Genomic DNA, 72089 nt, shown 5'->3' on the forward strand with positions numbered 1-72089 from the left:
TATGATGCTCATTTGATGTGGTGAATATTGATATAACTGCTCCACCAAATGTCATTGTGGAGTTCCACCAGTTGTGAGGGTGGGGTTGAAGAAAGTTTGATTCTATATATAACTGTAATGCTCCGTAATGAACGTACGGTATATATTTCTACTACGGGGATCGCCTCTTCATATATAAGCCTCGTACAGTGTGGAATCAACACAAAAGGTTCAATTCAATATAGTACAGTTCTTTATTTACACATCAAATTGACTCCTACCATAACTACGCACTAACATATAACTATCTACCAACACTATCTTACTACAACTAACACTTGACTTCTCCCTTCACACTCCCATGACCAATGGCGTAGCCAGGATCGTCGTCTCAAGGGGGGGGGGGGTTCCAATTTTTACCCGGGGACAAACTTTCGATTTGCACCACCCCCCCTCAAACTTTCGATTTGCAACACCCCCTCAAAGTTTCGATTTGCACCCCCCCCGTCAAACTATCGATTTGCACCCCTCCGTCATACTTTTTATATATATACCGAGGAGTCCGTGGGGGGGTTATGACCCCCCTAAACCCCCCCTGCCTACGCCACTGCCCATGACCATCCCTAGTACTATCTACATTCTAACCCCTACATCTTTCCCGTAGCGCTACCTATCTCTAACTGCCGACCCACGTTTCACTCTTCATCTGACCGTCTCCTGTAATTCTATTGGTCTACCTGACTACACTATGCTCTGTTTCTTCTGTTTGATCTCTATAACTTAAACTTGCGTCATCACAAATATATATTGTTAATAAACTTTTAGTACCATGTGGGGTGAGGAATGTGAGCTCGTAAATGTGAAGTGGTCTATGTATGTGAAAGTACACAATCATGTTACAGAAGCAAAGAACATCACAAACAACGTCAAATAAAATACCCGCTCGTGTGAGTTACTTTCGTCAGCACTGGCTAAAAGTAAAATGGGGCTCACAGTTCGAAGAGTTGCAGTATGGTAGAGAGTTTGGCTGCTAGTCCGAAGATCTCGATTTCGGACTTGTGACTGTAGGACGTCCCTGAGTCCACCCAGCTTTGATTAGTACCGAACTTACATTGGGGGAAAGTTAAATTGGCTGGGCATATGAACTCTACTTCGCCTGCGCAGTGGATCGCTAGGTCTAAAGAGGAATCTTTACTTTAGTCAGGGAATGCCGAAAGATCTCAAGCTGTGATGTAACCGCTGGTTATATTGTATACGCTAAAACAGTTGTCTTGCATTGAAACAGCTTACACACAACATATTTCACTGGCGCTAAAATTAGTTCGACATTCTCGGCAGAGGTAGAACTTTAAATCTTAACAATAATTTAATTCAATTAAAAAAAAAGAAAATAAAAAAAAAGAAAAAAGAAAAACCCCCAAAAAATCCACACTCTTATCCTGGCATGTGTATGCTACTTTATTTAAGCTTTAATAGTGCACCCATTGATTACACACACTTATACACAGTACGATCGTCCCGAAATGGAAAAGACAATTGTTGTTGTTTTGTAATGCCTTTCTATTTTAAAAACAAAAACATACCAGTCTGGAACTCTCTAGCCAGATTTTTTCCCCGTCTTGTCCTTGACCTTCCGCCATGCACGGCCCCATGTTTCACCTATTACACCCCCACCCACCCCCACTCCACTCCACCCCTCCCCCACCCTGTGCACTCTACAGTAATTACCGTCATAGCCGGGTCTGTGTACCGGCTATAGAACAGCTAAAGTGTGTCCAAACTCAAAATGCAACGCACGTGATATTTTTTTTTGGAGCGTCATGCGCAGGGGGGTTTCTTAGACACGCCATAAGTAGGGCCGTCGACAAAATGCTGGGTACAAAACGGCTGCAATTGTTTTATTTGGTTCTGCCTTTTCTGCGGGATGGGATGGGAACGAGGGGGTGAAAAAATGTTATCTTAAAGTCATCGGTTCTTAACCAGGGTTCAGTCAAACCCCAGGGGTTCGGTGAGCTAGTCTCAGGGGTCCGGCGGAGGTCAAGAAACACCCGACTTATATGATTCAAGATTGGATTTTGTCAGTGCGCACGATAGAACTATTAAGAAGAGTTCGATAAATGTACTTATGAAACTGGTGGAGTTTGCTATCTCCAAAAAAAAAGTTAAGAACCACTGGCCCAAGTGTAGTCTTACGTAACTTAAAAAAGTTTTAAAATATTCACATCCTAGAAGATTCAGCCAACATCTAATAACACCCCCACCACATCCCCAACCATTATGAAATACCCTATTTTACAGCCATAACACAAAGATTAAGCTACTCCCAATATAAATTACGTACTTATACATCTACTTGCCTTCAAAGAGAGGATAAAGCCACTACCACGCTACCACTATATCTGTCGGTCAAAGTAATTTACATTGACAGAATTTTAGCAGGAAGTACGTATAATAAAACTATCATTCATCGCGATCTTCATATATATATATATATATATATATATATATTTGTATATGTATATGTGTCCGTATCTGTATTGCATGGAGTACTCACTGTCTTCTAGCCAGTACTCCAGATTTGCGGCAGTGAGTACCAGTGCATGATTTCGTCTGCCGCAGATCACTCAAGTCGCGACTTCGCCCCAGAATTTCACCTCGTGAACCGTTAGCAAAGAATTACCTTGTCTTAAAACAACAATGTCGTCTGCTTAGAGTCTTGCTTACGAGCTAGCTAGAATGTTCCAGGGTTTAAAAAAATACTAAAATAAAGCAAAAAAACAAAAACAAACAAAAACAAGCGGAGATATATTAGTTGTGTTAGAATTTGGTCTTGGCGAACTAGCGAAATAATATTTTCTCAGCCGTGTGCTTGTCAACATTGGAGCGGTGAATATAAAGTACATTGTGCCATTTAGACCAAATTAAGACCAAATACGTCTTCAGTCTATCGAACCAACCCCCCCCCCAACCCCCACCCAAAAAAAAACAACAACAAAAAAAAACAAAAAACAATTCGGAATCAACTTAAGGTATCTAAACAGGAACCATCAACTTGAAGCAGTCACGATTTTAGTACTGCTGCCTTGAATACCCGCGTGATGAAGACGAAGATCACTTTGATGGTGGTACTCTTTATAAGGTCAATTAGAGTAATTGCTCATACAGTGGGGAGGGGGAAGAGGTTAATGGATAGTTTGCAGAAGTAAAAGGGAGGGGAATGGAAAAGGAATGAAAGACGGAAGTAAATGCAGATGTAGTAAAATAGATAAAATAACAATCACACATTTACATATCTGTTTAGTCTTAAAACATTTTTTACATTGATTTGTATCAAATGAGTTCGTCTGACATTTCATATATATATATATATATATATATATATATATATATATATATATATATATATATATATATATATATATATATATATATATATATATATATATATATATATATATGTTGATCAGACGTGCATACATAATTAAAAGCATACAATTTAAGTAAATTGGTATGTAAACTTAATGGGATGTTGTGGTCGAATGGTAGAGTGTACGACCTCTAACTCAAAAGTCTCGAGTTGAATCCTGGTGTAGAGCATCCGTGGGACCACCCAGCTCTGATGGGTACCTAACTCACGTTAGAGAAAGTAAAGTTGTCTAGTCACAGGGCTGACCATATTATTCCTTCATACATAGCGTCTACAAGAACAAATACATTCTATTTTATTTGACCCATGGATTTAGGTCCGAAAGGGAATTTTACTATCTCCACATTTTGACCAAAAGATTACTCAAACGAATGAGGTTTTACTTAGTGTTTCAATATTAAGAATTCAATATGATCTCGTTGAATGGGCCAAACTGAACTTTACAGTCAAGTAAGACACCTTTTATCATTAACCCTTTAGGTATCAGCTAAGAAATCGTGTGGGTTTTGAGAAGTAAATAAAAAACTGCCTAAAAACCCTAAGAAAAAAAAATTGTATAAATATTTTGGAAAAACCCTTCGTCACCCGTGAAATTACTGGTATTATGCCAATGATAGATATCAACATATACATCATCGATGGTGTATGGGGGGAGGGGGGGGGTTGGGTGGTAGGAGCTGCCAAAAAAACTCGACCCCCTCCCGTCTTTCAGCATAGATTTCACTAAATTACACAATACAAACATACAAAAAAAAATCACCCCCCCCTCACAAGTAACTCGCAGACAGGTGGATTTAATGCACGCCGTTGAGTTCCGCCTTATTGAAAGGTACCCGTTTATACGCTGGTTGAGTATTTATGGCAGAATTTAACGCAGAAAAAAAATGTCTGGTATGTGGACTCTAGGGTGTGAGGCAGCTTCACATAAATCGATGGCTCAGCGAAAATAGACTCTTTGCTGGTAAGTTACGAGACGCTTTGAGCAGGCGTCTTCTAGGGTGCCTGGCTTTACGTAACTTTATCATGCAGTTACATAAAAAAAAAAAAAAGAAAAAAAAAAGAACAAACACCATGTCTATGCTCTCGAAATTTCCGTTTCATGTTTTTGTTCTTGACATTTTTAGAATAACTCTGCCGTGTTAAAATTTATTTCCGGCGACCTTATGTAACTTTTAATCACGTTAAAATTGTTTGACATTTATAAATGAAAGTAGAACGTTTCTACATGCATTAAAATAAAGAAAATAATAAACGACTTTTTAAAAATATAATAATAAGCCGCACTTTTATTTTCTATAAAAGAAACACAGCGTCATTCGCCAAATAATATATACCAACGTTTTTCTTAAAATTAAGTTACTTAAATCTAAATATTTAAGAAATTATCTAATTACGTTAAAGTTTATGATATATTGCATTGTCATCGGGTCTTGACCTATGTGTCACGTTTGAAAAAAATCAGTTCGCTAGAAATAGGTGACACTTAATTTGCAACAAGGTATTTAAAGGACGTCCGCTGTTTTTTTTTTGGAAAGCAATTATTACTGGAACAAAACAAAAAATACAATTTGTTAGAGGCCACGACTTAAGATCAGGATTTACATATATAGCTATATAATGGAACGAAACTAACAAATAGAAATGTACTAATATATATATATATATATATATATATATATATATATATATATATATATATATATATATATATATATATATATATATTTAAATACTGCAATAAGCAACAAGTAAACCTTGAAATTGCCCGGAATTAAGGTGAATGCGAGGTGATGGAGCCAGGAATATAACTAAACGTATATATAGCAGCACCGATGCATTCCTGCTTTGACACAAAAATAGCGCCACGCCGTTACATCCCCCCCCCCCACCCCACCCCCAGGTTAGCAGACCCGAGCCTGAAACCCAGCCAAGATGCTCCAAGTCTTCAGTTACCGCCAGCGATCCTGATGTTTCCGAGGATAGAAGTAAAATAAAAAGCAAAAAGTTCAATAGCTCGGAAGGTCTTCTAAAAAAAAAACGAAAAAAAAAAAAAAAAAAAAAAAAACACCCGGCACCCATCAATTTAACCCGTAGTTGAATGTTTATAAATATCATGTCTGTTTGTCGGATGTGTGGGCATGGGAAATGACATTCCGGAATCTGAATGATCTATGCATGAAAGACAACGGAAAAGACGCAGGGAGAGTTACCTAACTTTATGGCTGGGTATTCTTTTCTTTAGTTACTGACGTACGTTGACGAGGTTCAAAGAAAGGCGAAGACACGTATTTGTTATGGGGCAGAGTTTGGTGTAGGTCGAGTATAGGAATTCACGGTGGGAATGATATGTTTATGGTTGTTATTCTAGAAAAAAAACGTATTGTTTACATGAAAGAAGAAAAACATTTCAGGTGTGTCATAGTTATCCAAATTGTTTTAAAGCTGCAAAAAAACAAAAAAATGTAAGCCATAAATAAACGTAATAAACAAAAGACAAGAAATGTATAAACAACGATTTAAAATAAATTTCCGAGAAGCGAAGACATGTGTAATGTAATTTATAGTCTACTGGTATCGTTAATTAAATTTTTTACGGTTCTCAAACTATAATTTACAGCACTGAGTTTCTAATGGATTTCTATCAGGCGATGACAGTTTAGTTAAAATTCCCACGGATGAATAACTGGTTAAAAATTAACCCCTTAAATAAAAAAAAAATTACGTTATGAAACCGCAACGGATCAAGGTTTGTCAAAATATATGCAGTAAAAGAATGTATGAAATATGTCGCAAGGGGGAGGGGTTGGGTGAGTTTGGTCGATTTGGCGTTTTATATTTAGAACCAGACTATGCAACTTGTGATGACGCAAGTTTAGATAATATTAGAAACAGGTCAAAGAAAGGAGATGTGTGTAGAATTTAAATAGGTGAATAGGCATTGGTGAAGTAATTCAAGTAGATATGAACCGTTAGAATATCCCGACCAATGAGAAGCGAGATGATCAGTCATGAGACATGGGCAGTTGAGCAGAGTTAGCATTAGGAGCTAGTCGAGGTAGGGGATCATCTAGTTATAGGAAGTTACATTTCAGGACTAAAATGTTAAGCAAAGTTTCTTCCAGGCGCTCTGTCCGACCCCTCGAACCAATTGGAACTTATATAGAAAATATATACTTTGTAACAGTGTCCGCCTCCCCCCTGAAAAGTTTAGTCCGCCCCCCTCCCCGAAAATGTTTAGGGACCCTCCCCCCCCCCCCCCCCGGAGAAAAACGTCAGAAAGAAACTCTGCTGTTAAGTAGTAGCAAGTTATAGTCGTACAGTTAGATAATCATTAGATAGCCGAGATAGATTTGAATCGATGAAAGTAGAGTTAGGATTGAATAGACTCTGATATTAATTAATTCTGGAACTTTTATGTCAGTTGTTGGATATTGGAGAAAGCACTAGGCTTATAAGAGGAAGTCAACCAATCTCCTTACAAGTTATACAAGTATGACAAAAGTAAAACCTCTCCCATCACATTTGATGGAGCTCTCTCTCTCTCTCTCTCTCACGACCCAACACAATATGCGATGTGTTCTTATCACAGATACTTCTTCCAAAAAAATTTGCCTTCCACAAATGGCTCTCCCCGTTTTTATGCTTTAAGTCCTTTTCCTGTCTTCCTGTTTTAAATTTTACAAAAAAAAAAAAAAAAAAAAAAAACATCTTTCCGGTTTCCTGTTTTCGTTCCGTTCGATTGCTCCACATTACAAGAAATGACACATTTAAATCTCGTTCCGGATGCATATCTTAAACAGTTTTTACAATTTCTGGGAATTAGCAAAGCAGCTCCCAAATATTGAATTACGTTTTCCCAATCTTTCGCGTGTCTCCCCCTACATTGTATAAATTAAAAAAAAAATCTTCAAAATCATACTGGTTAACACGTAGACAAACGATCGAAACCAAAGTAAACTGGAAGTGAAACCCCTCCCCCTACCCCAGAAAACAGGTAGGCAATATGTCTTGTAGCCTTAAAATTCAAAACATATTAACTTCACCGCATTAACAAGAATATTCTTTACAATAAATAAAAACATTTTCTTTCCGTTTCTTTTCGAAATGTGATTGGTATTTTTAATCATTACGAAATTTGCCGTGTACCTGCAATTTCGTTTACTTAAAGTAAAACAAAACTGTTCATGTATATATTTATGTATAAAAGCAAAGTCTTAAATCTGCAGCCTTGGCCCAATTTTTTCACATTTCGATTTCCGTATCTTTAAAAGTGAAAATTAAAGAAAGCGAGCAGGAAATTAAAAAGTATAAAAATCATTTATTTTAATTTCATGTTATTTTGTGTTTACCTAGCGCAGTTTTTATTTCTGGAGCTGTCTTGGGTTTTGTATAATTAATTAATTAATTACTTAGGAAGTGTGTTGCACAACTTTAACTGTAAAAAATCAATGAAATAATGTTTACGATTTCGATACCATTTTTCAAGTTGTTATTAAATTCGAAAATAATAATTATTTTCGGATGTAAGGTTTCTGTCGTTTTAATTTAAAACCATTAGAAAATAAAACTTTGAAATATAATAAGTGTACATCAAAGTTATCTATATAAACCAAGATATACTGTGGCGCTAAGTGGTAACAAAACCCTTCTTCAAAGGAACTTTGACGAAAACTTTTAAAAACAGATCTATTTAGCTAAAATCTTGTGCTAAATTGTATAAGTTTTTTTACAAAACAAAAGCAAAATAAAACCTAATTGAATAATTTAAAAAGGTAATTAAAAACCAAAAACCTAATTACTTTATAGTTTAAAACATCAAGAAAGCAGCTGATTTACTACGTCTGATATAATTTTCGCTTTATTTATTATCTGATATAATTTTCGCTTTAATTATTTTCGAACGACGATTATTTCAAGAAAAAAACACACGAGCTGAACCAACAACAGTACATCACGTGTTACTTGCAAATTTGCGTTACATATGATAACCCGCGATAACAGAAAATACAAACAAGTCTATATCCTCATAGAGTAGTAAGTAAAGTTCCATTTCAAACCTTTAGGTCTAGTGGGGCTAGTGAAGTAGAGTTCATCTGTTTCTGTGACCTCGGGATAGGAATAAATTGTGCAACCAGCACTTTTCCAGGGGTGTAGCGAGGGGGGGCGGGGGGGGGGGACGACATATGTCCACGGGCGCCGACCTTAGGGAGCGCCAAAATGGGTTGGAAAAATAAATTGAAAGGTTGAGGGGGTGGGGGTGCAAATCGAAAGTTTGAGGGGGGGGGGGGTGCAAATCGAAATCTTGAGGGGGTGGGGGTGCAAATCGAAAGTTTGTCCCCGGGCGCCGGGAAGAGTCGCTACGCCTCTGCACTTTTCCCAGCCGCCATTTCCCCCCATAATGTGATTTCGGTACCCATCAGAGCTGAGTGGACTCAGGGACGTTGTACTCGAGACTTCCGAGTTAGCAGCCTAGCTCTCTACCTCTGGGCCCCACCTTCCCACCCATCTCACAGAGAATACAAAAGGTAATCATCGGAATACACATAGTCGAGAACCTTTGTACGAACTCATACTTGCATCTCTTGATTAAACTGCTTGATAGCTATACTTATATACCGCCCTGTAAAAAAGTGAGGAACATCTCTCGCCAGTTTGTATCTATACCAGACCGATATATATATATATATATATATATATATATATATATATATATATATATATATATATATATATATATATATATATATATATATATATATATATATATATATATGTATATATATACTGCTTGTTGTGCGACGATGCCTGTTCGATATTGGCATAAAAATGATTAAGTTACCAACAACTATGCAGTATTGTTATCTCTTAAATAACTATGTGTTTAGTACCCACCTTCTTATAAATTCTTTGACCAAATCTTATAGACAAACGAGGGCAAGTTCTTACTTTACTTTGTATGGGACGGTGTGGTCGAATAGCCTAGCTTTCGCCTGATGGCCCAAATGACTCATGTTCAAATCTCTGGTCAACTTTCGGGACTACCGGACTTCGTTGAGTCCAGTCAGCTCTAATGAGTACCTGGATTACGTCGTGGAATGTGAAAACTGCTCGGCTTACTGTTTAACACAATCCGTTTATCAACCAAAGTCAATAAAGATAGATCCTACAGACTTAAGCCAGGAATCCAAACTCGAGACTTTCGAGTTAGTTGTCGTACTCTCTATCACCCGACTATGTCGTTCCACTATTTATATTTAATAATAACATAACTGACTCTTCAATTATCTAGGGATCGGCTTTCATCTTTAATTGTCCTTTTTAATATTAATACAATGTATTTAATTATCCACACTCTTATTGTTTTGATTACGTAACATATGCAAACAATGATTAAACAAAATCGCCCACATTTTAATCTTTCTTTAGACACCATGTATTACTCGAATTACCTCCCTTACCACCATTAGATAACCTCGGTTACTTCCCCTAGTTTCCATGCCTAGGTTAAGTAAGACTATGACGCACACTAGTTCAGAAATGCAGCAATCTACATTAGAGTATTAGGGTTTCTTATCTTTCCCGCAATAGACCAAAAAAACGCAAGCCTCAAATACCGCTCACCATGGGGGCTATTTCCTGCTTTAGCTTGCGCGCGTTTCTAAATTATAACCAGTTAATTAATTAACTAAGTTACATGATTACAGTGTCAAAGTATGCTTTATTTAAATATTCATGAAACACTTTTAGCATACATTTTTGGCAAATTTTATTTCCGTTTAAAAAAAAAAAAAAAAAAAAAACTTTTACTCTTGTAGACAATAATGACGCTCATAGAATCCGAAAACATTTTCTCAATATAGTTCGTTGTTTTTCCGAATCCAAGTTTTTAATCGTAAATATAGATCATAATAGAGCGGCGATTTTTTTTAATCTTTCCTACTTGTACTAGTCTCGTTGGGTTGATTTAGTATTTTATAGAATAATTTTTTTTTTAAAACCACTAGCAAAATGGCATTTTTTTTAACACAGCCGGACGCCTTTCAGTATCTGTTTCCATACGTTTACATCACCGCGTAATAAATGTAACAAAAATTAATTAATTAAGCTAATGCTAATTCGATTCTTGACTTTAGTAGAAGTTGACGTACATCGTTTTCTATGGATAAGAACTCTTGAAAAATAATTCTTATCTTTCATTTTTCCGACAGAAGCATATTTTTTTTTTACCTGAAAATCAACCTTTTATTATTTTCTTCTTTAAAACTAAGTAGTTATTATTTTTTCAGTAAATAAATAATTTCTTAAAATGTATATTAGTGTGTAAGACATTCATTTAAGTTAATTTATGTCGGGGATTTAAATTAACGGGTAAAAAGATATGAGTGGTTTTGCCGTAAGGTTTGCTACAAAAAAATTTGAGTAAAAAAAAAATTCCGACTAACGTGAAAATAGCTACGGGCTTAAAAAAAATTATATACACATGACTTATACTTTTAAAAAATTGAAGTAATTTACCCAAATTTACACAAATGTAAATTTTGATAATCAGTCGAGCAGATTGGAATGCACTATTCAACACTAAAGTGCTTTTAAAAAAATGTTAGACTCGTTATGCTATATTAAAGAAAAAAACTGCAATGTAGCATGTATTCTGCTAGGCCATTAGGCGAAGAAGAATGTCAATATATGTTGTAGATGTTGAAAGATATGCATAATGTAATAATCAAAGAAATTATTTCAGGTGAAAACTATACAATTAAGCAACGTGTCAATTTTTTAAAATAGTTTTAATTGGTACAACATTACCAGCAGTGGATCGTTATGTTTGACATTTGGTACTAGTTGCGTTCAAATATTTCAAATTAGTAGACAATACTGCATGCAATATGTTCACATAATATATCGATCACCGAGGCGTTCGTAAACCGAGGTACGACTGTTCACACCGGGATGTTCGTAAACCGAGGCACGACTGTTTAGACACCTGGACGTTCGTAAACCGAGACACGACTGTTTAGACACCTGGATGTTCGTAAACCGAGGCACGGCTGTTTATACATGTGGACGTCCGTAAACCGAGGCACCACTGTTTATACATGTGGACGTTCGTAAACCGAGGCACGACTGTTTATACATGTGGACGTTCGTAAACCGAGGCACGACTGTTTATACACCTCGACGTTCGTAAACCGAGGCACGACTGTTTATACATGTGGAAGTTCGTAAACCGAGGCACGACTGTTTATACACCTCGACGTTCGTAAACCGAGGCACGACTGTTTAAACACCTGGATGTTTGTAAACCGAAGCACGACTGTTTATACATGTGGACGTTCGTAAACCGAGGCACGACTGTTTATACATGTGGAAGTTCGTAAACCGAGGCACGACTGTTTATACACCTCGACGTTCGTAAACCGAGGCACGACTGTTTATACACCTGGACGTTCGTAAACCGAGGTACGACTGTTTATACATGTGGACGTTCGTAAACCGAGGCACGACTGTTTAAACACCTGGATGTTTGTAAACCGAGGTACGACTATTTATACATGTGGACGTTCATAAACAGAGGCACGACTGTTTATACACCTGAACGCTAGTAAACTATTGTTTATACACCGTAGTGAAGTACTAAAGTTTACCCTAAGTATGATACGGAAAAAAACACCTTTTGATGATAGTATCTCTCTATTTTAATAAATACGGCCGGTAGGACTTATTGCTGTAAGACGTCACTGAGTCTACCCAGCTCTGATGAGTACCTGACTTACCTTAGGGAAACAAAGACGTCTGGGCATAGTGCTGACCACATTATCCCCTTGCTTGCCGTGGTCATTGAAACAGATGAACTTTCCTTCATCTGCCCTATGTGTTTTGGGCACAAACGGGAAAATATGATGATAATTATAAATGAAGTTATGTCTGTTTGTCTTTAACGCACAATCCATCCGATAGTATTTTCGAGTTTATCTTAATTAAAATTCAAAATTGTAAGCATTTTTAGTGACCCGCGGGTTCTGTTGCTAATTGCTGGAAATTAACGTGAGAAAGCTTGCATTTTGTCGGTTAGTAGTGGGGGTTAAGGCAGGTAAGGGATGTTATACAACTCTTGACGTCCTATTTTGCTTACGCCACTTGATACGTGTACGTATAATTCCAGATCAAACGACGTCACGCCTTCTTGAGTATCAATAATTAAAACGGTTGATACATTGTGTATAAATATGTAGGCTGATAAAAAGGATTATTTCCCTTTTAATAGAAATTAAAGAAATACTTAATAAAAGGGAGGCTATGAAAATCTTTTTTGTTCTAAACAAATACAACTGAAATTGCTATCTATAATTGAAAACAAAAACTATACCAATTGAAAAACATATAATTTAATTAAATACTATTTATAAAAAAAAGCAATTATAATATTTCTTATAAAATGTATATATTTTTAATTATAAATTAAAGTAAAAGACTTTTCTCTTTTTATTTATATTTTGTTATATAAATTTCAATCAATACAATCATTTGATACAGAAAGAGAAATTATGTCTTAAATAATATTAGTGTCTACTTATTTTCATTTTTGCTCTAATTATTTGACAAATTCTTTGTAAAAACACGAGAAACGGTAAAATTATATTTACATTTGTAAAAATTAAAGCCGTTTGGGAACCATCGATTACACTCATTTGAATATTTTTTTATCGAATATGAGGATTAATATGAGCCGTTAAAAAGCTGTTTAGAATTATTTTATCAATTCAAATATTTTCAAAATCTGCCCTCGACATCGGGAACAGGATTTTCCAGTCTATTACACAGTAACATTTTCTGGTCAATAAACGAAATAGAAGTAAAACGTTTTGCACTATGTAAAAGTAAACTATCATTAATGAATGAAAGTACTCTGAAAGAAGTATTTTTATTGTAAATATGTACCAGTCCCCACAAGGCCTATGATAAAGCGAACATGACTAGTGAAACGGACGTTGTAAATTACCTGTAAGAGGAAATTTTTATGTATATATATATATATATATATATATATACATATATATATATATATATATATATATATATATATATATATATATATATATATACATGAATTACAGAGGTCAATTTGAAATAATATTGTCACTGCCGCAGTACTCAAGACAATTGTCAATTCTCCCAAGCGTATATTGATATTATGCTTTTAAGCTTTCTTCCATGGTCATAAATTGAATGCATTATTTTATGCAGTTGTAGAATTATTTCTACTTGCCGTAATATTGTCTAGAAAATAACACATTACAGAAATCTCTTTTTAATTTCGAATTTTTTTTTTTTCATTGACCACTTACAGCTCTGTTATTTAAAGAAAAACAAAAAAAAAAAAACTGATAAAATGAGCGTCTGTTATGATCCAAACAGGCAGAGAACGAGGTCACGCTGCTAGAAATACATCACAATTATATAATAATTAACAGGTGCCCTGACTTTTATTTCTTCTGAGACAGTAGCAACACTGATGACGGGTACGCGGATTCATGCCCGCTTCATTTTATCGGAGAGAAAAAAAACCGCGCACATAAAAATATTTTTATCTATTATGAAATCTGTTGCAGCACCGCACGAAGAGTATGCTGGTTCAACCCCCAAATTATTACATCAGAGAAAAAAATAACGTGGGCACAAATATTTCAATTTATTAAAAAAAATTTTTTTTGGTTCTACCTCAGCTTTGAACACACAACCTGGGCACAAATATTTCAATTTATTAAAACATTTTTTTTTGTTCTACCTCAGCTTTGAACACACGAGTTACACGAACATGCATTCACCAGTACTCACCTTCTTGCCGGCCGTGCTGCTGTTGTCGCATCTGGCGAGCTGCACCCGTCGACTGGACGTCCAAACGGAGATTAAAAATGAAAGGGACAGACAGGCTCAGATCAACAAGGTAGGTAAAGCTCCCTCGTGACGGTCTATGGGATAGGTGAAGTAGAGTTCACCTGTTTCTGTGATTTCAGTATATGAAGGGATAGTGTAGTCAGTACTATGCCCAGCCGCCTTTACTTTCCCTAACGTGAGTTAGGTACCCATCAGAGCTGGGTGGACTCAGGGACGGTCCAGTGACTTGAACCTGGATTCGAACTCGAGAATTTCGGGTTAGCAGTCCCATATAAAGGTAGGTGGGGGATCGTATTTTGATTTTGTTTGATTATGGGGGACTATTTACCGAATCTTCTGGCATCCAAAAAATATCCGTTTCCCTATATGTACTATTTAGACCGCCAATATAACAAACAAACCAGCCCTGTGCTATGTAGACCACAACACCTTGTTAACCTATGTACAAAAACATAACACCAAGTCAGATAGTCCATGTACGTGTCATCTAGACCATCACTATAACAAACAAGCCAACCTTTTAGTGTTATGTAGATCACAACACTTTGTTAACCTATGTACACCAATATAACACCACCAATCAGCCAGTTCCCTGTATGTGTCATGTAGCCAGTTCCCTGTACGTGTTATGTAGCCAGTTCCCTGTATGTGTTATGTAGCCAGTTCCCTGTATGTGTTATGTAGCCAGGTTCCTGTATGTGTTATGTAGCCAGTTCCCTGTACGTGTTATGTAGCCAGTTCCCTGTACGTGTTATGTAGCCAGTTCCCTGTACGTGTTATGTAGCCAGTTCCCTGTACGTGTTATGTAGCCAGTTCCCTGTACGTGTTATGTAGCCAGTTCCCTGTATGTGTTATGTAGCCAGTTCCCTGTATGCGCTATGTAGCCAGTTCCATGTACGTGTTATGTCTCTCCCCCAGTGGAACTACAACCTGGACAAGCACCTCAACATGCCCACACGCAGAGAGCTGGAGACACACCAAGAGAAGACGGTACAGGCCCCACGGGAAATCCCCATCTCCATCATGATGCTGGCACAGCCGACAGGTAAAGTTGTGTAGTTGGGGTAAACAGCTGTGGGTGTGGTAGACAGTTGTGGCTGTAGTAAACAGGTGTGGCTGTCGCAGATTTTTGTGGCTGTGGTAGACAGGTGTGGTTGTGGTAAACAGGTGTGGCTGTGTGAAAGTGTGGCTGCGTTAAAGTGTGGCTGTGGTAAACAGGTGTGGTTGTGGTAAACAGGTGTGGTTGTGGTAAACAGGTGTGGTTGTGGTAAACAGGTGTGGTTGTGGTAAACAGGTGTGGTTGTGGTAAACAGGTGTGGTTGTGGTAAACAGGTGTGGTTGTGGTAAACAGGTGTGGTTGTGGTAAACAGGTGTGGTTGTGGTAAACAGGTGTGGTTGTGGTAAACAGGTGTGGTTGTGGTAAACAGGTGTGGTTGTGGTAAACAGGTGTGGTTGTGGTAAACAGGTGTGGTTGTGGTAAACAGGTGTGGTTGTGGTAAACAGGTGTGGTTGTGGTAAACAGGTGTGGCTTTGTAAAAGTGTGGCTGTGAGAAAGAGGTGTGGCTTTTTAAACAGATGTGGCCTTTGTCGTAGTGTGTTCGCGTTAAAGAGATGTTGCCATTTTAAAGAAGTGTGGATTTATCAAACGGTGTGTCAGTTTAGGAAAGTGGCAGAAAGTATATCTTTCTCACGCTCATTATCCAATAGAATGCCTACACAGCTTCTATTTAAATTTAATATATTATACTTTAAATGTTATTAGAGTAAAATAAAAATTCGACTTTCTCAAATTTCTCCAGAGGACAGGAGCCGAGACACTATTGTCTTTGAGTTCGACGCGAGGCAACAAGCTCACGTTCTACAGTCCGGCCTGGCCTACCTGATGATCCGGCTCCGCGACGTCCGGAAAAAGAAGCGCAACAACAAGAACTCGAAGCAGTCGTCGGAAAACGACCTGAAGGAGAAGATGAAGAACGTGACGGATGGTACCGTCTTATCAGAGCAGATGCGGAAGAAATTGGACCAGCTGAAGAACGAACAGAACGAAGAAGGCGTGGACAGTTCCGATAGGCGATCGCAGAAGGAGAGAGCGGAGAAGATGCAAATATTGAAGAATTTCACCGAAGCTTTCAATAACGGGAACGCGATCGGGAAAGGTAAAGAGGAGAAAAACAAAGCGAGGAAAAACAAACAGGAGAAGAATAAAGAAGAGGAAGATGAGGACGAGGAGAGACGAGGGAAAGGTAAAACGAAGCGGCATTTGACGGTCAAGGTCGTGGTGAGGGTGGTGGATCAGGATACCGGAAAAGAGAAACGCATCGCGGCGGTGAACGTTGAGGTCAAGGCGAAGAAAACGCTGCTTTCTGTTCCGATACGGAAAAGTGTTCTGATCGACGCGGCGACCTCACCCCGACATACTCTGGTGTTGAAGATCGCGTGCAAGAGGTGCAAGAAGCGCGTGCATATGGACATGCTGTACCGCTCGCCCAAACACAAAAACGAAGCCTATCCCACGACCGACCTGGAACTGAACCCGAACCGACCTTATTTGGTCATACCGACTTTAGCGACGTCCGACTCCAGCGATAACTCAGGGCGCGACGGTCGGTCTAAAAGACACGCTGGGTCTCCCTGTTCTACTCCAGGCTCCACCCAATGCTGTTCTGAGAGAATTTTTATCACATTTCAAGAACTTGGAATGGACAAGGTTATAGTTTATCCTAAAGGTTTTCACACCGTTACCTGTGTAGGAAGGTGTTTAACAAATACAGACAAAACCCTAGGTGATTCAGATCAACTAGTTATTCAAACAAATTCCACTTCGACAAAGTTATCGGAAATTCCAGAGACTGATTCAAACTCGAGTATACAAGGTGTAAAAAATTGTCAACCGGTTAGGAAATCGTCCTTAGATATTTATTACTTAGATGAGATGAAAAATATCATTCCGCGCAGGCTAGTGGATTTTGTGGATGAAGAGTGTGGATGCGTGTCATGACAGAGTTATTGGACTTCTGGTATGGGGGAGAGACAAGGGTGACAACTCGGTTCGAGATGTTCAATTTGACGCGTCAATTCCAGTAGAGACACATGAACCGGAATTTTCCGGCTAACTTCAATGTTACCTGGCTATAGACAAACAATAAGTTCATGTGTTTGACTGATAGAATAATACAATTGAAAAAAATAGACGCAATTTGTTTTGGGTTGGAAAAAAAAAACAGTCTAATATATACAAAATTATTTAATTAAGAATCTAAGAATAGGTTTCAATTTTTAAAAATTGCAAATGATTTTAAGTATGTAAAACAAATAAATAAATATATATATATTTATGCTTAAGTTATGTGCTAAATTATTAAAATAATTATTTTAATTTTTTATATTTAACTATATCAATAAGAAGTATAACATGTCATATCACCACAAAGTATAAAATTATTTCAAATATAAAATTGCTCACATTTACGCTGCTTTTATAATTTTATCCGCTCAAAAAATATTTTAAAAAAATATGTTTGATGTCGCGGATTAGACTAAGAGGATTATCCATCTCGTTATGTTACCATGACAACGTGCGACCACCCACACATCCATAACGTAATCAGCACCAGCTAAACATCGCGACGTAAACGTTAAATGAACGGTTTAAATAAAATTACAAACTTAGAGAAAATTGATTTTTATTGCGACAGGTATGTCGAAAGATTTTCGATTACATTTTTGATTTGACCATTACATTTTTTTTGTTAAAGTTGTCGAATTTTGTGGAATGCATTGAATACATGGTTGTAAAGCTATGCGTAATTAGGTAATTATCGCGAACCATATGTCATTGTACATATCAATGCAGTCTACTGTTACTCGATCTTATTTATGAAGACGTTCATATATATATATATATATATATATATATATATATATATATATATATATATATATATATATATATATATATATATATATATATATATATATATATGTATATATATATGTATATATATATATATATATATATATATATATATATATATATATATATATATATATATATATATATATATATATATATATATATATATGTATATATATATGTATATATATATGTATATATATATGTATATATATATGTATATATATATGTCCATATATATATGTCCATATATATATGTCCATATATATATGTCCATATATATATGTCCATATATATAGGTCCATATATATATGTCCATATATATAGGTCCATATATATATGTCCATATATATAGGTCCATATATATATATATATATATATATATATATATATATATATATATATATATATATATATATATATATATATATATATATATATATATATATATATATATATATATATATATATGACTTACATTTTATAAATATTTATGCCAGTATCTTACGGAGGTATAAGTAAAGATCAAGAACCGAAATTTAAAATATTTTTATTTGGATAGCAGTTATTTCCCTTATAAGAAAAGAATGTTACTTGTGTCTAAGCAAAGCATGAGTAACTAGCTTTAGTTAAAGACTCACGTTATTTTTTTTAGTCTTATATTTTTCTCCGTGTAGATACCAACTGATATATTGGCAACTTTTTTTTTATCAGCGTTTAACATTGTTTTACATTGTTTTACAGTTGAAAGGTGTAGTTGTTGTATTGAGATTAATTATTTATTTAAAAAAAAATTTGCATACTGCTGCCAGAAGTTCTAGTGTTAAAATTCTGCTTTAATGAACTTTGTGCTTTCATATGTAAGCTTTCAACCTCATTATGACATTGAATCTCTTATTAAAGGAAATTTATTTTGTTTATATTCTACTGTTAAGATATTGATGTTATTAGTGATTTATAAAATATATGTGGCGTTTTTGCAGTTCATTGTATTCTGTGTAGTTTTGTTGGTATATTGTAAAATAAAATGAATTGAATGTTTGTTGTGATGTGTGTGGGGCTGTGGACACAGCGAGATACGGGTATACGAGTTGTGTTTGATAACACAAAATATGATTCATTTGTTTATGGGGAGGTAAATCAGATTCTTAAAGAAAAATAAAATTTATTTTTAAAAGTTCAAAGAATAACAACAAAAATTGTTTGGAACTAGAGTTTGTGTAACAAACAACATTTGAAAAATAAAAATAGATTACAGTTTGTATTTTATTTGTATTTAAATACTTTATTTTTATTTTTGGGAAATCTTGTATTAAAAGACGATTTTTTTTTAAACAAAAGTTACTTGTTCAATCAAAATGAAGAGAGTCCGTTCAGTGAAAATAAATAAAAGATTTTATTGCTTTATTTACTTTTTCAATTTTTTTTCTCTACTGTAATTCATACTTTAAATTATCAATCTTTGTAGCGTTTTTTTTGGAATATTAAGAATTAAAAACAACTATTGTGTTCGCACACTTAAATATAAAATTATGGTATTTATAACCTACAAATGAAAACAGTACGGCATAACACCGGAACAACACCGATATGAATTTAAAATAGTAGAAGTGGTTGGAGAGTGTGATATGATTGTAATTTCTAAATGACCAATTTAAATTATCAGTTTCTTGACAACGTACAAGTGATTGTTTGCAGGTTTAATAAATTTCAAAATTTTAATGTTTTTTTTTCAATCAATCGTGAAAACCTGTATCAAATTTGTTTTATGGAAAAGTGAAATAAAATTGTTTTGTTATGATTAAAAAAGTGAAGATTTATCCTTTCTCGAAGTCTGCTGTAGGATATAATGTTATTCTGTATTTTTAAAGGTTGTAATGTAACTACAGAAAACAAAAGAGAAATAGCTTTGATATCATTACATGTTAAGAAAAGTGGCGCAGTTGATAGGCACTACACTTAAGTCAGCGTTCCATTTAGTAGGGTTTGAGCGACCAGCAATACCTAGCCAAAACAAACATAGCCGATCCTTGCTGTATTCTATCTATAGTAGATAGGAAATACTAAGTAGGAACACAGCTATGTAACGGTTATGTTATTATATCAATCGTTTCAGAAATTTTCATAGTTATATTATTTTGTTAATTTATAAATTATACCACTATATATATATATATATATATATATATATATATATATATATATATATATATATATATATATATATATATATATATATATATATATATATATATATATATATATATATATATATATATATAAATGATTGTGTCATTTCTCATTGAAAGTTTTATATTTATTCATTAATAATTTATTTTATGAAAAATAAATAGAAATTTGAATCATTGTAAAAATTATTTGTACATTTATGCAAATGTATTCCATATGTTTTTTTGTCAACATTACTTTTTTTGTTTTATTTCGGCAATGTGAAATCATTAAAAATAATGACTGTACTAAACTTTCATAATCTTTGTTTCATTTAAAAAAAAATTAGGAGTGTAAAATAGAAAAGAGAAAAAAATCAAATGGAAACTGAAAGAATATGCATACGTAGTGTAGACTACGACACACAACAATGCAAACAATCAATATTGGTCGCTATCGATTTGAAAAAAGAGAACATTAAATAACTAATCCGTTTTTTTTTTAAGTTATATATGGGGGTCTGCGTGGTCGAGTCGATTTAGTTCACGTTTACGAATGGGGAAAGAACTTATGTAGGAGAGACAACTCTGAAATCAAACAACTGCTGCCTTGTAGTTTTTCTTGGGTGGACAAAGGCTCTGAAAGCAAATCCTAAAAGAAAATCAGATTCTACGGCTTATATGGAAATAAATAATGACGTGAGGCTTGCAAATACGCCAGAAGGAAATTAAAACGATATAATAGAAGTCTCCGCATCAAAGTTAACTTTTCAAAAACTGGCTTCCATGGGGCAGATGATGTAGAGTTCACCTGTTTTTTGTGACCTCAACATATGCAGGGGAGCACTATGCCCGGCAAAATTTACTTTTCCTAGCGTGAGTCAGGTACCTATTAGAGCTGAGTCGGCTGAGAGACACAACTGACTGACCTCAAGACTCCCTTGATAAGAGCCGGACGTAATCCTTGTGTAAATTAACTATTGTTATAAAAAAGAGTATCAGAAGGTAAAGAAACAAGGTTTTAATCTTACTATCTGTTTTACTGATTAGATAGTAATGTGTCCAGCATTCGTTATTTAAAAATATATATAATAATATATTTAAATGCTAGATAAAGTAAACACTCCATCTAAGTGTTATCGGTATTTTAAATGTTGTCGTTCCACCTTGATATCTTTTGTTATCTCTCTGATAACTGGTTGAAGATTATGAGAAGATTATATCAAATATTTATGTAGGTTAGAAAATGTGCTGTCTTTCCCACCACACTTGATATTTTGGTGAGCTACTGGAGATTTCTGCGATCGTTAATTGTGTTTGCTAGTATCGTTTATTTAGCCGGTGTTGCCATTTGATTATGATTATCTGATGTGGTTTATTTAGCCGGTGTTGCCATTTGATTATGATTATCTGATGCGGTTTATTTAGCCGGTGTTGCCATTTGATTATGATTATCTGATGTGGTTTATTTAGCCGGTGTGGCCATTTGATTATGATTATCTGATGCGGTTTATTTAGCCGGTGTTGCCATTTGATTATGATTATCTGATGTGGTTTATTTAGCCCGTGTCACCATTTGTTTAAATTTAGCTCTTATCGCTAACTTAGATGATGAGGTTTATTTAGCCGTCTTCACCATTTGTATACGGCTTATTTAGTCAGTGTCACCGTTTGTTTAAATTTAGCGGATATCGCTCATTTAGCTGAAGTGTTTCATTTAGCCCGTGTCACCATTTGTTTAAATTTAGCGGATATCGCTCATTTAGCTGAAGTGTTTCATTTAGCCTGCGTCACCATTTGTTTCAGGTTAGTCGATTTATTCATTTAGCCAGTGTCACCATTTATTAAAGTCTGAAAAAATGATGATACCAAGTTTATGCTTGTGAAATGTTTTTTAGTGTTTTAATTTTTTTTTGGGGAAATTTAAAAAACGTAACCACAAGTGGTTTCAAATTTTCATCACGTTAAGTCGCACTTTAAATTATCTGATGCGGTTTATTTAGCCGGTGTGGTTATTTGTTTAGGATTATCTGATGTGGTTTATTTAGCCGATGTGGCCATTTGTTTAGGATTATCTGATGTGGTTTATTTAGCCGATGTGGCCATTTGTTTAGGATTATCTGATGTGGTTTATTTAGCCGATGTGGCCATTTGTTTAGGATTATCTGATGTGGTTTATTTAGCCGATGTGGCCATTTGTTTAGGATTATCTGATGTGGTTTATTTAGCCGATGTGGCCATTTGTTTAGGATTATCTGATGTGGTTTATTTAGCCGATGTGGCCATTTGTTTAAATTTAGCGGATATCGCTTATTTAGCTGAAGTGTTTCATTTAGCCTATGTCACCTTTTGTTTAAATTTAGCGGATATCGCTCATTTAGCTGAAGTGTTTCATTTAGCCGGGTGTCACCATTTGTTTCAGGTTAGTCGATTTATTCATTTAGCCAGTGTCACCATTTATTAAAGTCTGAAAAAATGATGATACGAAGTTTATGCTTGTGAAAAAAAATTTTAGTTTGCTAAAAAATTTTTAGTGTATTAATATTTTTTGGGAAATTTAAAAAAACGTAACCACATGTGGTTTCAAATTTTCATCACGTTAAGTCACACTTTAAATTTATCAAATCCATCTTTTACTGATGCTGATATCATCGACAGCTTTCTATTTATAGACACTTTTCTAATTAGGCTACCTAACAGTAAAGTTCCGTTTCGAACCTGACCGTCAGTGGGGCAAATGAAGTGATGTTCACCTCTTTCTGTTACTTCCTACAAAGGCGATGTTTCTTCCTGATCGATTACTGCACCGGTTAAAGTGTGATTTCTGGTATTGAATCATGTCGAGTAGTATTGAATAATGATATTCGTATTAGCAAGGATTTTAAAAATAATGTTACATACTTACCAAACTGCATTAATATATTATGCAATGGTTGATTTTTGAAACACATTGAACAGGAAGAGAAGTTGGCAGCAATTACTTTAAATAAAATAGCAATATAAACATAAAGCATTATTTCTTTCCAATGTCTATATTTTGTCCCTGTGTCTATCTTTGCCATTGAAATAATACTTTGTATACATTGCTAAATCACAGAGATAATGTATCTAATTTTTTTCTCTTTCCACCTCCCAATGGTACATGTTGAAGAAAGTAGACTGTGTTTAACAATGTTTTTGATGCTTGATTCACTAGTAAAAAATAAATTCTTCGTTTCCATTTATTTAATTTTATGTAGTGCTCCGCTTATTTAAACGTACTTAATGTAAAAAAAAACCATGTAAAACACAAATAAATAAATGAACAAAAAAAAATAAAAATAAACGATTGAATAGATTTAAATATTTTTCTTTAAATATAACCTTAAAGTTCAGTTTAAATGAAAATAAACATACGACATATGTACATGGTTAATGACGTCATTGAGTGATAACACGTACTTTACCTGTGGTATTTACTAAAGAGATCTTAACAAAGTTGAATGGTTTTTTTATATCATGAGAACTGTTGAACCTGTTTAGTTTTGTCTGGATAGGTTGTTACTATCTGGTTGTACTTGTTGTGGTTGTGGTAGAAGAGATAACAGTAGACATCATCATAAAACGTGACGGTTGGTGTGGTTGTGAAGGTCACGTCATCGTGTGGCCAGATTCGATGTTATAGATAGTGGCCTATTTCTAGGTTATATATGGTGGCCAATTTCTAGGTTATATATGGTGGCCAACTTCTAGGTTATAGATGGTGGCCATTGTCTAGGTTATAGATGGTGGCCAACTTCTATGTTATAGATGGTGCTAACTTCTAGGTTATAGATGGTGTCCAATTTGTAGGTTATATATCGTTGCCTAGATTATATATGATGGCCAATTTGTAGGTTATACATGGTGGCCGACGTCTAGGTTATAGATGGTGGCCAACTTCTAGGTTATACATGGTGGCCAACTTCTATGTTATAGATGGTGGCCAACTTCTATGTTATAGATGGTGCTAACTTCTAGGTTATAGATGGTTTCCAATTTCTAGGTTATATATGGTTGCCTAGGTTATATAAGATGGCCAATTTGTAGGTTATACATGGTGGCCGACATCTAGGTTATAGATGGTGGCCAACTTCTAGGTTATACATGGTGGCCAACTTCTAGGTTAAAGATGATGGCCAATGTCTAGGTTAAAGATGATGGCCAACGTCTAGGTTATAGATAGTGGCCAACGTCTAGGTTATAGATGATGGCCAATGTCTAGGTTATAGTTCTTGGCCTAGGTTATAGATAATCACCAGATACTAGTGACCAGCTCTCAAATGCTAAAATAAATCTTTACCTTTTCTTAGACATCTAAACTAATTTTTTCATGCCACAGTATACGTTTTACAAGGAGATTTGAGTTAAACAACAACATCAACATATCCCAAGTTATCCGGCTAAATCAACTTTACATTTGTATTTCGGCTTTAAACTGAGTTGCAATGTTTTAAGTTAAAAAAAAACTTTTAAAGTACACTGAAAAGGTATTTTAAGAAAAAAAATGTCCTGCTCGAATTGTCTCAATAGCCAGACAGAATAAACAGATTGAAGAATCGAGCATATCACTTACAGATGTTACCTTAGTGCTAGACGTATTGGTTTAGGCCAGATTTTTGCTTCCTCCTATTGGGCAACTCAACGCTGGTTTCGTCATAAAGGAAAAGTGTGGTGAGGGAGTAACCCACGGTCTCAAGATCTCGAGACTTTCAGTTTATCAAGCGCCCGTTGTACAACTGGATCACGCCATCTCTATGATTAATTAAAGTCACTAACTGATCAGATAGCGTATCGGTTGATCGATTAAAATAAAATGGAGCAATGATACGAATTTATTGTGCGTGTCGTGTTAAAATTTACAGGCTAGTTGATGGTGGTTTTTTTATTGTGGGGTGCAAGAGGGTGGCCTATTCAATATCTGACCTAATATTAAACAAAGATCTTTATTGATGTCGCGTGCTTTAGATCTATTTGTTTAAACTTAGATTTTAAAATATTTGTTAAAAATATTATTTTAGATACGTATTGAAAGAAAAGAACTCCTCCTTTGAGCAGGGGCGTAGCGTAGAGACCCATTCGGCGTCCGGGCCGAAATATCAATTTTGCGCCCCTTCCTCTATTGATATACTTATTCACATTGCAAAAAAGCGCTCCTCCCCCCAATTATGAAAGGTAGGGGGAGCTTTTTACTAGCTACTGTCCCTTAACGGTTTTTATGTTAGCGTCAAACGATGCTGAAAACAGTTAAGTAAGCCCGTAAATTTAAGCAACAGTCTGATTTCTAATTTCGACTGTCAATAATTATGTAATGGAGCTCGAAATGACCTTTTTTTCCTAACCTGTTAAACCCCCCCCCCCCCCTCTAATGATTACGCCCGGGACGATCGCGCCCCCCCCCCCCCGCCCCGCCCCCCCCCCCCCCCCGCCCCGCCCCGTCCCTCTCCTAGCTACGCCTCTGCGGCGTTGAGGTGATAATTAAACGAGATTACTTTCGCCATGCTAGATCACCCTATGGCTTTCCCAGCTACCCGCGGGTCTAAACTACTAATGTACAGAAACTGCGGATATATGTCAATGTCTGCATCACAGTCATAAAGAAACACAATGAGCAAGGCCTTACATTAAACGTAAAAAAATTCAACACGAAATATAACAACGTAATGTGTAGTAAAAAAATTGACAACATCAATTAATGCTTATTATCTGGGGTATTAATTAAATTTTGACGTCACTATAATTGTGACCGTTAAGTCTATAGGACGGTTATCATCTCATGACATCCCAGCGCGTACACATTCAAAACTATGTCATCATCGGTATGTGTTGTCACGCTCAAGATAAGAAATTCTAACATACGTCTGTAGGTAGTTGTTGTGTTTGTTAAACGTGTGTGGTTTATAAGTTTTATAAGTAGTTGTGGTGTTTGTTAAACTTGTGTGGTCTATAAGTTTTATAGGTAGTTGTAGTGTTTGTTAAACTTGTGTGGTTTATAAGTTTTATATGTAGTTGTGGTGTTTGTTAAACTTGTGTGTTTTATAAGTTTTATAGGTAGTTGTGGTGTTTGTTAAACTTGTGTGGTTTATAAGTTTTATAGGTAATTGTGGTATTTGTTAAACTTGTGTGGTTTATAAGTTCTTTAAGTAATGTGGTGTATGTAAACTTGCGTGGTTTGTAAATTCTATATGTAGTTGTGGTGTAAGTAAAACTTTGGTTTATAAGTTGTATGGTGGTTGCGGTGTGTGTTAAAATGTATGTTGTTCATTGCATCATTTGGTAGTTGAGGAATATGGCTACGTCTCTATGTAGATGTAGAATATGTTCATGCATTGAGGTATCTGTGGATATGTTCATGCATTGAGGTATCTGTGGATATGTTCATGTCTTTAGGTATCTGAGGATATGTTCATGTTCTTAGGTATCCGTGGATATGATCATGCCTTGAGGTATCTGTAGATATGTTCATGCATTGATGTATCTGTGGATATGTTCATGCCTTGAGGTATCTGTGGAAATGTTCATGTCCTTAGGTATCTGTGGATATGTTCATGTTCTTAAGTATCCGTGGATATGATCATGCCTTGAGGTATCTGTTGATATGTTGATGCCTTTAGCTAGCCGTGGAATATATTCATGCCTTTCGTTGAAGAGTGTTCATCTGTTTAGATAGTTGTAGAATACGTTCATGTATGTAGCTCAGGACTAATCGTGTCTTTAGTAGAGGACTAGTCACGTCTTTAGTAGAGGACTAGTCACGTCTTTAGTAGAGGACTATGCTCACCAAATTTTGGATTCTGATACTTCGTGTTCACGTCTGCAGGTAGTTCAGACTATGTTCCTAGCTCGAGTTCGAATCCAGTGAGGTTCAGCTCGGCATCAGCATAGCCCAGGATGGACAGTGACGAAGTTGACCAGGGCCCAGTTCCAGCCGAGACTCTGGCAATCAAAGCTAACGGTCACCTGTCGCAAACAGATTCCACCTCACCAGGTAGGCAGAGAGACACAAAAGTGTACAATTTAGTACGTTACCTGATATTGATTTTAGCTTAGTGAGAAACTTAAAAGTTACTATTATATGTCAACTCTAAGCAGTCCCTACATCCAATCAAAGGGAAGTAATAAAGCATTAGTTAACGTATCACATATAAATGAACATACACGTTATGTAATACACCATATATAATCATTACACACAACATTTTATACGACATAAAACAATTGGGGCATAAAAGAGTCTTTTATAATCTAGTTTACATTTTTAAATCATTAATGGTAATAAAATACGTTTGATAAAAACGCAATATCTAAATTGACAAAAATCGAAATAAGTTAAAATGTTGTCCCTGGGAATCTGATGATGGGATCGTTATTATGAAACAAAAAATGTTTTCCTTGTTGGGCAATATAAACATTAACAATCTAGAGTAGACATTTTGTACTATAAATAACTGAAAACAATCCGTTTTTAATAAACAAAAGTGCAAGTAAAAAAAAAAACCCGTGTGTCTTTTGTTCCAATTTCAGAGAATTCCGGCAAGACTTTCGCCACGCTTGGCACCAGTCTGTTGGTCTACTGTAGTCACTTTCTTACAGCATGGGTACGTTGTTAGGTGTCTCATAACATCATTGGGTGTCTCATGTCATCATTGGGTGTCTTATGACAACATGGGTACGTTGTTAAGTGTCTCATGATAAAATGGGTACGTTGTTAGGTGTCTCATGATATAATGGGTACGTTGTTAGGTGTCTTATGGCATAATGAGTACATTGTTAGGTGTCTCGTAACATAATGGGTACGGTGTTAGGTGTCTTATGATATAATGGGTACGTTGTTAAGTGTCTCATAACATAATAGGTAGCCTACGTTGTTAGGTGTTTCATGATATAATGGGTAAGTTGTTAAATGTCTCATAACATAATGGGTAGGTTGTTAGGTGTCTCATGATATAATGAGTACGTTGTTAGGTGTGTCATGATATAATGGGTAGGTTGTTAGGTGTCTCGTGATATAATGGGTACGTTGTTAGGTGTCTCATGCATAATGGGTACGTTGTTAGGTGTCTCATGATATAATGAGTACGTTGTTAGGTGTCTCATGATATAATGGGTACGTTGTTAAGTGTCTCATAACAGCATAGGTAAGTTGTTAAGTGGCCTTTTAGGAGAGACAACTCCAAAATCAAACAACTGCTGCCTAGGTTGGACAAAGGCTATGAAACCAAATCCGAAAAGCACGCTGAAATCGGATTCAACGGCCTAAATGGCGCATAATCAGTATTACATTATTGTGTTGGAGGCGTGGTCGAGTTGGCAAAGTTCTTGGTTGTTAAACCGAAAAAAAGTCTCGAGTTCGAACCCTCTGGTAGATAAGGCTCGATCCCTTTCAACACTAAAAATTGAAAACGAAGAAGAAGTTGTAAGTATTGGTGTGTTAATAATGATACTATGAGTTTAATGTTTGGATGCGTGGTTCAGCATTGCCTGGCAGAATAATATCACTTGTTAAATAACATCATAGTATGTATTTAGTATGGGACGGCGTGGCCTAGCGGTAGATCGCTAAAGTTCTTACACGGAAGTCTCGAGGTCAAATCCGTGATCAAGTCAGTAGAATGTCCCTGAGCCCACTAAGGCGGCTGGGCATAGTGCTGACCACACTATACCTTCATATGTTGAGGTTTCTCAAACATAAGAACTCTACTTCGTCCGCCCATGTGTCTTGGGCACGAACGGGAAAATATGATAGAAATGGTGATGATGATGGTAATGATGATGATGATGATGATGATGGTGCTGATGGTGATGATGATGGTGATGCTGGTGATAATGATGGTGATGATGATGGTGCTGATGGTGATGATGATGGTGCTGATGGTGATGATGATGGTGATGATGATGATGATGGTGCTGATGGTGATGATGATGGTGCTGATGGTGATGATGATGGTGATGATGATGGTGATGATGATGGTGATGATGGTGATGATGATGGTGATGATGATGGTGCTGATGATGTATTTAGTGATAGCAAATGTGCGTAGTTATGAGTTCAATGACCGTATATATTTGTTGCTTTGTTAAATAGTCAATGTCGAGCAGTAGCTATTTGTAATAGCAATATGTTTAGCGGCGTTATGATGCCCTTACTATCTGTTCAATTATCAAGTTGATATCTTGAATACCACAGCTAAAATACCAACTTACCTGAAATCATCTATTGTAAATAAAAATATGATGTAATGTTGTTCTACTTCCGGGGAACAGGGTGACCGGATGTGGACATTTGCTGTGGGCATCTTCATGATCCACATCACACCAGATTCTCTACAACTGACAGCCATATACGGCCTCACCATGGGCACAACGGTACTGCTAGGGGGAGCAATAATTGGAGATTGGGTAGACAACTCTGCTAGACTCAGAGGTTTGTGCTTAAAGGCTGATAACTCTGTTGCCCACTATATAATATGATACAATTAGACAGTGTGGTTGGGGGGGGGGGGAAGCAGTCATCTACTAACTCAAAAGCTGGGTTTAGGATTTTGGGCTTAAGTAAGGATGTCCAGGGGCAAGGTACCCATTACAGTTGGGTGGAATTAGGAAGTCTTACGGGTTCAAAATCTGAATCTGTACTTGAAACTTTTAGCAGAGGCGTAGCGAAGGGGGGGGGGGGGGGTGGCGGGTGGGTATTACATATGTCCCCGGGCGCCGACCTTAGGGGGCGCCGAAATGGGTTGGAAAAACAAATTAAAATCTCATTTTAACTGCAGTTTTGCATTATAAATGAAAAAATAAATGGGGGGGGGGGGGGTGCAAATGGAAAGTTTAAAGGGGAAGGGGGTGCAAATGGAAAGTTTGAGGGGGGGGAGGTGGTTGCAAATTGAAAGGTTTTTCCCGAGGCGGGCGCCAAATTGAAAGCTTGTCGCTACGCCTCTGCCTTTAAGGTTAGAAGTCATGCGCTCTACCGTTTTACCATTACACTAAGTTAAACTAAGTCATAATATAATTATTGGTGGTGATATAACGCAATGCAAACAATTCTAAAAACAGACACAAGCAAAGCTTCTGTTTACATTTCCAGCCGCCCAGGTCTCCCTAGTACTACAGAACGTCCTCATCATACTCAGCGCCGCCGTCATCTACTGTTTCCTCATGTTCAAGGAGGAGCTGCTGGACATTGGCGAGTGGACCAGGTACGTGGCCTACGCCCTCATCATCGTGCTCGCCTCGGCCGCCAATCTGGCGACCATCGCCAACACGATCGCAGTGGAGAAGGACTGGATTGTGGAGATCTGCAACAAGGACGAGGAAAAACTTGCTAGTAAGTTGTAAGGATTTTTGTTTGTTTTCGATACCAATATAGTTGATTCGAAATACGAATTATTTTATATTTTAGCGTTTGTCTACTTGGTAAAAAGAATTAAATAGCATCTATAATACGGATGGTAAGTAGGTCACCAACCAGTTCTATGGCTCATGAAGGTTTTATTGACCTACTTAACAGCCCTATTCTGACAGTTCTTACATTTTGTTTATCTCAAATGAAATTCAATATATGGCGAATACCCGGGCTTTAGGGGGAGATATCATGAGATGCTCATGCACCGTGATCTTTCTTTGACCTCTCCAGAGGAGCTGAGTATTACGTTTGGCTGGTTAAACAAAAATGCCGAATGGAATCCAGAGTTGGTAATGCTATCGCCTAAAGGGTTAACAATGTAAACGTGGAACCAATCAAAACAATAAACCGCGAGTGACTTTTTTTTTTACAAATTTATTCAGGCATGACAACAATAAATGAAAAACTAACGAAACAACTATACAAGTTATTGTTTTTAATTTATCCAGCCGTGCTAGCAATACATGTAACACTAAGAAAACAAAACACTACAATGCAGGCCATAGACCTCGCCACCCAAATCATCGCCCCCATTTTTATCTTTATTCAGCCATGACAGCAACGATGCGGGCCATTGACCTGACCACCCAAATCATCGCTCCCTCCCATCGTCACCACCATTTTTATCTTTATTCAGCCATGACAGCGACGATGCGGGCCATTGACCTGACCACCCAAATCATCGCCCCCATCCTCACCACCATTTTTATCTTTACTCAGCCATGACAGCAACGATGCGGGCCATTGACCTGACCACCCAAATCATCGCTCCCCCCCATCGTCACCACCATTTTTATCTTTATTCAGCCATGACAGCGACGATGCGGGCCATTGACCTGACCACCCAAATCATCGCTCCCCCCCATCGTCACCACTATTTTTATCTTTATTCAGCCATGACAGCGACGATGCGGGCCATTGACCTGACCACCCAAATCATCGCCCCCATCCTCACCACCATTTTTATCTTTACTCAGCCATGACAGCAACGATGCGGGCCATTGACCTGACCACCCAAATCACCCTCCCCCCTATCGTCACCACTATTTTTATCTTTATTCAGCCATGACAGCGACGATGCGGGCCATTGACCTGACCACCCAAATCATCGCTCCCCCCCATCGTCACCACCATTTTTATCTTTATTCAGCCATGACAGCGACGATGCGGGCCATTGACCTGACCACCCAAATCATCGCCCCCACCGTCACCACTATTTTTATCTTTATTCAGCCATGACAGCGACGATGCGGGCCATTGACCTGACCACCCAAATCACCCTCCCCCCTATCGTCACCACTATTTTTATCTTTATTCAGCCATGACAGCGACGATGCGGGCCATTGACCTGACCACCCAAATCATCGCCCCCACCGTCACCACTATTTTTATCTTTATTCAGCCATGACAGCGACGATGCGGGCCATTGACCTGACCACCCAAATCATCGCCCCCTCGTCACCACCATTTTTATCTTTATTCAGCCATGACAGCGACGATGCGGGCCATTGACCTGACCACCCAAATCATCGCCTCCATCGTCACCACTATTTTTATCTTTACTCAGCCATGACAGCGACGATGCGGGCCATAGACCTGACCACCCAAATCACCCCCCCCCCCTATCGTCACCACTATTTATATCTTTATTCAGCCATGACAGCGACGATGCGGGCCATTGACCTGTCCACCCAAATCACCCCCCCCCCCCCCCCCTATCGTCACCACTATTTATATCTTTACTCAGCCATGACAGCGACGATGCGGGCCATTGACCTGTCCACCCAAATCACCCCCCCCCCCCTATCGTCACCACTATTTATATCTTTATTCAGCCATGACAGCGACGATGCGGGCCATTGACCTGTCCACCCAAATCACCCCCCCCCCCCTATCGTCACCACTATTTATATCTTTATTCAGCCATGACAGCGACGATGCGGGCCATTGACCTGTCCACCCAAATCACCCCCCCCCCTATCGTCACCACTATTTATATCTTTATTCAGCCATGACAGCGACGATGCGGGCCATTGACCTGTCCACCCAAATCACCCCCCCCTATCGTCACCACTATTTATATCTTTATTCAGCCATGACAGCGACGATGCGGGCCATTGACCTGTCCACCCAAATCACCCCCCCCCCTATCGTCACCACTATTTATATCTTTATTCAGCCATGACAGCGACAATGCGGGCTATTGACCTGACCACCCAAATCATCCCCCCTATCGTCACCACTATTTTTATCTTTATTCAGCCATGACAGCGACGATGCGGGCCATTGACCTGACCACCCAAATCATCCCCCCTATCGTCACCACTATTTTTATCTTTATTCAGCCATGACAGCGACAATGCGGGCTATTGACCTGACCACCCAAATCATCCCCCCCCTATCGTCACCACTATTTTTATCTTTATTCAGCCATGACAGCAACGATGCGGGCCATTGACCTGACCACCCAAATCATCCCCCCTATCGTCACCACTATTTTTATCTTTATTCAGCCATGACAGCGACGATGCGGGCCATTGACCTGACCACCCAAATCATCGCCCCCCCCCAAATCCTCAACTATTGTTATCTTTATTCAGCCATGACAGCAACGATGCGGGCCATTGACCTGACCACCCAAATCATCGCCCCTATCGTCACCGGCCAGGTGATGGACTGGTCAGTTGAGAACGGTGCCATCTTCCTGTCGGCCTGGAACCTGGTCTCGTGTGTGGTCGAGTACTTCCTCCTCTGGAAGGTCTACAACACGGTGCCGGCTTTGAGGAAGAGGAAAGACTTCAAGAGATCGGAACGTGAGTGGTTTGGACTGACTTAATCATTGCTCGCTGTTTGTACCCTATCTGTTTCGATAGGCTACTTTATAATGTTACATTATAGGCGGATGCCAAATACATATAAAGTTTGATAATTCTAGCCGTAGATACATTGAGTTCAGCGTAGTCGGGTCGGTCAAGCTCATGGTTGCTAAACCGTAAAGTCCCGAATTCGAACCCTCGAGCAGATGAGGCTCGACAGCTGGCGACAGTAACTCTTTTAGGAGAGACAACTCCAAAATCAAACAACTGTTTGCGTAGTTTGTTCTTGGTGGAACAGTAGCCATGGAAGTAAATCCAAAAGGAAAAGCAGGCTGAAACGGTCTAAATGGTGCAGAACAAGTTGAACATTAATTTTTAATTGATTAGAGCTAATCCCACCCAGCATTGCAATTAAGAACGAAAGAGATGTAAGATCGTAAGATTAAATTTTATTCGTTGTTTACAATTTTAAAAAAAATATAGTTGGGATTAGTTATTTAAAAGTGTTTGTGAAAATCTAAGGTTGAATGCTGAACGAAATAGTTTTTATTCGAGATTTTATTACGAAAATTGTTTTCAATATATATTTCGGTCATTTGCTTTACAAATTGTAAAACAAATTCAAATTAATTCAAATTAGAATACTTAAATAATTTCAAGAATTGGCAAGCTTTGATTCTAATCCTTCAATGGTTATAGAAATATACAACTGTATTGTTGGGGGCTCGGTCACGTCATTAATTAAATACGATAATGAATTTAATGTTAAAAACTTTAACTCTTTTCCCCACAGTTGTTGTAGAGCCGCCTACTGTAGAAGAAAAGAAAAGGTACACTTTAATAAACAAACATTTCCTTTTGAATGCTTATTACATACATGTATACATTTTGAACCACAAACAAAATTCCTGCGATCAAGCTAGACAACAGAGGTCGCATCTTAGTCTTCAATTTGTTTTAATTAGGCTTGACCAAACTAATTGTTTAAAACGTCCACTGTTTTTTTTAATTGGCTTGACCAGCCTCGCTCATTAACCCGTTCATTGTTTATTTAATTAGGCTTGACCAGGTCAGCTTGTTAACCCGTCCATTGTTTATTTAATCAGACTTGACCAGACTAGCTCATTAACCCGTCCTTCGTTTATTTAATTAGGCTTGACCAGGTCAGCTTGTTAACCCGTCCATTGTTTATTTAATTAGGCTTGACCAGGTCAGCTTGTTAACCCGTCCATTGTTTATTTAATTAGGCTTGACCAGGTCAGCTTGTTAACCCGTCCATTGTTTATTTAATCAGACTTGACCAGACTAGCTCATTAACCCGTCCTTCGTTTATTTAATTAGGCTTGACCAGGTCAGCTTGTTAACCCGTCCATTGTTTATTTAATTAGGCTTGACCAGACTCACGAAGTGGCCGAGACAAATGTAGATGAAAGCTCTCCCATGATCCCCAATGGTGCTGGTCAAACGTCCAAGACAAAGAAGACAAAGATGATGTGTACACAGAGGTAGATGCTCTTTGATGGTCAATTAAGTGTAAACAGCTTTTTTTTATAAAGTTCCCATTTCTAATCTGATGGTCCATGGGACAAGTGAAGTAGAGTTTCCGTGAAGTCGGCGTATAAAAGGGATAGTGTGGTCAGCACCAAATCCAGCCGTTTTTACTTTCTTAAACGCGAGCTAGATACCCAACACAGCTGGGTGGACTCAGGGGAACTCTGCTAACTTGAACCCGTATTCGAACTCTAGATTAGGATAGCAGTATAGTGCTCTACCACTTGTTTGGACATATTTTTTGCAGCTCTTAAGACAGTAAAAGAGTATAAAGTTTTCTTGTTGTCATGTGCGTATTTTATTGTTGTTACTGAAAGGATCAGAACACAAAGAAATTTTATATCATGTTTGGCTTGCTTTAAATTACAGCTGCCGTTTGTGTATTTTATTAATGTCACTAGGGTATGGTAACACAAAAAATCTTTAATCATGTTTGGCTTTGAATTCCAGCTGTCGTCTGCTGTCTGGGGTCACCATCATTATCGAGGGCTGGAAAACGTTTGCCGGATATGACGTCATGCTGAGTGGTCTGGCTCTGGCGTTTTTATACATGACGGTGCTGGGGTTCGATAACATCACAGTGGGTAAGGTGACAGTTAGACGGTGTTGGGGTTCGATAACATCACAGTGGGTAAGGTGACAGTTAGACGGTGTTGGGGTTTGATAACATCAGAGTGGGTAAGATGACAGTTAGACGGTGTTGGGGTTCGATAACATCACAGTGGGTAAGGTGACAGACGGTGTTGGGGTTCAATAACATCACAGTGGGTAAGTGACAGACGGTGTTGGGGTTCGATAACATCACAGTGGGTAAGGTGACAGTTAGACGGTGTTGGGGTTCGATAACATCACAGTGGGTAAGGTGACAGACGGTGTTGGGGTTCAATAACATCACAGTGGGTAAGGTGACAGACGGTGTTGGGGTTCGATAACATCACAGTCGGTAAGGTGACAGTTAGATGGTGTTGGGGTTCGATAACATCACAGTGGGTAAGGTGACAGACGGTGTTGGGGTTCGATAATATCAGAGTGGGTAAGGTGACAGTTAGACGGTGTTGGGGTTCGATAACATCACAGTGGGTAAGGTGACAGACGGTGTTGGGGTTCGATAACATCACAGTGGGTAAGGTGACAGTTAGACGGTGTTGGGGTTCGATAACATCACAGTGGGTAAGGTGACAGACGGTGTTGGGGTTCGATAACATCACAGTGGGTAAGGTGACAGACGGTGTTGGGGTTCGATAACATCACAGTGGGTAAGGTGACAGACGGTGTTGGGGTTCGATAACATCACAGTGGGTAAGGTGACAGACGGTGTTGGGGTTCGATAACATCACAGTGGGTAAGGTTTAGATAGACGGTGTTGGGGTTTGATAACATCACAGTGGGTAAGGTGACAGTTAAACGGTGTTGGGGTTCGATAACATCACAGTGGGTAAGGTGACAGACGGTGTTGGGGTTCGATAACATCACAGTGGGTAAGGTGACAGTTAGACGGTGGTGGGGTTCGATAACATCACAGTGGGTAAGGTTTAGTTAGACGGTGTTGGGGTTCGATAACATCACAGTGGGTAAGGTGACAGACGGTGTTGGGGTTCGATAACATCACAGTGGGTAAGGTGACAGTTAGACGGTGTTGGAGTTCGATAACATCACAGTGGGTAAGGTGACAGTTAGACGGTGTTGGGGTTTGATAACATCACAGTGGGTAAGGTGACAGACGGTGTTGGGGTTCGATAACATCACAGTGGGTAAGGTGACAGACGGTGTTGGGGTTCGATAACATCACAGTGGGTAAGGTGACAGACGGTGTTGGGGTTCGATAACATCACAGTGGGTAAGGTGACAGACGGTGTTGGGGTTCGTTAACATCACAGTGGGTAAGGTGACAGTTAGACGGTGTTGGGGTTCAATAACATCACAGTGGGTAAGGTGACAGTTAGACGGTGTTGGGGTTCGATAACATCACAGTGGGTAAGGTGACAGACGGTGTTGGGGTTCAATAACATCACAGTGGGTAAGGTGACAGACGGTGTTGGGGTTCGATAACATCACAGTGGGTAAGGTGACAGTTAGACGGTGTTGGGGTTCGATAACATCACAGTGGGTAAGGTGACAGACGGTGTTAGGGTTCGATAACATCACAGTGGGTAAGGTGACAGTTAGACGGTGTTGGGGTTCGATAACATCACAGTGGGTAAGGTGACAGTTAGACGGTGTTGGGGTTCAATAACATCACAGTGGGTAAGGTGACAGACGGTGTTAGGGTTCGATAACATCACAGTGGGTAAGGTGACAGTTAGACGGTGTTGGGGTTCAATAACATCACAGTGGGTAAGGTGACAGTTAGACGGTGTTGGGGTTCGATAACATCACAGTGGGTAAGGTGACAGTTAGATGGTGTTGGGGTTCGATAACATCACAGTGGGTAAGGTGACAGTTAGACGGTGTTGGGGTTCAATAACATCACAGTGGGTAAGGTGACAGTTAGATGGTGTTGGGGTTCGATAACATCACAGTGGGTAAGGTGACAGACGGTGTTGGGGTTCGATAACATCACAGTGGGTAAGGTGACAGTTAGATGGTGTTGGGGTTCGATAACATCACAGTGGGTAAGGTGACAGACGGTGTTGGGGTTCGATAACATCACAGTGGGTAAGGTGACAGTTAGACGGTGTTGGGGTTCGATAACACCACAGTGGGTAAGGTGACAGACGGTGTTGGGGTTCGATAACACCACAGTGGGTAAGGTGACAGACGGTGTTGGGGTTCGATAACATCACAGTGGGTAAGGTGACAGACGGTGTTGGGGTTCGATAACATCACAGTGGGTAAGGTGACAGTTAGACGGTGTTGGGGTTCGATAACATCACAGTGGGTAAGGTGACAGACGGTGTTGGGGTTCGATAACATCACAGTGGGTAAGGTGACAGTTAGACGGTGTTGGGGTTTGATAACATCACAGTGGGTGAGGTGACAGTTAGACGGTGTTGGGGTTCGATAACATCACAGTGGGTAAAGTGACAGACGGTGTTGGGGTTCGATAACATCACAGTGGGTAAGGTGACAGTTAGATGGTGTTGGGGTTCGATAACATCACAGTGGGTAAGGTGACAGTTAGACGGTGTTGGGGTTCGATAACATCACAGTGGGTAAGGTGACAGTTAGACGGTGTTGGGGTTCGATAACACCACAGTGGGTAAGGTGACAGACGGTGTTGGGGTTCAATAACATCACAGTGGGTAAGGTGACAGACGGTGTTGGGGTTTGATAACATCACAGTGGGTAAGGTGACAGTTAGACGGTGTTGGGGTTCGATAACATCACAGTGGGTAAGGTTTAGTTAGACGGTGTTGGGGTTCGATAACATCACAGTGGGTAAGGTGACAGACGGTGTTGGGGTTCGATAACATCACAGTGGGTAAGGTGACAGACGGTGTTGGGGTTCGATAACATCACAGTGGGTAAGGTGACAGCTAGACGTGTTGGGATTCGATAACATCATAGTGGGTAAGGTGACAGCTAGACGGTGTTGGGGTTCGATAACATCACAGTGGGTAAGGTGACAGACGGTGTTGGGGTTCGATAACATCATAGTGGGTAAGGTGACAGCTAGACGTGTTGGGGTTCGATAACATCACAGTGGGTAAGGTGACAGGTAGACGGTGTTGGGGTTCGATAACATCACAGTGGGTAAGGTGACAGACGGTGTTGGGGTTCGATAACATCATAGTGGGTAAGGTGACAGTTAGACGGTGTTGGGGTTCCATAACACCACAGTGGGTAAGGTGACAGACGGTGTTGGGGTTCGATAACATCACAGTGGGTAAGGTGACAGACGGTGTTGGGGTTTGATAACATCACAGTGGGTAAGGTGACAGACGGTGTTGGGGTTTGATAACATCACAGTGGGTAAGGTGACAGTTAGATGGTGTTGGGGTTCGATAACATCACAGTGGGTAAGGTGACAGTTAGACGGTGTTGGGGTTCGATAACATCACAGTGGATAAGGTGACAGTTAGACGGTGTTGGGGTTCGATAACATTACAGTGGGTAAGGTTTAGTTAGACGGTGTTGGGGTTCGATAACATCACAGTGGGTAAGGTGACAGACGGTGTTGGGGTTCGATAACATCACAGTGGGTAAGGTGACAGTTAGACGGTGTTGGGGTTTGATAACATCACAGTGGGTAAGGTGACAGTTAGATGGTGTTGGGGTTCGATAACATCACAGTGGGTAAGGTGACAGACGGTGTTGGGGTTTGATAACATCACAGTGGGTAAGGTGACAGTTAGATGGTGTTGGGGTTCGATAACATCACAGTGGGTAAGGTGACAGTTAGACGGTGTTGGGGTTCGATAACATCACAGTGGGTAAGGTGACAGTTAGACGGTGTAGGGGTTCGATAACATCACAGTGGGTAAGGTGACAGTTAGACGGTGTTGGATTCGATAACATCACAGTGGGTAAGGTGACAGACGGTGTTGGGGTTCGATAACATCACAGTGGGTAAGGTGACAGACGGTGTTGGGGTTCGATAACATCACAGTGGGTAAGGTGACAGTTAGACGGTGTTGGGGTTCGATAACATCACAGTGGGTAAGGTGACAGACGGTATTGGGGTTCGATAACATCACAGTGGGTAAGGTGACAGTTAGATGGTGTTGGGGTTCGATAACATCACAGTGGGTAAGGTGACAGACGGTGTTGGGGTTCGATAACATCACAGTGGGTAAGGTGACAGTTAGACGGTGTTGGGGTTCGATAACATCACAGTGGGTAAGGTGACAGTTAGATGGTGTTGGGGTTCGATAACATCACAGTGGGTAAGGTGACAGTTAGATGGTGTTGGGGTTCGATAACATCACAGTGGGTAAGGTGACAGTTAGATGGTGTTGGGGTTCGATAACATCACAGTGGGTAAGGTGACAGACGGTGTTGGGGTTCGATAACATCACAGTGGGTAAGGTGACAGTTAGACGGTGTAGGGGTTCGATAACATCACAGTGGGTAAGGTGACAGTTAGATGGTGTTGGGGTTCGATAACATCACAGTGGGTAAGGTGACAGACGGTGTTGGGGTTCGATAACATCACAGTGGGTAAGGTGACGGTTAGATGGTGTTGGGGTTCGATAACATCACAGTGGGTAAGGTGACAGACGGTGTTGGGGTTCGATAACATCACAGTGGGTAAGGTGACAGTTAGACGGTGTTGGGGTTCGATAACATCACAGTGGGTAAGGTGACAGTTAGATGGTGTTGGGGTTCGATAACATCACAGTGGGTAAGGTGACAGTTAGATGGTGTTGGGGTTCGATAACATCACAGTGGGTAAGGTGACAGTTAGATGGTGTTGGGGTTCGATAACATCACAGTGGGTAAGGTGACAGACGGTGTTGGGGTTCGATAACATCACAGTGGGTAAGGTGACAGTTAGACGGTGTTGGGGTTCGATAACATCACAGTGGGTAAGGTGACAGTTAGACGGTGTAGGGGTTCGATAACATCACAGTGGGTAAGGTGACAGTTAGATGGTGTTGGGGTTCGATAACATCACAGTGGGTAAGGTGACAGTTAGATGGTGTTGGGGTTCGATAACATCACAGTGGGTAAGGTGACAGTTAGATGGTGTTGGGGTTCGATAACATCACAGTGGGTAAGGTGACAGTTAGACGGTGTTGGGGTTCGATAACATCACAGTGGGTAAGGTGACAGTTAGACGGTGTTGGGGTTTGATAACATCACAGTGGGTAAGGTGACAGACGGTGTTGGGGTTCGATAACATCACAGTGGGTAAGGTGACAGACGGTGTTGGGGTTCGATAACATCACAGTGGGTAAGGTGACAGACGGTGTTGGGGTTCCATTACATCACAGTGGGTAAGGTGACAGACGGTGATGGGTCAAAATAGCCTGGGACAAAATATCTCCAGACAAAATATTTCAGACAAAATAGCCCAGGACATAATAACACAGGATAAAATTGCCCAGGAAAAAATAGCCCAGGATAAAATACTGCTAAGCATAAGTATTTCATGACAATATATTTGAGGATAATAATAGCAACCCATCTAGGAGAGACAACTAAAAAATCTTACAACTGCTACCTCGTGCATTGTTCTTGATTAGACAAAGGCTATGGTAGCAAATCCAAACAAGAAAAGCAGGCTAAAATCGGAGTCAACGGGCTATTTTTGCGCAGAGCAGGTTGACACGAAATCAGAGTTTCTTCCAGACATCTCTTCGCCCCCCCCCACCCCGAAAAAAAATATTCAAGTCCCCCCCCCTCCCCCCCGGAGAAAAAATTCTGAAAGAAACACTGCACGAAATACTTAAAAGTGTTGGAGGAAATCCCATCCAACATCACAAACTTAGAAGAAGAAACGTCAAGACCGTTACATTAAATTAAATGTTTAAATCTGTAGCTTGGATAAAACAGAGCTTTTACAATGACCTCCTCTTTCTCCAGGTTACGCCAAGATCCAAGGATTAAGCGAGGCTATCGTCGGTATCTGTATGGGAGGGGCGGGTCTTATAGGGATCCTTGGGACCTTCGCCTACCCCGCCATGCGCCGCTGGGTGGGCCTGCCCAGGACTGGCATGATAGCCTTGACCCTGCAGTGTGCCTGTCTGTCCATGTGTGTCGTGTCCGTCTGGTTGCCCGGAAGTCCGTTTGATTTGATGGACCCGGACAAATTGGAGAAAACCAACTGTACTAATATGAGTAAGTTTTTGTAGGCGTTTTGTAGAAAACTAAACGTGTGGAGAGTGATAGAATAGGCCCAATGGAGACGCTAATTTTACAGAAATGGTACTCTCATTTATTAAATATTCAGATTATTTTATACATTCTAAGATAAAGAAAGTTGGGAGTAGTGAGCAGTTACAAAAAAGTGTTAAAAAGCGCAGAGGGATATGAGAGGCACCCATTCTTTATCTATTAAGATGGTGAAAAAAAAAACGTTTGTGAAATTTAGAGAAAGATAAAGTGTATGTTAGATAATTGAAAAAGTCTTAAGATAAAATTGGAAAGAAAACTAAAATTTGGTTCCATTTGTGAGTTTTTTTTATCTACCATTCAAGTTATACAAGTAAGTAAAGTTAGTTCAGTTTCCTTTCAGGCCAAACGACCCATAGCGCAGATGAAGAAGAGTTAATATGTTTTTTTTATCTCGGCTGTGCGCAGCCGCCTTTGTTTGCCCTAACGTGAGTTAGGTACCCATTAGAGTTGGGTGAACTCAGGTACATTGTACTAACATGGAACCTGAATTCGAACTTGAGACTTTCGGGTTAGCAGCCAAGCATTATCTCCTGATATCGCACCATTATATTCCAAACAAATGGTGCTGCGTTATTGAGAGTGTGTGAAAATATTCGCTAGACAACACGATGACGTCATTAATTTTGTGGTTCCAGCTGACGTCATCCCCCTAGAAAACAGCAGCTACCCCGTGTTCACCGTCCTGCCACCCCTGCTGACCAACTTCACCTGCCCGGAAGTAGACACGCCCATCGTCTCCGTCAGTGTACTCATGGCTGGAATAATTGCTGCCAGATTCGGTGAGATTTTAGTCGAGAAATTTGTCTGATAATTAATTAAATTAGTTTTTTAAACTATTTTTTAAACATTTATTGGTGTAGCAAAACTGTATGAAATATAGAGCTACTTGATAAAAGATGCATCATTTTGTATACAAGAAACAAATAGTTTTTTTTTAAAAGTACAAAACAATATAGGAGATAACCCATGGATAAAAATACAGCAAATTATAATTTAAGTTATCTCCCGTTGTAGCTGAAATCTGACAATTGTGTTTACACCAGCATAATTCTTTTGTGTATATTAAGAATTATTCTTATAGAACAAAATGGATAATTTGAATTGGCTTTTAAAATAGTTATGTAATATTATCAGAAATGACAAATGAAATGGTAATTTTAATCGGTTACGATTAGGAAAATGGAAAAAAATACGAACTAGGTCTGACCTAACCTTGAGCACTAAAATTTCTGGGTTTTTTCAAACCGTTAGGCAGCCATTAAATACTTTGACTTTAGGTTTATTGAGTAAAAGTACCATAACTTTGATTGTATTTTATACCCAGCAATTTTATCATAAAACTTGTTTGAAACAGTACCAAAAAAAAATAAAAAAAAAAAATCTTCAGAGAAGGGAAGTAAGCCTGTACAAATTCTGAAAGTTAAAAATTATAATGAGTTACCTCTCTTGAGTTTCTATGCTTAGTTCATTTTCTGTTCAAATTAAGATAAGAATCTCAAGAATCTTTATTATACAAATTTTTATCTCTTATCTGGCGTGTTACATGTTTGTTGTAAAATTATGTAATTTAGAGTGTATCTTTGACATGGTAAGTTATACAGAGTTGATTTTTATTTTCATTTTTGTTTTATTTAGTAAAACTTTAACTATTTAGGATTGCGAGACAATTAAGTAAACTGACCTACAACAGACTTTATTCTTGAGGCGTGTCTCTTCGTTTCTTGCAATTACTACATTGAAAGAGTATTCCATTCAAAAATTAAAAAAAAAAAAAAAAAAAAAAAAAAAAGAAAAAATGAAAGAGTATTCCATACACCCTAAAGATTAAGTCAGCGGCACCCTCAGATGGTTCCAACTTACACTTAGTAACGACACAATCCTTAAGGAACTTCTGACTATAAACTAAAATAGAACCCACAAGCACCTTTATCCCAAACACTAACAACCGGAAAATCACCATCTACAATTACAATCCACGATATATCCCACACTACATTAAAATCACGTACAAAGACACACCAATAAACATTTTAATCGCACTACTGGGAAGACGACAAGCTTGTCAAACGTGCGACTCAAACAGACACTGGACAAACCATTGTCAGGTAACAAACCTAGAGTCAACGCTACTAGAACACCCACCACCGAGAGCAACAGAAAAAAAAAACATGGCCATTCTATTATCTCACATGTATTCCCGCATTAGGTCTCTGGATGACCTTTCTATAATTTCAAATTCTACACATATATTCCCCCATTAGGTCTCTGGATGACCTTTTTATAATTTCAAATTCTATACACGTATTCCCCCATCAGGTCTCTGGATGACCTTTCTATTATCTCACACGTATTCCCCCATCAGGTCTCTGTATGACCTTTCTATTATCTCACACGTATTCCCCCATCAGGTCTCTGTATGACCTTTCTATAATCTCACACGTATTCCCCCATCAGGTCTCTGGATGACCTTTATATTATCTCACACGTATTCCCCAATCAGGTCTCTGGATGGCTGACCTTGCCATCACCCAAATGTTCATGGAGACGGTCATTGAGAGCGAGCGTGGGGTGGTCAACGGTGTCCAGAACTCCCTGAACCAACTGATGGATATGATCAAGTTCGGCGTGGTGGTCGCCCTGCCCCTAGCGCCCCAGTTCGGCCTGCTGATCATACTGTCTTTCGGCTTTGTCTACAGCGGCTGGATCTTGTACAGCATCTTCCTATGCCGTGTGCCCAGGAACCTCTTCAGCCGGGGAAGGAAGAAAGGCGCCTACGAGAAAATTTAGAACAAAACGTGTGTTGTAAATTAATTATATTTTATCAAATATTTTTTGAACGCCAAATTAAATAAGTTTTTAAATTTTTTAAAAGTATAATTTACATATTTTAAAATATTGTTATTGTTAACTGCCAGTTGTTATAGCGATAATAAAATGTTTACAAAAGTGATTTATAAGTATCGTTTGATAAGTGACTTCAGTGTTGGTGATTTCTATCCGAATGTTTGGTTGAGAAAATCAATAACAATTCCCCGTTTTTGTTTTTAAATTTTAATTTTTCTCCCTTTTATCCCAATGTGGGAAGTTTAAACAAAATGTTTGTGTGAATTATCCAGGCTAATAGGCCAGAATGCGCCAAACCCATGGATAGTTGCGGGAAAGATAATCAACTGAGTTTCTTTTAAGCAAATGATACCTGGTAATGAACACATTTTCAAGATTAAGATTTTACTTTACAATGCTTGTTCATTAACGTAACTAAAAACAAGCAATGTGTTTGTGTTCAGCCATGTGGAACAGCCTGAAAAGGTTTACTATTCTAAATTAGTGAGTGATAATATTTACTTTTTTAAAAAAATCATCAAAATGAACCTGATTATAATTTTTAGAGTCAAGCCTAAAATTAAAAATGACTGTAAAGCTTATTGTAGAGTAGAAATTTACGCATTTGAATACAATTATTGATAGAACACGCTTTAGACTATTTTTTTTTACTGCTCTTTAGGTATCATAATATACTTTACGGAGAGTTAAACCTTTTCACTCTAAATGTTTGTTTGTGTCATTTTTCACGATTTAATTTTATACTACAACAATAAAAATGTTACCAACTACAAAAAATAAAAAAAATAAAAATCTCGTTAAAAAAAACACACCGATCGAACGCAATGATCCCCATTATTCTTTAGTTAATCTTCATAAATCTCCAATGTACATTTTGTCATCTGCATTGATCATTCCAACCGCCCAAATTCACGAGTTCAAGGCTAGGTCACAGGTCAAATTGTCGCATAACTTAGTGCGCAATGCAAGGGGAAAGATACCGCGATCTCGAGCAGTAATGTCGTTTTTTGTAATGTCCTGGTGTCAAGTGGGTTCAAGAAAAATGTCCCGCAAAATGTCCATGGGTAATGACGTTGTTTACGGGTAAATCAGCTCATAAATAAAAGTCCAATTAAGTGGGGGGGGGGGGGGAGATCGCGCGAATGTTTATTTTTAGCGCGCTGTTTGTCATTTGTATTCCTTCCGTACACAGGCGCAGCTTCTTCAACTGTATGATAAGTTAGTCGTTATAAAACTTGCACTCAAGGCACCGATCATAGAGTTCAAGGAGTTCAAGGAAAGTAATTAATTCAGACTTGCGAAAAAATATAAATAAATAAATAATGACAGTGAGGTCTAACGGTTAAACTTGGGCACTTTTAAATAAAAAATTACAAATTTAATACCCAGGGTCATGGAGTTGGGTTTTGACCGAAATGTCCAATTCTGTTCCCTGACTCCAACCCATCTCTGTTCTCTATGCGAGGTAGGGCAGTGTGCAGTATAGAGTGCGAGAAATTACAGTTTTAAATCTTCTTGTAAACTGCGTAGATGTTACGTTATATTCGATTTAGTTATGCCGATTTGAAACAAAAAATGGTGAAAATGCTACAATTAAAAATAATTAATCAAAAGCAACTTGTATAATCCAGGTTTTTTTTTTAAAAGAAAGAAAAAAAAATCTGGGTTATTATAAGTGCTGAAGGAATCAGGAAATCTTAAATTGAGAGGGTGCACAATGTCACAGCGACCTGTTTTAAAGTTAAATAGTGTCAAGTCAGGCAACAGGACCAGACAGTCAATATTGGAAGGTGGAGTAGAGTTAACCGAATTGCATAGCCACATAATTTAATAAGTGAAAAGTATTTCCCGGCCATGTTTGTTTTCAATAAAATTAAACCCTTCTTCAGCTGGGTCATTCTGGGTCTTTCTGACCCTCTAAAGAGGGCCATAGTCTTGTCTTGATCGTGTCAAACAGATAATACAATTATGTAGACGTTTCATGAATATAAAGGGTGTGACCATATTGATGGTTATAGGGTTTTACTATCAGAGAAAGAGAGGAGGGGTGGTTAGGTATAGGTAGGAGGGGGGTGGTTAGTTATAGATAGGAGGGGGGTGGCTAGGAATAGATATGATAGAGGTGGTTAGGTTTCAGGTAGGAGAGGGGTGGTTAGGTATAGATATGATAGAGGTGGTTAGGTTTTAGGTAGGAGAGGGGTGGCTAGGTATAGATATGATAGAGGTGGTTAGGTTTTAGGTAGGAGAGGGGTGGCTAGGAATAGATATGATAGAGGTGGTTAGGTTTTAGGTAGGAGAGGGGTGGTTAGGTATAGATATGATAGAGGTGGTTAGGTTTTAGGTAGGAGAGGGGTGGCTAGGAATAGATATGATAGAGGTGGTTAGGTTTTAGGTAGGAGAGGGGTGGCTAGGAATAGATATGATAGAGGTGGTTAGGTTTTAGGTAGGAGAGGGGTGGTTAGGTATAGATATGATAGAGGTGGTTAGGTTTTAGGTAGGAGAGGGGTGGCTAGGAATAGATATGATAGAGGTGGTTAGGTTTTAGGTAGGAGAGGGGTGGTTAGGTATAGATATGATAGAGGTGGTTAGGTTTTAGGTAGGAGAGGGGTGGCTAGGAATAGATATGATAGAGGTGGTTAGGTTTTAGGTAGGAGAGGGGTGGTTAGGTATAGATATGATAGAGGTGGTTAGGTTTTAGGTAGGAGAGGGGTGGCTAGGAATAGATATGATAGAGGTGGTTAGGTTTTAGGTAGGAGAGGGGTGGTTAGGTATAGGTTGGAGGGAATAGGTTTGGAATAGGTAAGAGAGGGGTGTTTAGGAATAGGAGATGGGTGGGGTAGATAAATATAGGTAGGAGGGGGTGATTAGTTAAACGAAAGAGATCGGTGGTTAGATATAGGTAGGAGAGATGTGGTTTTGTATAGGTAGGATAGAGGTGTTTAGGAATAGAAGGCGAGGGGTGGTTAGGTATAGGTGGGAGAGGGGTGGTTAGATATAGATATGTGTGATTATGTATAGGTAGAAGAATGGGGTTAGGTATAGGTAGAAGAGGGGTTGTTAGATATAGATAAGAGAGTGGTGGTTATATATAGGTAGGAGATAGATTGTTAGGTATAGGTAATAAAGGGGGATGGCGGATAGATATAGACATGTACTTAATGATGGAATTACTCGAGAAACTATTCTAGACCGCATTCAAGAATGTTGAATATCTAGAAATCTGCGTTAGCAATGTCAACTTCAGATTTAAAAATAAGATAAAAAAGTCTCAAAACAAAAAATGATTCTCTTTTCAAAAGGCTTTCACCATCTTGTGTAAAGAAACCGACGACACTAAAGTAAACCGATCCCCTTCTTTTATACCACTTTGGTTGTCGGTGTTTGTTTTTCAAAGTGATTATTTTATTTCATACTTTTAACTTCAGCTTTTCAGAGACAGTTCCAAGGACAGGGAAAAATTGAATTATCGTCACATGAACTCAGAGTTAAAAGTCGATGTGGCAGATTTTAGAATCAATTTATATGCTTTTAGAGTCAGTGCATGAACTTTAGACTCCTTATGTAAAATTTAGAGTCGATTTAAATGGGTTAAGCGGTGAAAAGGATCTTGAAAAAAATATCTTGTAATACGTGTGTTATTAAAAACAGCAAGGCATTTGTGACATTTTTTATTGTCACAACTGAGCATAGAAGTGACAGGTTATGTATCTTGTTGTCTTGGGTTGTGTACATTCTTCATTTTTTAGTCGATTAGTTGTCGTTTGAAAAAAAAATATAAAAAATGTTTACAGATTAAAATGTTTTCAGCTTGGGTGCTTGTAGGATGCATCGTACCTTGAACAACGTGGTCTAATGCTAGGTAAAAAAAATAATCAACACTCAACACCGTGATGTAGCCGCCAAATGCAAAAAAAAAAAAACAATAAGTAAATAAATAAACAACATACATCAACCCCGTACCCCATAATAAAAAAACATAAAACAAAATAAACAGGTAAAGCGAATGTCCAGACATTAATGATTATAGCATTTAGAAACCAGTGTTCCGATGACCTAAGGATTAAACGGAAATTTAAAAAGAAATAGAAAACTCGAATACACCGAATTTCTTTTCTTGGCTGAAATTAGGGGACACCAAAAATTGTAATAAACTGACAAATGTTATAAATCGGATAAGCAAATCAGTCGGAAATTATGATTAACTTGAAATTGGTACACATATTAATACAACCGCTTGCGGTTAATAAAAATGTAAGTACAACATGGATGTAAATCCTGTATCTTAAAAGTTTAAATGGAATCCTGTTTATGCTCTATACCAGCGAAGGATGGAACTATTGAGTGACGTATGTGTTCAGCAATCTGCTAAGCGATGGGGGGGGGGGGGGGGGGCATGGGATGGAAGTGTTGGAAACTTCTAGAAGGATTTCTATTACAGTCAAGGATTGAGTTAGCTACTAGAAAGGGAGATTAGACAATCAGATACAAGTTTTACGAGAGGGAAAAAAAAGGAGTTGATGATTTAAAGAGTTGTAAATTAGATCTAGGGTTTCGAGGGAAAAAAAACGAAACACAATTAAAATACAAAATAATACTTCATAGTTTAATCAGCAAGTAGGATGACGGTATATTCTGGAATAAAAATTTCACAGGAAAAAAAACGCTGTAAATAAAAAAATAAAAAATAAACAAGGACAAGAGGTCGCCTTGTACTATTAAGGACAAGTCACGAAAATTGGAGACCATTTTTTTCTTAGATGAGATAGCGAGTAATTGTGTCGATAGACACAGGGTTCTAGCTAAACCGGAAGTGGCTTTCGACATTGTCTTCCAAATGAGAACTTGGGTTGGTTGTCTGTTACAAAAGTGATCTGACAGTTTAAAAAACATAAACGTAAGCTGTAAATGTGTAGGCCTATATGGTAATCATTATTTTATTTTTATATTGTGTATGGTTAAATTGGTTTTTTTATTTTGTAAAAGCCTAGTTAAAATGGTTCTTCATTTTGTATAGTTAAATTGAGGACTTTAGTGCTAAAGCAATTAAGTCACAAAAGAGTATTTTGAGATAAATGAGATTAAAAATTCAAATGGGCTATAAAACAAAAAGTTTTCATTTATATTTTTGTTTGTTTAAAAAAAAAAGACACTTCTCTAAATACTTCATTCTTGATATTTGTACTTAAAGTCATACTAGAGGAATAACTAGATTTAATTTTCACAAACAATGTGAATTTTGGAACTCGGTTCTTCAATTGGCTTTCCATTGCGTACAGTTTATAATGGCTCTATCACGTAAAAAAATGGTGGAGCTCAAAGCTGCTAACCCGAGGGTCTCGAGTTCTGATCCTTAATCCTCATACAATGTCCATGAGTGCACTCAGCTTTTATGGGTACCTGACTCAGGTTAAAGGCGGCTGGACATAGCATTGACCACACTATCTCTTCATGTGCGGAAGTCAAAACCACGTATCAAGTCGCCTATCCCTTGGACCACCGGTTCCAGAGGCGTAGCGACCCTTCCCGGCGCCCGGGGACAAACTTTCGATTTGCACCCACCCCCCTGAAGATTTCTATTTGCACCCCCCTCCCTCAACCTTTCAATTTATTTTTCTAACCCATTTTAGCGCCCCCTAAGGTCGGCGCCCGAGGGCATGTGTCCCCCCGCCTCCTCCCTTCGCTACGCCTCTGACCGGTTCCAACGGGCAACAGATCTTACACAGACAACAGTGTGACTATCACTATATAGGCAGTGCAGTCAGCAGTCAGTCTTTAGCTGGTGTTTGTACTTAAACATAGGCTACAGCTGTTTAATGGCAGCGATTATTGATGAAATAGAGTAGTAGATTATCATGAGTTTTTACACACATCTGGTATAGATAGTGATAACTTTACGTATATAAATATATACATACACACCACACACACACACACACACACACACACACATACATATATATATATATATATATATATATATATATATATATATATATATATATATATATATATATATATATGTGTGTGTGTGTGTGTGTGTGTGTGTGAGAGTGCATGTGTATTAGTGCGCGTGAGTGTGTGTATGTTTGTGATATTCCTTTAGAAAGTTTGTTAAAGATTTAATTAGCCTCAATCTCTGGTCCTTATCTCGATTTGTTCACGTTAATTTCACGCGACAAGCAGCTTTAACGTGTCCCAATTAGGCTCAGCTTTCTGAGGCAGAACCCTCTTTTGATTCGCCTTATGTGGTGAATAATTAGGGTTCAGTGTTTGATGGCGTACTGGCTGACATCAATTGAACCCTCTTGAACCCTAGAGATGTTGAAACTATGTTTGGTGTAGAATAGAGGGAAGAGGTTAGATAGACAATGTTACTTACAATCTATTGGGAATGATATGTGACCGACAATTGTGTCTCAAAGTGCTTTAGGTGCGCAAACGAAGAATGTGGTGATTCGCTTCAGAGCTTATGTAAACTTTCATGGTCAATTCAAAGGCGTCGACGGTAATTTGTTCTGTCATTAACAAGCAGTACAACTACATCAAGACCAGAGTTTCTTTCAGGCATCTCTTTGGTAGGGGGTAGGTGGTCCCCGAAGCACGTCCACCTTCCCCTGCCCCCACCCCGTACAAAATAATTTATACTGAAAAAGTATAATTAGATAAGTGTCCGCACCCCGGACATTTAAGTACTTCCTCCCAGAAAAAGATGTCTGAAAAAAGCACTGATCTAAATAACACCCTCCACTCTGTGAACTATTTGACACCATAGTTCATACACTACACGAGGAATATTACGCTTGTTATGCATAAAGGCAAAAGGGCAAATCTAAATCATACACTCCCGTATTTAAAGTTATTATTACAAAAAAATATTTTCATTATCAATGGGGGCGGAGTGGTAGGATGGTAGAACGTAAGACTATTAACCCAAAAAGTATCGAGTTCCAATCCTTGGCTGCTACTTCTTCCAATATTGATGACATTACTTCTGAAATTTTTATTTCGTTTCATTGAACTGACCAGCGGTCAATGCTCTTTGACGTAAGCGACGTTTATGTAAGCCACTGCACTTTACCGGATAATTTATTTCTCTACAATCTCATCCCAAATGACACACGTCCATCCTGATGCCACCAGGACAGAAACATGATGTCCATTTTTTCCCTCTGGCACAAGGGAGACAGTCTACAATTAGATCACGGCCGAGCCTTTTAGGCGAGTTGTTAGCTTAATTAATTCCCCTTGTGGTCAGTTCCAACCACTCGCCTTGCAGCGAAGTAAGGGAGACAAGTTAGATGAGAAAATAAGGGAGACAAGTTAGATGAGGAAAAACCTCTAGATGACTCGAATTTGAGATACAAAAAAGGTAATTTTCGCCATGGTAACATGACTTAAAATTAACTGATTAGTTTAGTGGACTATGTTGTAATTAACGACCTGGCCCGGGGGTCGGGGTATTAAATAAAAGTGTGATATGTGGGCGGGGCACTGATATGGGATAGACCTTTAGGAGAAACGGGATAATGAAAAACGGGATCCATTTTTGGGGTAAATTAGGTAGGGCTAACACCGATAACATCTATAATTGAAACAGATTAAATTACTATGGTCGTATCCTACTTCTTCTCTTATTCCTCCCACACAATGTGTTACGCAAGTGTTTTCCTATATGTTGCCTGTATTGCATGTCTTAATTAGGTAATCAATAATATTAATCAAAACTCGAAGGCTCTTTATAGTTGATTAACAAGTTAAATTCTAATCGTGTTGGTTTTTATTAGTTTGATTTTCACCCGATGTGTTGCCTGTAACTGTAATGTATGTCTTAATTAGGTAATCAATTATAATAATCAAAACTCGAAGACACTATTAAATCAACCACTTTTAGAATTGATTAACAAGTTGAATTCTAATCGTGTCGGTTTTTTAGTTGTTTCATTGTCCCCGAAAATGAGCAATTCAGTAACTCAACATACTACTCTCTACCACGTCAGACGTATTTTACGTCTGCCCATGTTTTACATTTAATATTACTTAACCCCTTCCGACACGACCTACCGTCCAAAAAATTATTCCATGAATGGAAAATGATGTTGTGGGTGTCTTGGCATGGTATACGAAATTTCGGTCAGGTAATATGTAAACTATGACATGTTAAAACAATATACAACGCATTAGAGCAACATATCAGTAGATCTTTATTTATAAAATGCCATTTTGAATTATTATTCATTTGGTATTAGAGACAAGCATCTTATTCGAAAAATACACAATTCAGAAGTCGGCATCTAGAATATAATTAAATATTTGTTTTAAATGTTCAAATACTTTCACGTACATGAAGGCCACGTAGCTTGAACTCCTAGTTGAAATTGTAGAGTAATATGAAAAACGAAACGTGCTAAAACTTGCAGAACAGATTTGTGGGAATAGAAATAATGTAAAACAAAAATTAAATTCGTGTTTTTATTTTTTATTTTTTTAAATCGGTCAAATGTCATGTGTACACATTCGACCACCTGCTCGCCATCATCGCCATCTTTCCATTTCCTTGCGGATCAAAGAACATCGGTCAAAGCTTTCCACCCCCTCCCGTCTCCCACCCCTCATGGTCTCCTGGTTTTATCAGCTGTTCCCAGTTCTTTGCTATCCTTTCAGCCTCCTCCAGCACATTACGTCGCCATGTCTTCCTAGGTCGACCCCTGCGTCGCTATGAGTTCCTAGGTCGACCCCTGCGCCGCTATGAGTTCCTAGGTCGACCCCTGCGCCGCCATGTCTTCCTAGGTCGACCCCTACGTCGCCATGTCTTCCTAGGTCGACCCCTACGTCGCCATGTCTTCCTAGGTCGACCCCTACGTCGCCATATCTTCCTAGGTCGACCCCTACGTCGCCATGACTTCCTGGGTCGACCCCTGCATCCCTTGCCCCGGGGGTTCAACTACAGGACCCCTGTCTCTATTGCCAGCGTCCTTCTTGAGCGTTTGCGCAATCCATCGCCATTTCCTGACCGTGATTTGCTTTTCTATTGTTTTCCGTCCACAAATTTCCGATAGCATATTTTTTTTCTTGCTATTTTATATTTATCATACTCCTTCTACACTTATTTATAAAAGTCTGGACTTTTTTGTTGACTCTATTGAACTAAATCTCATCAACTCCACGTGTCAAATTTAGAGTAAGTAGCAAAGTCACTAAACACTTTACATGATCAGGTGGATTTTAATGGGAGTTTCCAATTCGAAGTTTGTCAAGACTAGAATAGAAACAATCAAATATATAATACAGTAAAAAACAAACTCTAAACGTACCATAAGACACCCACAAATGTACGAAGTAGCAACAAAAAAACAACAAAGCTATAACTTTTACAACATTAACGACACGGCTTTTTATTCGATGTTATCAAAGTTGAAAAAAAATATTCGTGTTTCAATGTTAAAAACAGGCAAGACGACTATGTTTTTATACGCCGTGGCCGATGTTAAAAATATCAATGTCATCAATATTTAAAGCATCCATCTTGTCACCGTTTTTATACGCTGTTGTGAGGCCGTGTAAATTTGTGACAACAGTTCAGTCTGACATCAGCTGTTGAAAACTTCATGTCAATCAAAAGCTTAACCGACCAGATTATTTCTAAGTTGTTATACAAGACACGTACAATTTCTATTACGTCAGACAGCTTCGATACGGCCGCTTTGTAACTTGATTGAAAAGGTAAAATTCGATTTAGTTTCTAGAGGGTATGAAATACCTTGCACAGCTCTCTCGTAAATTAACGTTACTGGCTAAATGGAGATATTCTTTTGCCATACAGTCAGTACAGGTCGAAGAAGTGAGTATTATACACACCGATGTTGCCAGCTACTAGACCCGTAACTTCCAGTCAATGTTTTGCCTCCCTCCTCCAGTATATAGCCATACGTGGTATGGACATACCAATCGACATTCGGGTAAGAAAACGCGCACTCTACGGCTAGATCACAACGTCCCCATCACACTAGTAATGACATCAGCATATTATTATATCTACATGTGAGGCTATGGGGTTTTTATAACTCAAATCTCACAATTTTCTTAACGATTAAATAAACAGAGAGCATGTAAATATTATCTCCAAAACATGCTGAGTACCGATACCCGGCAGATGAAGCGAATTAGCTCAGGACGAGAACATATCTAGGAGAGAAAAGCTCCAAAATCAACAACTGCTATGTTGCAGATTGTTCTTAATTAAAGCAGAAAAAGGTTATGGAAGCTAATCTAGAAAGAAAAGACTGAGGTCAGCGTTTACAGGCCATTGGGCACAAAACAGCTCAACTCCATTTTCTCCAAGGACCGTCAGGTTCGAGAAGGGTAATTTTCTTTTTTACTTTTACTTTTTTACACGTAATAATTAGTCGTTTTTGGAAATACCATTTAGTAGTAAATGTAATAACGAAGAAGAAGGTGACTGCATTATATAATATCAGCCTTGACTATCTTTTTAAAACTCCTCCAAAATACAAACAGAATGTTGTTTGTTTCAAATATTAGACCGGAGACTGGTTTAGCCCTGTTTACCCATTTGATCTCCGCGTTATAAAGTTGTATTAATCCATCGGATATCAGGAGATTTATTCGTCCATTACAGCAAGGGGGTGTTCGACTGGGGTACAAAATCGAAAGCACCTTATGAACTCGGTCACACGGTTAGATGCGATGGTTTTGGATTTTCAAACAGCTTTAGAAGATTTGACGTATATTTTAACAAACACGGTTCATGAACGGGTTAAAAGACTTGAGGATTTGGATACAGTAATTAAGTTTTAATTAGGATACGTTTGTAGACGTTCACCACAGAACAAGGTACATGTAAGGTTTACTGAGGACTTGGCTTTAAGGGGAGATAGCTCTGGTTTTACCAGGCTCTGTTTACATTCTGTTTCTGTTTGGGTTGCAGAGGCGTAGCGACCCTTCCCGGCGCCCGGGGACATACTTTCAATTTGGCGCCCCCTTGGGAGCAAATTTTCGATTTGCACCCCCCCCCCCCCCTCGAACTTTTCATTTGCACCCCCCCTCAAACTTTCGATTTGCACCCCCCTCGAACTTTCCATTTGCACCCCCCCTCAAACTTTCAATTTGGCGCCCCCCCTAAGGTCGGCGCCCGGGGACATATGTCCCCCCCCCGCCCCCCCCCCCTCGCTACGCTACTGGTGGGTTGTGGGGTTTGACTTCCGGAGCGCACCAGTGGCTAAGGGGAGACTGAGTCATGTGTGTGTGAGTGTGTGTATGTGTGTGTGTGTGATGGAAGGGGCAGTAATTTTTTTTAAAAGCCGTAATTATATATATTTATATATATATATATATATATATATATATATATATATATATATATATATATATATATATATATATATATATATATGCGTGTTGTTCATCTTTAGTAAATTGATACCATGATATTGATAAGAGTTTACTGTTTCTATTGTCTATAACTAACTAAAAGAGAGTTGTTTCCTGAAAACAGACTGCGTTAACGGCACAATGGTGGGAAATTATCAATGAAGTAGTAAAGTACATCAGAGGTAAAGTTGATGGTGTTATTCTATTTATAGATAATAGGGAAAACACGTTTTTTCGGGTTCATCGTTTTTAAATAAGGTTTCGCTAGTAATCTCTAAACTAAACAGTTGACGGAATAACATCGCATTTTAGTGCCTTCCAGCTGATAATGTTTTATTTGAATGGTTAGGTCATACGATACAACTCACGACTGCTAAGAGTTCCAGTTCGTAAGGGCATCTGCGAGTTTACCGCGCTATGACATTAGGGGTAACTTTACAACATACGAACAGTGAATTGGTTCTAGTACTTTCCAATTTGACGAGCTAATGCTGCCTCACAGGCTTTACTTTAAATCGGTAAAACTGTTAGTTATTGGTCTAGGAATAGGTGTACTAATGGTTAGGATTGGGGTTAGAGCGTGGGTTAAGGATTGTGTTAGTTTCAGGCCTAGGGGCAGTATTAGAATTAGCGTTAGAGGTAGTGCTAATGTCAATTATATGCAGTGGCGTCGCTAGGTCTGGTGTCATCCGGTGCGACACCTAATGGTGTAACCTCCCCATTTTTTTCTCTGTAAATTTTGTAGTGTAGTTGGTCCCTCACCCTCCCCCCCCCCCCCCCCCCCCCGTCAAGTCTTTAAAGTGTTCACATTTAATACTAATGATGTACAGCTGGGTGTACCATCTATATGTTTACGTCATGGTGTTCCCCTCCCCCGTCTTGACGCGATGGTCATTATTTACTTTAAAATATTTTTTAAACTCTAATTAACCATTCATTGAACTGGCAAATAACATTATTATTCTATATATCTTGCAATTTTTTTGTCTTGGTGTCACCCCCCCCCCCCGCCCCCTAAATTGTGTCACCCGGTGCGGTCCGCACCCCTTGCCTCTGCCTCACGAGGCCTCTGATTATATGGTTAGGCTAGCTATATCATTTTAACATTAATAATGTCCGTTGGATATACTTACTAAGTATATAAATGCCATCATTTTCCAGTGATATCTATATCTTTATTATAACTTAAACAATGTCGCGTGGAATGATATTCATCTTATAATCAAGTAAACCAGTACAACAACAAAAAATGTAGAATTAAATTTATTCTAGGCACTACAAACTTACACAGACGAATGCAAGCAATTTAACCACAAGACAATTACAGAATCAAATAATACTGGCCTCAACAATCTTACACAGTCAAAACCAAAAAACCTTTCTCAATGTTGAAGGTAATGAAGAAACTCTAAAAATAAATCTAATAGTCTCGACTAGCTGGGTGAAAGAGGACTCGATAAGGCGCACATCACACTGATAGGGGCATGAAGACTTAGAACACATGAGATGGGAGATAACCACCACACTAGATAACTCTAAACGAGATTTGTCGAGAGTGCACGGCCTTCAACAGAGACGAGTTAGATGTTAAATCAATAAAGTTTAATAAAAGTCGTGGTTTCAATCGTAATACTGGTATGGCTTCACTTCAAGGCAGGGCTTTTAATTTAAAAATGTCATTATGTTGTAATTAAAATAAAATGTGGATTTCTACATTTAAACCTGATCACTCATTAATAAACAACAGTGAATGATATTTATTTTGTGTACAAAAGATTAATCGACCACATAGGTTTTAATTGTGATAGTCTTAGTCAGTAGATTAACAGCCAAGAAGGAATTATCTGCACTATAATTTGTACCATCACACATGGTCGAATCGTAGAGCATTTGGTTGCTAGCCGAAAGTGTCAAGTTTGGATCTCGATTCCGGACTGGTGACATTACGACGTCCCTTATCCCACCCAGTTCAGATGTATAAAGGCGGCTGGGAATCGTTCATGTGCGGAGGTCAAGAAATTTATACTTCATCTGCCCCATGGATCGCAATGTTCAAAAGAGAGTTCTATTTTGTTCTTTTTTAGTACCATCTCTGTACCATTTCAAAATTTCATCTGGAATCACATCCTCAAACAGAGTTGTAATGTCTTGACCTGTTTTCTCTACTCCTTCTGGCACATAGAGCATCAACTATTACCGCCTACATTGTCCTATCGCCGGCTGTGAGTTTTGCAGTCTTCCAATGTCAGTATTTATACATTACAGCAAATATCGATGCATTAAAAGTAATTTAATAATTACCTTAATAAAATCTCTTAATTATAAAGGGCGTTGATCAACATTAAAGTGCATTTATAAGAAAAATACACGGGGTGTAAAATAGGAGCAATACACATCAAGAACTCCACTGACAAAACAATTTATTAGCCTAATTGTTAGATTGGAGAGGACGCAATTACCAATTGATGGATTATAAGAACAATAATATAAGAGCTAGTTATTTGAACACAGGCGCTTTGACTGACCATAGGTGGTTTAACAATGGGACAGTCATATATTCTTCATATGAATTTAGCACACAAATATAATATATATGTATATATATATATATGCATATTTTATACATAATCAGTATGCATCCGCATGCATGAAACTGCATGAGCTGTGCAATGTCTCGACCGTTATTACATTTATAGCCATCGCGATATTGAAACCCGCCCCCTCTCCCTGTAACGAACCTCCCCCTTTCCCTGACACAAACACTTTGAGACTGGAGGTAATTACAGCATTAAGGGACGGGGGTGGGGGGGGGTGGGTGGGGGATGTCGGGAAGTCCGCCGGCTGCCGTCTCTGGCACCACAGTCGTGCATTGTGTTCTCACGCGCCCGTTTGTCCCCCTCCTCCCCCCTCCCCTCCGACGTTGTCTTGTATCAAGTTCCCGTCCACCCCCCTCTATGTTGGACCTCGCGATAATAAAAACTCTTGAACAAGTAGCCAGGCAATATTTCTACAGAAATAGCCGGATAATCAAGTTGGGAAATAATATACACATTTCAAATCTGTTTAACACATTTTATTTTTCATAGTTTAATCTTATAAACAGCCTAAAAAGCATTTAATAACCACTGGTAATTACTGTAAAACTTTAAAAATTGGCTGTCTTTGTTATATATTTTAGTTCTTGTGAAAAACAATCTATTTTTTTTCCTGACGACTGGTGTCTTTTTATTTGGTGAGTATCTGAAACTATTTTCTATTTGTGTAATTTGTGCAATAATGCTTTACCAGCATAACTATACCCATAGAATCTCTTCGTATCTATATGTGAAAGTTTCAGTATCTGTTTGTTTTACTAAGAGGAAATGTAGTGAATTAGTAAAACAAAGTGCGCTTCTTTAAATTGATCTATTTATACAACTTTTCTATCATTGACGATAACCTGTTTACACAATTGGTATTTATCAAAGTTAGAACTATTAAGACAACTAGTAATTGACCTACTGAATATATTTATACAATTTGTTGTATACAAATACTATATGCATATTCGTTATTTTATTTTTTATTTCTCCATCTTTCTCTTTCTCTATCTTTCTTTCTTAGATTAATGCTCTCTTTTCTCTCTATATTTCCTCTTTCTTTCTCATTCTCATAAATTCTCTTTCTTTTTTTCTCTATGGTTCTTCTTCTTTATTTCCAATCCTTTCTCAATTTCTCTCTCTCTCCCCTTCATTATTTTATCATTATATGAAGTAGAGTTCATCTGTTTCAATGACCTCTTCATAGAAAGGGGATAATGTGGTCAGCACTATGCCCAGCTGTCTTTGTTTCCACTAACTTCAGTTAACTATCCATCAGAGCTGGGTAAACTCAGTGACGTTCTCCTGATGGATAACGGATTCGAACTTGAGACGTTCGGGTTAGCAGTCTAGTGCCCTACCGCTAGACCACGCTGTCCCATTCTTGCTGCCCTTACTCATTTTTAATCTCTCTCGTTTTCTTCCACTATTTTTTTTCTGTTTCTCTTATCCCTCTCTCTCTCTTTATGAGTACTGTGGCGCCCATGGTCGTGTTAATGAACGCCCTACACTTGAGGTACGGTGGGTTACAATAATCGACGTCTAAACCATACCAAGGGTGAAGCCCGCCGCCCCTGCGGTAGGGTAAGCGCCCCTGCGGTAGGGTAAGCGCCCCTGCGGTAGGGTAAGCGCCCCTGCGGTAGGGTAAGCGCCCCTGCGGTAGGGTAAGCGCCCCTGCGGTTGGGTAAGTTGACGGTGACACACGGGCCTGCGGCCGACTCGTGTTCTTACCCATCCTTACTGGAGTGTGATACATGTGTGATACATGTGTGATACATGTGTGAAACATGTGTGAAACATGTGTGATACATGTGTGATTCATGTGTGATACATGTGTGATACATGTGTGATACATGTGTGATACATGTGTGATACATGTGTGATACATGTACACTCAATGTCTCATAATCAAACCATGTTGACAAAACCCGCGTCCCAACAACGCAGGTCCAAGAATATTAGTGCCGACATTCTTTACTTTTAAACAAATCGAAGTCTAATCAAACCAAAAATTGTAACTACTATTGTGAGGAACAACTGATAGCCCAAACCCCGCGAAGATTTGTTTGAAAATGGAAGTTTTGTTCGACGCCAATTGTAGTAAATTATCAGACAACGTTCTGTGCGTGTATATTGAACTAAATTCCTTCCTATATGTTAATATACATATATGTGTGCATACATAATATACACATGCGTTTGAGGCTGTATTTTTAAAAAAAAAGCCACCGTTTGATAACTACGCTAAATGAATATTTTATCGTTAGAAGCTATATTATATTATTTATAGAATAATATTTATCTGTAGGTTATAATAAGGAATGGCATATATGATCGATCAATACGAATTATATGTTGTATATGTTTACTTGCAGTCTTAAAGAATGTGTCAAGCACGTCTTGTATTTTAGCCAATCAAACATCGCGTCATCGTAATACGTTACCCCCTTCCGGTTCAATCGCGCGCGGAGGGACAGGGAATAAATATTTTATGTATGTATAAAATGTGATGAAAGTGGCCTGACCTTGACATTGGAGCCGGGGAAATAGAACGACGGGGTTAAAAATCAACGGTGCAATAAAATTAGCCAGCGCTGTAGACTGTGGGGGGGGGGGGGGGGGGTGATTGCTCCGCGGAAACTTGGTGTTGAATGATGTAATTACTTCGAGGAAACTTTGTTATGAATGGTGTCATTACTTCGCGGAATATCCGGTTACTCTTGCTGAAAGGCTGTAGAGCATTTTACGTATGATGACGTCAATCACTTTCTGTTAAAGAAAATGGCATCATTAGGAAAAGGGAAGCAGAGAATGTGATATTAATATTAAATAATGAGCTAGTTTTTTTAATGAATTACTTATGTATATATCTTATAAGTTCAGAAGAAAGATATAAAAACACATTTTTTCTTTTAAATCTTTTTCTAAAACTTTTGTTTAACAGCAAATCAATTTTCTTTAAGGTTGAAGTTTTTTTTTTGAATGACAGTGAATAAAGTTGTGTAAAACAAAAATGCAGAAATGCTTGGTTTAGACAGAGTAAAACGAGTATATGGAAACCACTTGACGTGAAGAACAAAGTTAACTCTTCTTATGCATTTAAGAAATTTAATAAAACGTTTAAAGAAACAATATTGTTCATAGCCACTTAAGCGAAGAAAATAAAATGATTGTCTTTAAATATATAAAAATTAACCTCCTATGTTCCTATATAATTATATATTTATTTTAATGGTTAAATATGACCAGAAAAAAAATTGGTTGGGGGGGGGGGGGGGGGGCTGTTCCGAGTCTGTTTTTTTAACATGATTTACTATGGCTGGTAGCTAAGATAACAAAATATAAGGGTAGCTAATGATAAACATGTAATTTTAAAATATGGACTCGTTTAGGTATTAAATCTCCCGTTTGCATTTGAAGAAAATGTGAATGTTGATACATTTTCGGAAATTTAATGGAAATATATTATGTTGAGAATTCAATGTCCACTACAGGTTGTGATCAATATAATGTCTACAAAAGATTGTGGCCAATACAATGTCCACAAAAGATTGTGGTCAATACAGTGTCCACAAATGATTGTGATCAATAAAAATTTCTATAAAATATGTGGATCGATACCACGTCTTTGTGATCAATCCAACGTCTGTAATTTGTTATGGACAACAGAATGTCTAAGATGATTGTGGACAACACAATGTCTAAGATGATTGTGGTCAACACAATGTCTAAGATGATTGTGGTCAACACAATGTCTAGGATGATTGTGGTCAACACAATGTCTAGGATGATTGTGGTCAACACAATGTCTAGGATGATTGTGGTCAACACAATGTCTAGGATGATTGTGGTCAACACAATGTCTAGGATGATTGTGGACAACACAATGTCTAGGATGATTGTGGTCAACACAATGTCTAGGATGATTGTGGACAACACAATGTCTAAGATGATTGTGGACAACACAATGTCTAAGATGATTGTGGTCAACACAATGTCTAAGATGATTGTGGTCAACACAATGTCTAAGATGATTGTGGTCAACACAATGTCTAGGATGATTGTGGACAACACAATGTCTAGGATGATTGTGGTCAACACAATGTCTAGGATGATTGTGGACAACACAATGTCTAAGATGATTGTGGACAACACAATGTCTAAGATGATTGTGGTCAACACAATGTCTAAGATGATTGTGGTCAACACAATGTCTAAGATGATTGTGGTCAACACAATGTCTAGGATGATTGTGATCAACACAATGTCTAGGATGATTGTGATCAACACAATGTCTAGGATGATTGTGGTCAATTCAAAGTCTACACGTGATTGTGGTCAATAGACTATCATGGGTGTGGACATTAAGTTCATGTCGACCTAGTCAGGTCACAGAGTTCCCAGACATAAAAAAGCCCCCAATACACCCACAAGCGCTGCCTGTCCGACCATCTATCTTACCCGAACGTGACCTTCATGCCGTCTGTCAACATTCCCAGGGTCAAACAAACATTGCGTGACCACAGGTCTCACGTAGCTAAAATTATCTCTTGATCTACTATTTACTCAGGCGGCTAATTATGTACCATTTTAACCTGTGGGTCACTCCCATAGATGTACCACATAAATTCTTTGGTCATTTTCAGACTTTGTAACATTTATCCTTAGGTCATTACCACTCACGTACCACATAAACCCATTAGGTCATTTTCCGACATGTACCATTTGGACCGGTAGATCATTCCCAGACTTACCAACAGTTATAAAATAAAAAACGAAAACTTATTTAGAGAGGATATAATTTTGTGAATGTATCAAGATACCCTGGGGCGTCGTGACCTAAGTTTGAGGACATAAAGTTAAAAATATAAACGTAGCACAACCCAACATGGTGCGAGAATTTGTGGTATAACATTTTTTAAAGTTTCTTAACATATCTGTATTATGATTGATCACCAAGAAACTAAATAAATGATAGCTATGCACATCTTAAATGTATCACTCAATGAAGGTTTTTTTTTAATTTTATTTTATTTTATTTTATTTTATTTTGGAAAATATTTTCCAGGGTTAAATATTAGTTTCTTTCTTCACGTTTTTTTTGTTTCATTTTATCCATCTAAGTCTGGGGACTATACTGAGAATAGATATGAGATAGACTTACTACCCCTGTCTCACGATCTAAATTTAGCTGGGACTATTTGTCTGTGGAATCTCATTTCAATACTCAAGTCGTTAATTACTTGATAATTGATAACACGATCTCACGCCTGTTGATTCACTAAACTAAAATTACTTTTTTTTTTTCGAAAATCTGCTCTTTAACGCGTATGAAAATGTTAAATATACAACACTGTTGTGTATAATTAGCCACAGATATTTTTTGTATCTGCACGCAGCTTTTATCCAATTAAGGGAGAACAACAGACCACCCACAAATAGAAATGACGACATCTTCTCTGAGCGCTCATCCATTGCCTCTCGAGCCAGAAGTATATATATATATATATATATATATATATATATATATATATATATATATATATATATATATATATATATATATATATATATATATATATATATATACATATATATATATATATATATATATATACATTATATATATACATATATATAATGTATGAGTGCCAACACCAAATACTTCCTGCGCCACTGTATAGTAGTATCACCCTAACAGTCTCACTAAATTACCCATTTACCTTTGCTGATAGTATGCCTAAAAATATATTTTACCTCTGGTTAATCCTCCATTTGGCTGGAGCTATTAAGCTAGCCATAGGAAATAGATGACCCCCCCCCCCTTTCGAAGCTAGCCATTAGAGATAGATGACCACCCCCCCCCCCCCCCCCACCTCCACCCATATCTCCCGACCCTCGCCCGTCTAGCGCATCATTACCCTGACCGTTAGTTAACGTTACGGACAGCCTGACACAAGTCTTAGCGTAATATATTTTTTCCAGACACCAGACATAAATAGAAGACTCCAAGAAATCTTTGTGTCTACATTTGCGTTTTTAGCCTTCTCTTTTTTTGCCCTCCTAACAAACGTATCGAATTTTTAATATAATTTGCAAAATTGTTTCGCTAAGTACTAAATATTTAAACCGACATTTCTAAATACAGTTTAAAATTACAATTTTAACACGATAAGTTTATAATTTTCCTTTATTAGTGTCCTCTTATATGTTGTTAAAAGATATTTAACTACTATGATCTTCTTGTTTAAAAATGAAATTGGATTTATATTCTATTTACATAAAAGAGTATAGAAATTACTGTATATGTGAGAAGCTTTGATGTAGAAATCACGCGGGCGACTACCGGATATGACGTCATCCCAAGTATTGCGTTATACAAAAAAAAAGATGCTTCGCGCGCGCCCACTTAACTCGCGGGGATCAATTTTTCTTGGCCTTTGACGTCATAAAAGATGGATTGGGATGTAAATGCGGAAAAAAATAGTCGTACCGGAAGTTGTGACGTGATTTTACGATGACGGAATGGATGGGCAGTTAATGGTGCCATTTGCTACGGTAATCGGTTCTGGAATTAAGATTGTAGTTACTAGTTTGAATATTGCTATGATTTTGATCAATAGCATCTTGATCTGAAACACATTGCAGGAACTCCCATGCGAACCAATAGGGCTGGTAAGTCGGTCACCAACCACTTCTACGTCTCAATAAAACCTGCATGAGCCATATAACTGGTTGGTGACCTACTTACCAGCCCTATTGCTTCAAAGAAGTTAAGGCGATTTAGGTCATCTCTCCAATACATGTGGTAAGGTCTCGCTGCATATTTCATGTTTGGGTCATAGGTCTACAATCATTTACTGCCCTCTTCCCAAAGTATAGTGTGGACCTGTACTAAAATAACATTGTGGTCCATATGTCTAAAGCACATTCGGGGCCATGTAGTCACAGTACATTGTGGACCCTATCTCTAAAGTACATTGTGGGCCTTGTACTCACACTACATTGTGGGCCTTGTATCAACAGTACATTGTGGGCCCCGTATCAACAGTACATTGTGGGCCCTGTATCAACAGTACATTGTGGTCCCTGTATGAACAGTACATTGTGGTCCATGTAACCACAGAACATTGTGGTCTCTGTATCAACATTACATTGTGGTCCCTGTATCAAATGAAATTTGTGGGTCCTGATACAACAGTACATTGTTGGCCTTGTCCCCACAGTATATTGTCCGGTATCGACACTGCAATACATCACAAGTACAACACACTTTCAGCATTGAATAAATCACACTTACAACACAACCTCAACATTCTTTAATGTTTCCCACCACCCGGCTTTCACCTAAAAAAAAAAATACAATTTTCAATTTCTAAACTTGTTTACTTACTCCCAATAGGGCACGGCAATTTTGAAGCTTTTTTTTTTTACCAAAACCAGTTAAGTCTTTATCTTCCATTTTGAACAAACAACCTTTGAAATAATGTAGAGTTCTCTCTCTCATCTTCTACAAAAACAATCCCTTAATATCCACAAACACATTATGAAGCAGCCTTGAAACTTCCGATGGTACTGTTTCTTCGCCCTAAAATAGCCACGAACTACTCACTTTTTCCGTCTATAGTAGAAAAGCACTCAACGAAGGTACGTTCCGTTACTCAGCCTTGTAAGAGATAAACAATTCCCGTGTCACCGATGATGGTGTGAATGGTAAAACGTCAGTCGGTCTTACAAAATGCTCTTGAAGTCACATAATTAAGTAAAAAATAGGACGCCGGAAAAAAGAAATAAACAAAGACAACGGCTCCAATGATAATAGAAATACAAAAATTACCAATTGTTTGTCGAACATTGAAAGTCCATGCTCAATAGAAATATAACTAATATAATAAATCCAAAGCAAACAAAATAGAGTTACGTTTACGTTTACGTTTACGTTTACGTTTACGTTTACGTTTACGTTTACGTTTACGTTTACGTTTACGTTTACGTTTACGTTTACGTTTACGTTTACGTTTACGTTTACGTTTACGTTTACGTTTACGTTTACGTTTACGTTTACGTTTACGTTTACGTTTACGTTTACGTTTACGTTTACGTTTACGTTTACGTTTACGTTTACGTTTACGTTTACGTTTACGTTCAACTACAAGATTTCGGTTACGGCTATGGTCACGGTCACAGACAATAGGTATGTACAGAAAATATTAGACCAGTTTCAATTTTAATCCACTCTTCTATCTACCCAGTGGCGTAGCCAGAATCGTCTCAAGGGGGGGGGGGGGGCAAATTTTTACCCGGGGACAAACTTTCCATTTGCACCCCCCCCCCCCCTCAAACTTTCGATTTGCACCCCCTCTCAAACTTTCGATTTGCACCCCCTCTCAAACTTTCGATTTGCACCCCCCTCATACTTTTTCTATATACCGAGGGGTCTATGGGGAGGGGGGGTGGTTATGACCCCCCTAACCCCCCCCTGCCTACGCCACTCTATCTACCTATCTGTGACGTGGCCCCCGGTCAAAAACCACTTGGACATATTGTATGCATATTATATGTCTCTGAATGTATGTGTATACACATCTTGAGAAGCTGGAGCCTTTTTGCGCTCTTGCAGCACTCCATCCCTTATATCTACACCACTTACACTTACACACCTTACAACTACGCCCCTTACATCTAGACCCCTTACATATACACCTCTTACATCTACACGACTTACATTTACCCCCTACATCTATACCCCTTACATCAAGATCCCTTTCATTAACACCCCTCACATCTACACCCCTTACAGTTACACCCCTTACATCAACACCCCTTACACCTACACCCCTTACATCTACACTCAAGACATCTACACCCCTTACATCTACACCCCTTACATCTACACCGATTACATCTACACCCGTTACATCTGCACCCCTTACATATACACCCATGTGCCTATGTTTAAAGCAGGGGTCTCCAAACTACGGTCCGCGGGCCGAATGTGGCCCGCGAGGTCCTCTTATCCGGCCCGCGGAGATCTTTTTGTCCACTGAAAAAAAAACGCTTGTTGGTGATGGCTGAAGAACTTCGCTCAGAAAAATCAAAGAAACTGGCCCCCGATCTGAAATTTGATACTTAATGCGGCCCTCGGACTGAAAAGTTTGGAGACCCCTGGATTTCTAGACTGACGACAGACTGGCGACGACAGAGGAAGTGAGTTAAATAAAAGCTTGTAAAAAAAAAGAAATATTTATTATTAGTATGTTTAATTAGCTAATAAAAGATTGTTAATGGAGCGCAAGCAGAGTTAAATAATTACACAAAGGGGGGAGGGAGGTAGCGCATGGTAGTTGGTTTTTTTTTTACTAAATATATCTCAAATTATATGACTCATACATATAATAGTAGAAAAGCTGCAAAAGTCTAGGGTACTTTCGTTTTGTTTCTATGTGAAACTGGTCATTGAATAGCGCCTAATGGAAATCGGGAGTTCCGATGAGTGAGTGCAGATGGCAGCTAACTCTATATACTCATACTATGCTTAGATGGTAGATTTTCCAATGTAATACATAAATTATGTCCGATCATGTTATACCGGGCCAGAAAAGATAGAATAAACCAAATATTTCTTTTCATACACATAACATTTCCGTTACACATGTTATATACAGTAGATGTATTCAGACCTTTATATCCGAGAATCGCTGATCAGAAAATTCGGATCCAGAAGTCAAATCTGTAGGACATTCTAAAGACCTCCGTACAGAACCAATAACAAACACTACATGTTGATCTCAGTCATAGGCCGAGAAGTGAAATGGTGCATTCAGTCACTCGACTACTCAGACCATTGTTTTATCTGCTTTAAATTAGTTTCAATACCTTGATGAAGGATTGCATCAACGTAATGTCTGCCATATTGAACTCACACACACCTTTATATTTAGCTACATCTGACCCGCTTCTAACGCAACCTACGTATGTTCCATGATTACATATGTTCTATTTTAGTTTATTGTAAATGTGTCTATACAATTAGTTGCATTGTAGTGTGCATATTGTTTTTTTTTTAGTTTACAAAGGCAGACAAGCAAGCCCTTTGCATTAATATTAATAGCTTTCAATCTTGTTCAGAAAGTTTGCAAAGGAAGCAATATAAATATATTTTCAATTGGCAAACATTCGAAATTATTAAAACAAAAATGACATAAGTTTTTTGAATATATATATATATATATATATATATATATATATATATATATATATATATATATATATATATATATATATATATATATATATATATATATATATATATATATACTCACGTTACTAAAAAATGTTGTAACTTAAAAGTATAAAAAACTGAAGATATGTTTTTTTTTTTTGTTTTTTTTTTAATTTAAAATTTATATATAACTGAAATAAAAACATTCATGAAGTGTGTTACACGTTTAGAAGAGCTCTGCTAAAGTCGGAAACAAAATTTCCCTCGTCCTTTTGGCAGAGTTTGTGTAAATTTCCCTTATTCCACAATGATCAAGGGGGAGTATAATTAATATATATGTATATACACATTACATTTTTTAATTGCGAACTACATTTTGTTTTCTTAAAATATATCAGTACTTATTTAAAAAACACGATTATTTAACTAATATTTTAAACTAAATAAAAACACGTATATAGTATCGTCTAATTTGTGTTTGGTGTTGTCGTTACATTGGTAGCAATGTATTGTTAATTGGATATATTTGATAATAATTTATTATATACGTAATGCGTTATGATCTATTTTACTAATATTATTCGGCGTTCAAAATAACTGATGATTTAATTATGATACCTTTTTTTTTTCCAAAAAAATGAACGGGGCAATTAGTCCACTGAGGTCAGATGGGTTACCTGACTCCGTACATAACCCATCTATATATCTAATTCTCTTCTGGGAGACGCAAGAGAACAAGCTTTAAACGCGCTCCCTACCACCCCCCCCCCCCCCCCCCCACCCCTACATGGTCTGGTGAGCTGTGGTTCACTCTAAATGTTTACAAACAGAGCCGGGTTTAGTGACGACTATTAGGGGCAGATAATTTAGTTCGAAACGATTTTAAACCTAGGGTTGGGGGGGGGGGGGGGAACTAAGTGGAGTTAACTTTAACGTAGGGGAGGAAGGAGGGGTGGGGGGTTATTGCCCGTAACGAGTTACTTAAAGTGTTTTAAAGAAATATTTTCAGTGGCAGCGTTGGCAGTGTCGAATTCACAAGTTATGAATAACTGTAAAGTAGAAAAAACAACAACTAAATAGCGGCGTATGGTATGCCGCGAGTCGGCTCGTAGTAGATAGTACACTTTGATCTTAGTCAAAATGTCGAAAAGAGAATCAGTGCAATAAGTAACTTGACTACTCCGACCACTAATTTAAATGACAGTTTCAATAACTTGATTCATGAGTGTATCAACATAATACCTGCCATATTTAACACATGCACAACTTTAAATTGAGCGACATTTGACCATCTCTTTTAGTAACGCATACGTATCTTACATTGTTACATAGTTTGTATATTAGTTTATGTTAAATGTATCCATATGATTCGATACAATGTCGCCCTTATTAGTTTTTTGTTTCATTTTTCCGATGCTGATATTTAGCAGTATTTTTTTTCCTTGTTTGGTTGTTGTGCAAGGGAAGTAATTACCTATTAAATAGACCATTTGGTAAACGAATTCTAAAGAAAAAACAAATAAATCAAAGACAATTATTAATTTTTCTTAAAATTAGACGTTTATTTTTACAATAAAATGGTTTCAATAATATACAAAAAATAGTAGATGTGCTTTTGTCTATTGTTTAAAATTTATTGTAATTGCAAACATAAACACAACAGCATTAATTTTACTCATTTGAAAGACAAGCTAAGATATCGATTAATCTATGTTACGGTACGGCTATTCTTTGTTTGGTGTAATATCCCTATTCGTTTAAAAGAAAATACGTATTGAGGATAGAAAACTTTCTTCAAATGGGCCATATTTCTCAGAAAGCTCCGGTAGGTGGCGCCACAGGGAATTAGGTTAGCAACCTAGCGACGCATTGAGCGTACCATAACATTTTCTTAAAGCGATAACATGAAAGATGGAGAAAGTCAGCTTCGGGAAAATAAATTTAGTTCAACTTAAAAAAGAATGTCGAAGAAGAGGAGCAAAAATAAGTGGAACAAAAAAGATCTTGTAGAAAGGTAACGTTTTAGTATGTGTTGATTGATTTTGCTTGCTATATTTCATTTTAATAAGACATTGTTTTGCCTTGTGCTAGTGACAAGACTTAATTAGACTAGATCTAGATCTAGCTAGAGATTCTAGGGCCTGCATTAAGTTTAATGTATTTATTATTTAGAAAAGAAAATGCGTCCGGGTCGACTCAGGTAATCTAAATTCTAAATGAATAATCAGATAGCCTAATTAAATAGTAGTGTAACCGACAGTATTATTAACGTAAAGGCTAATTTTATTTTTCCTTTGTATAGGACTTTAAAGGATCATTGAACTATTCAAATCATGTTTAATTAAGGTAGAGTGGAGTAGGAAAAAAAAACATCCGGCTAGCGCCGGTGTAATTTCCCCTCGAAGATAAGTTTTTTCGTAAACAGAGTAATACAGAAATAATTAGGAATACATTTAATTACACGTCAATTCATAGGCTAAATTAAAGAGTATATACACATGCATATATATATATATATATATATATATATATATATATATATATATAATGATTTGTTTGACAATGCTGTTCTTACGTAGCAATTACATACATAATTATATAATTACATAATTAGATCGCTCAATGTTTGCATTTGTTCTTGCAATATCAGCTCCCAATTATTTATGCTTATATAATGATGTTTTCAATTATCGTAACAGCTTTGTTTAGAATTAGTTAATAGACTATCCCTAGTGGGGTGGTCCATGTTATCTTCCAACCCCTTAGCCCACACACAGGGAGTCCTACACTAGAACTAATTTTTCTTAATTTAGATGCGTCAAATGATACGTTTTTTTCCCCGACTAACACTAAAGTACATATGGTGGCTAGCGGAGTACAATCAAGTTGTTGGTTATCTCCCTTGCCATGTGTTTTCGTTAGCTTACCGTGTATTGTCAGTCACCTGTCTCCAGGGATGTGTGGCGGTGGGCGAGTGCAAGTGCACGTGTTAAGTAGAGGTTGTAAACATTCATGTGTTACATAGAATATTGATACGGTAGGCTATGATTTGTTAGATCAGGGGTCTCCAAACTTTTAAGTCCGAGGGCCGCATTAGCTATCAATTTTC

The 72089-nt window shown here is 38.1% G+C and overlaps 2 protein-coding genes across 7 annotated transcripts; both read left to right on the forward strand.

Annotated features, from left to right (window-relative positions):
* The first annotated feature begins 14201 nt into the window (after positions 1 to 14201).
* On the forward strand, positions 14202 to 18181 carry LOC131957015 (uncharacterized). The gene is made up of 3 exons (XM_059321711.1): positions 14202 to 14351; positions 15221 to 15347; positions 16102 to 18181. The coding sequence occupies exons 1-3, from the start codon at positions 14223 to 14225 to the stop codon at positions 17298 to 17300; spliced, it is 1455 nt and encodes a 484-aa protein (XP_059177694.1). The 5' UTR covers positions 14202 to 14222; the 3' UTR covers positions 17301 to 18181.
* A 3423-nt stretch (positions 18182 to 21604) lies between these two features.
* Positions 21605 to 44906, forward strand: LOC131957013 (solute carrier family 40 member 1-like). 6 transcript variants are annotated; one of them, XM_059321705.1, is made up of 12 exons: positions 21605 to 21663; positions 27222 to 27389; positions 27926 to 27999; positions 29666 to 29825; positions 30483 to 30722; positions 33401 to 33613; positions 34410 to 34446; positions 35005 to 35121; positions 35618 to 35751; positions 41636 to 41890; positions 42583 to 42726; positions 44448 to 44906. In XM_059321705.1, the coding sequence occupies exons 2-12, from the start codon at positions 27293 to 27295 to the stop codon at positions 44732 to 44734; spliced, it is 1758 nt and encodes a 585-aa protein (XP_059177688.1). In that variant the 5' UTR covers positions 21605 to 21663; positions 27222 to 27292; the 3' UTR covers positions 44735 to 44906. The 6 variants fall into 6 exon arrangements, with proteins under 6 accessions (XP_059177688.1, XP_059177687.1, XP_059177689.1 ...); XM_059321704.1 differs by lacking the exon at positions 21605 to 21663 and adding an exon at positions 22170 to 22189; XM_059321706.1 differs by lacking the exon at positions 21605 to 21663 and adding an exon at positions 22746 to 22805.
* Positions 44907 to 72089: the final 27183 nt, after the last annotated feature.

The sequence above is a fragment of the Physella acuta genome, unplaced genomic scaffold, assembly GCF_028476545.2.
Source record: "Physella acuta isolate Inbredline_101_S28 unplaced genomic scaffold, ASM2847654v3 ptg001196l, whole genome shotgun sequence".
Taxonomy (NCBI): Eukaryota; Metazoa; Mollusca; class Gastropoda; family Physidae; genus Physella; species Physella acuta.

Bases quoted from the DNA above. Each gene is read 5' to 3' on its own strand.
- LOC131957015 (XM_059321711.1), top strand. From the start codon at position 14,223: ATGCATTCACCAGTACTCACCTTCTTGCCGGCCGTGCTGCTGTTGTCG. The intron at 14,352-15,220 runs GTAGGTAAAGCT...TCTCTCCCCCAG, and splicing joins GACAGGCTCAGATCAACAAG to TGGAACTACAACCTGGACAA. The intron at 15,348-16,101 runs GTAAAGTTGTGT...AAATTTCTCCAG, and splicing joins GATGCTGGCACAGCCGACAG to AGGACAGGAGCCGAGACACT.
- LOC131957013 (XM_059321705.1), top strand. From the start codon at position 27,293: ATGGACAGTGACGAAGTTGACCAGGGCCCAGTTCCAGCCGAGACTCTG. The intron at 33,614-34,409 runs GTGAGTGGTTTG...TTTTCCCCACAG, and splicing joins AGACTTCAAGAGATCGGAAC to TTGTTGTAGAGCCGCCTACT. The intron at 35,752-41,635 runs GTAAGGTGACAG...CTCTTTCTCCAG, and splicing joins GTTCGATAACATCACAGTGG to GTTACGCCAAGATCCAAGGA.